The sequence below is a fragment of the Nannobrachium achirus genome (genome assembly GCF_963921795.1).
Source record: "Nannobrachium achirus genome assembly, chromosome: 1".
Taxonomy (NCBI): domain Eukaryota; kingdom Metazoa; phylum Chordata; class Actinopteri; order Myctophiformes; family Myctophidae; genus Nannobrachium; species Nannobrachium achirus.
This window is the reverse complement of record NC_137810.1, coordinates 46857312-46918259: the sequence shown is the minus strand read 5'-3', so window position 1 is coordinate 46918259 and position 60948 is coordinate 46857312. Positions and strand designations below refer to the sequence as shown.

The 60948-nt window shown below is 40.9% G+C and overlaps 1 protein-coding gene across 1 annotated transcript; it reads left to right on the top strand.

Moving 5' to 3' along the window:
• The first annotated feature begins 383 nt into the window (after positions 1-383).
• On the top strand, positions 384-25681 carry slain2 (SLAIN motif family, member 2). The gene is made up of 9 exons (XM_080723370.1): positions 384-1176; positions 6356-6498; positions 16403-16573; positions 17101-17274; positions 19880-20266; positions 20430-20588; positions 22154-22237; positions 24157-24367; positions 25341-25681. Exons 1-9 carry the CDS (start codon positions 653-655, stop codon positions 25402-25404), a joined length of 1917 nt encoding a protein of 638 aa, XP_080579496.1. The 5' UTR covers positions 384-652; the 3' UTR covers positions 25405-25681.
• Positions 25682-60948: the final 35267 nt, after the last annotated feature.

The following is a 60948-nucleotide window of genomic DNA, read 5'->3' as shown; positions in this document are numbered from 1 at the left end:
GACCCCTGTCAAGGAACCCCGGAGAGGACCCCACTTTGAGAACCTCAGAGTCAGATCCATACTAGCTTGGATTGCTGTTGCACCAGCAGCAGCTCAGTCTGCCTCTGTGAGCAGTAGTGGAAAAAGTAGGCCTACTCCTCAAAATTCGAGTACAGTACTTGAGTAAATGTACTTTCCACCACTGTCTATCTGTGACTGTGTGACGACAACTGCTTTTACTGTACAAGAGATGACAGGGGAGACAGGGGGAAACGTCGCGAACGCGCAAATAGGTGTTGGTGACGCGCGCGTCCCCGCTAGTACTCAAAGACCACGCGATGACGTCAGCGCTCCGCCCGCCTGTTGGTCTTTTTCACAGTTGGCAACGGGTGGAGGACCAGCAGCGGAAAATGGCCTCAGCCCCACCGTCACATACCGACAGCCGGACGAGATGACGGCGCTGAACTGCCCAAAAACTCCGCGGAACTCCACCGTGTCGTCGACCAACACTCCGTAAACGCTCCGCTAAAAGGCGAACCAGCGACGCCGCGAGGCCGACAACCCGACACAACACACCCCGAGCGGGGGGGGGTTCTCTTTTCCCCCAAGCCCGTTGCTTGTCTCTCCGCCGGCGGGGCTCCTCCTCACAAGGAGCCGGAGCCACCAACCAACCATGGAGGACATCAACTCGAACATCAACGCGGACCTGGAGGTAAGGAAGCTCCAGGACCTGGTGAAGAAGCTGGAGCAGCAGAACGAGCAGCTCCGGAGCCGCTCCACGCTGCTGTCCTCGTCCGGCGGCACGCCGAACCACCACCACCAGCAGCAGCAGCACCAACACCAACACAACAGACCCCACAGCGCCGGATACAACGACTCGCCGTCGTCGCTGTACGCCGGGGTGGGGTTCGGGGTGGGCGGCGGGGCGCTGCTGGAGAACTCCCGCTGCAGCCTGAGCCCCAGGCTGTCCTACGACGGCATCAGCTTCAGGAGGCCGTACGACGGCGAGGGAGCGACGGCCACCGCCTCCATGGCCATGTCCATGTCCTCCACCCCGCTCTCCCTCGCCGTCTCCTCCTCCGCCAGGAACTCCTTTTACACCACGGACTCCTCCGAGGGGGAGGCGTCGATCCTGGACGAGGTGGAGATCTTAGACCTGGAGGACATGGACTGTCTGCACGAAGACGAGGACAGCTGGTGAGTGGGACGGACTCACTGACAACATAGTTTAGCTGTTTGTTTTACACACAGAGGGACCTGTCTTGTTTTCTTTGACTGACACACACACACACACACACACACACACACACACACACACACACACACACACACACACACACACACACACACACTGACTGACACACACACGTCTGTCGTCCGCGGCAGCAGTGTCTGGTGACAGCTTTTAAACTGCCGGTCGGTCGCAGCTGTTCCAGACATTAGTCAGTCACTCAACTGTGTGTGGCGTGTGAAACAATAGCCGGCGTCATCGTATTAGTTTTCCTAAAAACTCACACCCTAAACTGAACTGGAACGTGGTTCATTTAAGTGTCATGTCATGCGTTGTTTGGCTCATCACATGTGGGGCGCTGCCAAAACAAGCAGCTTCGATGACGTAGGGCACTGGCATACTTTAGTCATGCTGCTGCTATCACTGATGATCAGCAACTGCACCGATTTGCAGCAGCCATAGCATTTGCATTGAACCGTTACCTACATTCACCACAGAGCTCCTAGCCTGCAGGCCTCTTTCATCTCTCCCCTGTGATTTGGGTGTTATGATGTAGCACAGCAGTTTCTATCCTCAACCCTTTGAATTCCAAGAAACCCCCCAGGTAGAACACTGCATGGATGGACCTTGCCTGACTGCTAAAGCGTCCGACATCAGCAGGGGGGGGTGATGTGCGGACTGAAGTGTCAGGCTAGGATGGACCCCCATTTGATAAAATGTTTAATTAACGGGACCCCAAGCTACACTGTAAGATCCTCTGTGTCAATAATGAACTCTGAGATTGTACAAATGGAACCTAATGGACAGACTGTAGGTTCCATTTGTACACTGACACTCACTAACTGTCCTTTTGGGCCCCTGTTGTTCCCCCTGGCCCGATGTTGGGGACTGGTGATGTAGCAGATTGTTTTGGTTTGCCGTGGAAGGACTGGGAGAAGATTAGAGCGCGCACAGTGAAATGAAAGGGTTGTTTTGCCTGCCCCAAACCAACTGGGAGATGGCCATGGTTACCTTCCATTTAAGAAATCCCATTGGGACACCAGTTGGCTCAACAGCTTCCTTTGCCTGGTATCATTTCACACAGCCAATGGGAAGGCCAAAGATACAATGTCAGTGTAGCACAGTAGTGCAGCATCATGATGCTGTTTCTTATTTGCAGGATATTACTACACTGCTGGATAATCCTATGATGTTATATGGGATGACTCCTCAGTCTGTCACTCGTCCTTTTTGGTCTGAATGGTTTTGACAGCCCCCAGTGTCCATATCCCCATCCATACATAATCCCCTCCCAGTACATTGTGTTTGCATAATATCCCCAGCGCTGAGCATTTGTGGTTTTCAGGGTTAGGTGGCTTTAGATCCTGAAAGTGTAATCCTTGAAATGGGAGATTGCTATGGTTGGATTTGAGCTACTGTGTGAAGCCCTAAATCTCTGCGCTCATCCCAGCCGGAGGAAATTCCCCCCCGGAAGTTTGCGAGTGCTACGGAGACGAGCAGCATCCACTTGAACCCTAGCGCCCCTATTCTGGCCATGTCATAATTCATGGACAAGCTCACAACATGTCGCAATGCGCGGCATTGTGATCTTGTAGATCAGCTATTATTTTCTGCGAAGGGATTTGATGTAGAGGGAATAAAGGAGTGGGCCCAGCTAGGATAGACCCAGACTAAGGTACCCAGGTCAATGTAGTCTCTATGTGATTACTTAAACTCCATCCGTAAGACTGTGGTTGAAGTATGACTGCATTGCAGTGACAGTTCATCGTTGTAATGATGGTGATCTTCCTCAGGGATTGGTCCTCATTAGCCTATATATCTTTTTAAGGACCGCTCGTTTGGTCTCTGTGGTCATATTTTTACACAATGATCCAGGGAAAGGTAGGGGACATTAGGCCACTGCTGCCTTTCAAAAACATAATGTCTTGCTAGTGACGTTAGTTATAACTATAAGGAACAAAGCGAGCCAGGGCTGAGGAGAGTGACCCTGACTACAAGGGCACATATAGTGATTATGTGCAGACTTACGTCTTCACTCACTGACAAACCAAGCCACTAACCACAACATAAACAAAGTGGCGTCTCTGCTGCATGGAGCAGGCCCTGGCAGAGGCTTAATGCTTAAAGCTTCCGTGTTACACTGCTTTATGTTTGTTTGTTTCCTCTTTTTATAGCCAGCGAAAACCAATGCCTGTTCACTCTGCCCCTGTTCTCTCTCTGCACTCTGGATTAGATCTGTGTTTCTGGGATTACACACAGCAGTATGAAATCCTTGCCAGCCCTTGTCATGGACTCTCATAATCCACAAATTAGCATCAACAGTGGATTATAAAGGGTCACCAGGAGCTGCGGTTCTCTAACAATGAGATGGATGGATGCACTACGTATACTGTTCCATCCTCAGTGTGGCGTCTGACAACGCTGATGAGGGCTTGACGCCGAAACGTTCGCTGTTTGTTTGCTCTGTGGCGTGCCATGCCAATTTAAACACTTTAATAAAAGTGCCTTAATTGACATTTCCGTGAGTGCTGGTATTCTCTTTTAGAGATGCTCTTTTTCCATCCTCAGTGTGACCTACAACGTACTGTATGTTATTCTTTAGGAGTCGAATGATTAACCACTTAAGTGCTATATTGTTTTACAATGAATTAGGTCTGCAAAGCACCAAGAAGATTTTCTTAGCGATTATTCTATTTGGGGAAGCTGAAGTGACGAGCAAGGAGCAACTGAAGTTTAGTTTCTTCAGATGGCCTTGAACATAGGATTGAAGGCAGTCAATTATGTTACTAAGATGATGATTATTGTTTACATTGTCGCTTTTGGGTGGCAACCTTGTATGTCAAAACGGAAAATATTCAGAAATTGTGAAAACGGCAGATCTAAAAGCTCACAATGTGTGTGCATGTTAGCTGGTAACATAGCCTAATACTAACTTGGTATTTAACTTCTAGTTAAAAGTATGCCTATTAGGATGTTAATCGACGCATTATTTGCGAATCGACGCGTCGCGGCCGAAAATCGACGCGTCGATCGACTTTTTTTTCACTTTATTTCTGCTAAGCAGCAGCTGAGAGGAGAGCGCAACGGCGCATTACTTAAGCAACACAACTTATGCAGCTGCACCCATCAGAACTTGCATCAAAGCCCTAATAATAATTGCTCTTCCTTGCGTTAGCAGCACAGAGTCTGTTCTCTAGAGACTAGAAGCGGAGTGACAAAGTCCATGGAACGTAGTATAGTGGGAACGCTCTGGCTGCCGTGGCTGGTGTATCAATGTGGAGCTCCTTCCCCGACCGCGTCCACGGGTGTTTCGCATTAACGACGAGTAATGTATTTTGTGTTGTTTTATTGTCAATCTTGACAAAATCACTGCACACGAGGCGACGCTGCCAATTAAGCGAGCTTTCGTGTCAAGCATGCATGCACACAGGCACGTAAACAAAACAAGTCAGCGCGCACTGCTATGACGCGCGCATCAGACCAGTCCAGCAGTGTTTCTCAACCAGTAGTCCGCGGACCTGACTAGCGCCGCATGCATGCGAATCTGCGATGCATGCATGCACAACACAGACATGCACTCGTCCCCGACACAGAGACCCATACACCGGTCCTCTCACATTTGGAAAACATTAACGCTTATAACGTTTTTGAAGCGATTAAAACATTTTTTGTGGGAAAAACTTTAGAAAAATGTAATAAAAAAAAAGAAAAATATTCGATTTTTCGACTCGTACTTTTTGAGTCGCCGTGAGCATGAGTCGATTTTCGAGTCGATTTTCAATTTTTTTTCACATCCCTAATGCCTATATTCCTCTGCTGTAGCTCGGCTAGGCCAGTAATGTTACTCTGCATGATGTAACGCTTCCCCTGTGGCTGAAAGCTGCTGACTCAGATCTGTCTTCCTGGTGGAACTTCTTCGCTTCTCTCTCTCCACTCGACTCCTCTTCTCTTTAATCTCGTCGTCTTATTTAGTACCTCAATAAACCAGAGTTGTCATTTCAATCTTAGAAAGGCTTTATTAATCATTGCAGCTGAATAAGCACTGAAACTAATTGCTTTGGCAAAAAGATCAAGGCTTTTGAAAGGGCCTTCTTGAACTGATCACAGTGTGGATGGTATTCTAGTCACAGAGACAAAGGGCTCTGATTTCTGCCAAGTCTTGCCTGGATTGGTGCTTTTAACAAATGAGCCTGAGCTCACATTTGATGAGTGTAAGTAACGCAAAAATGAGAGCGTTTTTGATTCAAGTTCAATTAAATAATTACATTCCGAATGATTAGAATCAGTTTCTAAAATGGGTTCAGTTGCATTAAACTATAGGACCCTGTATCCCAGTGGTTCTACTTGACGTTTTCATGTCAAGGACCATGAAAACACCAAACGTCAAATAGCCAATGTTTATAGGGTTAAAGTGGTTCAACTAATTTAGTTGGGGACCCCCTGGAACCTCCACAAGGACCCCTGGGGGTCCCCTGCACCCCACTTTAAGAACCACTGCTGCAGCCGACCTTACCTAGGTCACTTCAGTCAGCGTTATGATGACAAAATCATGCAATAAAACACTGACCAAGCAGCCACTGCCCCCAGTGCCCCCTCAAGCCAATCTACGGTAATTCCTGTTAGAATGACCAGGTCATATGACCTATTGATTGTAACTGTTACCATTATCACACGCAGCCTGCGATCCCTCATCAGCATTCTCTATACGGTTGTGTTGTATTCACAAGGTTCAACTGCATGGAGGGTACTGTAGTTATTCAAGATGGACATTTTGTACATCACTAATTTGTCTTGTAGCGGAGCGTTCACCGTATGTTTATGACCTAATTTAATTTCCGTACTTCTATTTCATAGCGGAAACTGAAGATCGCAATCGCGTCATGATGTATTGTACTGTTTAATAATTTCCTTAGAAATGAGGGAAGATGAAAAAAGCTCATCTACAAGCTCACGTTGACAAGGCAAGCTTGATCTTTTGACTTTACTGCCTAGTATTTCTCTGGATGATTCCTGTCAGCGGAATATTTTAGGGTTTAAGTGATTTATTTAATTCAAAACTAAAGTAATTAAAAGATGGATCATTAGCAAAAGTGCAATACGATAAGATTGTGTCTGTGTGTGACTGTGTGCATGTTTTTCCTCCAGGCTGTATGAGGCAAAGTTGAACAGCCCCTTGCAGAAAGCTCTCAGCCCTATCGTGTGGTGCAGGCAAGCCCTGGATAACCCCAGCCCTGAGATGGAGTCCGCCAAGCGCTCCCTCCTTCACCGGCTGGACCTCACCATGTCAGGTACGCGCATGCAGTCACACGCACACACACACAATGCCAGCAACGCTTGTTTAGTTTAGCCGACCACACAAATAAATGCTGAAGTGTTTCTTTCTGGCTGGTAAGGTTGTAATGTACAGTTGTTTTTTTTTCTCCCATTCTGAATTCCCATAGACCTTTTTCATATCGCTTCATATAAGAACTGTGTTCCAAAATTAAACACATGATCTCATCCATTTGGCGCATATGGATTTGAAGAATAAACTGACCGCTCAAGACTGTTTGTTTATTTTAGGAACACAATGCTTATGAGATGATTTTAAGATTACCCAATGTTATTCTCCATAGAGAAATTAATTCCATGAACCAGGGGATGAACGAGTGACGTCAGGACTTTGCTCCTCTATCGGTTGGTGACAAAGAAGTCATTTGTCACTAACAGCTGTGGGTTATAAGAGTTAAGTGTGTAATGTCAAGGCGAGCAAGGCCAAACACTGTCTTAGTATGCAGTGTGAACCACAGAGCTGATTTGTTACCCGTTCAATTTAATCTCAGTATTTCTGACATGCCCTCCTCCAGCTGGTTTCTAAAGCCATTAGAAGTCTTAAAGGTGATACACCATGCATTTAAAAAGTATTTATGTCATATTGTTTATGTCCCAAAAACGTTTTTCAAAAGGTTTGAGGCTAAATTACCACTCCTGAATAGAGAGCCTCTCATTTTTGAATGGCTCTCAGAGCATTTTCAGCTGCAGTACCACCTTTGGCACCCCCCCAAAATCCTTTGGAAAAAAAAAAGTTTTAGATTTTTTTTTTTTTGTGATGACGTCACAATCGGCAGATGGCGTCACAATCGGCAGCAAATCTGGACAGCCTGTTTTGAGAACCCGTGGGATACTTTTAACCTTCGCCTTCTCAAAACCAGAGAAAGACACGACGGTCAGAAATGGGACTTTGTGAGGATGGAAGGTGCTAGTGGGACCCCAAAAAAAGGTTTTAAAATAGGAAAAGTTAATTTTCATGGTGTATCACCTTTAAAGAAAAAGTCTTAAATCTTACTTGTCTAAACCTGCAGAGACCCCATTACAGGGAATTGCCATAGCCATGTTTGGGATCCCCGGTCACAGTTTTAATAGTTGGATTAAACTCATTTTGAAATATCGATCTTGCTCCTACGTGTCTTAACCGCAATACAGTTCTAGCCAGAGGTTACAAAACGGCAGTCAATGCAATATGATACATTATGGTTAGATTTATAGTTCACAAAAAGCCCAGATGGAATAGAATGAGAATTGTGCATATATCTCAACCAGTAGAAATATTTAGGGGAGTAGCGTGCTGCAGGCTGTGTTCATTGAAGAGTGATGGGTACACCAGTATGGGTTGACCAGAAGCAGAGCAGAGGGAGGCAGTGTTGTTGTCCTTTATTCCCCATACAAGCATTGTGTATCCTGGGTTTTTCTGTCTTCTCTGTCTCTTCACCTCTGTCTTTTAACAACTTTCAACCTGGCATCCCTATTTTGGGTATGTTTAAAAAAGGAAATCAATCATGACGTGGCTCTTGCCATCCAAATGGGAACGCCATGTGGATCTTGGACTTCCTGTGACCAGCCTGTAATGACACTCAATGACATATGATCTATGCCTCCAAATTTGGGCAAGGTATCAGCTCGATCAGAGCTGAGCCTCATTGACTTGTGGCTTCCATAATGAAATGGAAAGACAGTTGAGGTAGGTCTGTGGCCTACTGGCAATGTGCACAAGAAATATGGCACTGATCAGTCTTGCGGTTTGCAAGATTACATTTCGGATACAGCCACGATTGTACAAATTTTGAACAATTGTGAAAATAACTGGTGTACGAGCTCACAGCGATGTGAGCTTGTAGATCCGCTATTTTAGCTGTGTGACGCGTAGAAACAAAGTATATATAGTGGTGCTCAAGTGGTTAATGATTCCACTTTTCTTTTATATTAATTCCTCTGTGCCAAGCATCCAAATCCTTCCATCCTTTTTCCAGCCAAACCATTAAACCCTCTCAGCTGACCACTTTCTAAGGCTGCAGGCATCACTTGAAGCCAAAGTATTAAGAGCTACTCGGATGCAAGAAAGAGGATAATTTTTACATCCACAGCGAACACAAAATTTGATGTAGTGCATCACCAGATGCAGCATGCGTTATACCAAACACCAAATACATTAATACGATTATCTCTTGACAGTGATTATTTATTGTTTACTTATGTGCCTCTAGACTGGGATTAGCTATTTTTCCAGTTTTTATGACGCTGTCTCGAGATAAATCAGCATATATGGATATGGTCTGTCTCCCGAAAAGAATTCCCCTCAGAAATAAGGGGTGTAGCACTGTAGCCTATCCCTAAACCTATGAGATCTTATGAATCTGTCAAGTTCTTCTTGTTAATACTTTGTTTGGTATGTTCATGTTTTATTCTTTACACGTTGAGACTGGTGACGCTAGTGGTTCTCAATATTTGGCTCAGGTCAGCCCTGTAAATAACCTTTCACATTTGCACTTATATGTGTCATATTACGGTATATACTCTCTTCTTCACTATCATCAAACTGTCCACTTCCCAATTCTTCTCCATGCATGGTGAATGTGGAAATAGTGTGCACGTGTTGTGCTTTCTGGAAATCAGCCGTCTGCCCTGCTGTCTCTGTGTTTCTCAGACCTCTAATAATAGTCGGGTCTCTCAGTGATGGGACAGGCCCGCAAATCCTCTTGGCTATAGAGTAAGTGGGTGGGAGGGTGGGAGTCCTTTTCCATTTTTACACAGGTATGCCCATGTGACAGCTAGCTCATATTGGGCAACAGGCGCCGCTGGTGGCAGTTCTTTGGTAGTGGTTGTGACCCTACCCGTTGCGCAACAGCCTGCCCTCGGTACAAATACTAATGTCAGGACGGTCCCCCTGACATTCAGACTCCCCCTGTCAGAGACTGTGAGCCATTGGTACTATCCGTGAGCCATCAGACGCTGAGAAGAGGCCGCATGACATAAGCGAAATAAGTGTGCTAATCACCTGGTGGATTACTAGGATGAGTCAGTCGCAAAAGCCCTGTGAAGCACTTTGGGCTACATTTGTATGAAATCTACCTTTTGCCGGACGACACCGCCACGGAACTAAGTATAAGTCAGGCTTTAGTGGTGATATATGGCGTTGGGTGTTGAGGCACACGTAATGGAAATGATAGCGTAACCCGATAACCACCGCACTGCACTCTTCTAGCGGCTTCGCAGAACTTGGCATCAGTTCTATAAAGACCTGCAAAGACAGAGCAAGCTATGAGTCTCCTACTGTGCTGTGTGGACAAGGTTGTAGAGTAATTTAACACACACACACACACACACACACACACACACACACACACACACACACACACACAGCCAAGATCTGCAGTAACCCATCATGTGTGTGGCCTCTCACAGGAAGATGTTGGCACATCTTCAGCATTACATGCTGAGTGCACATGTGATGTGTGTGTATGTGAGAGAGGGAGACATACACACACACCTCATGCCTCGTGGCTGTTCTCTCCCTCTCACACATAGTATTGAAAGTGAGTTATGATGGTGGCCCGGGCGAGTTTACATGGGTGAAGGAATCTCACACAGCAGAAGGCTTCCCTCATTGTGGCAGGTCTCAGTCCCTGGACCAAAGATTTTATAAAACAGTGAAGTCTTAAGTTTAAGTCGTGTCATCTATGCACATCTCAAAATGATATCGTTCCCAAACTTCCCAATCCCATAACACTACTGTGCTGTATAAAGTTATTTCAGCAATAGTTGCTTTTTTATGTCAGTCTAGAAACTATTTCCCAAATTAAGTTGAATAAGACACTAGCTGGTTATTCAGTGCTCTGAAAGCACATACATTAGATGAGTAATACAAATATTTTGTTCGGGGAGTGAAAAGAGCTTTTAGGTAACTTGTATTGTGATCTGCTATTTCACTGTTCAACCTATTCAACTGATTCAACAGAAGGTTGTGTAAGTTTTCCCCATTATAACGACATAACCAAAATAGGGATGCCAGGTTGAAAGTGGTTAAGAGACGCTGACATTTAAAATTCCTAACCTCCAGCCAAATAAGCATGGCTGCCATTCCTTCCCTCTCCATTTCTCAGGTCTAATCTTGCACATTACACGCTATGGTCATGTTAGGGTATGTTCCCCAGGCTCCCTTTGGAATGTCTCTATCTAGTGTATTTTTACAATAAAGAGCATCTGTTGCCTCGTTCTTACATGAAGTGCTCTAAGCTTTACTTAGTGTGTGTTTTGATTGCATCCTGCATTTAGTGATTCCATTGATTTTCAATGCCAAGCATTGTATTCCCCCAATACAATCTCTCCCTCCCTCTCTTTCTGTGTCTAGACACTGTCTCTGGGCTGTCTCATTTATCAGGCTGAGTTGTGCTTGTTACATTTAGGTTAGTTAGTTAGTTCCTTGCCCCAGTGGAAACTGCCCTTTAAGATCATGCAAAGGAAGAGGCTCTATTATAACTTTCCCCCTAAAGGGAATTGAAACAGCACTGAGGTCGCCGTGGGATGATGAGAATAGTTGTAGCATCTCTTCAACAGCAACCAGGATCGAAAATATATCTCTGACTTAACATACTGTATGTCGACCACTTGGTAATCAGCAGGCCTGCCCTCAATTGAATACAGAGTGCCCAAAAACAGAGTGCCCAAAAACAGCAGTTGTCTGGTGAAGGAACTTAGAAGTGTGTAGTTTGACTGACTAATATTGTTGTTTTATGTGTCCCTGCCCGATGTGCAGGCAGTCGTCCCAGTAATTGAACCACTGATACCCTGGCAACCATATTGAAGTCTTTAAGAAGAAAAAAAGCAGATCAGCAATTAGCAGATCTATAAGCTCACAGCACGTCGAGCTGAGCTTTTGTAGAGCGGCTATTTAAGTATTTCATAGGGCCTACTGGTTAAACGGAGCACATAAACTTTATGAGCACTTTAAAGGATATAGTGTGCGTGGCTAATTGTACCTTGAGGCACAACAGTCACAAACTATGTGAAGTGTAGGCTACTCTATCAACAGACACACTGTGCTTTGGCAGATCTACAGTTAAGTATGTGGAATGCGACTGGAACATAAACAATATTGACAGCAGTAAGGCAGGTTAATTAAAGCGGTGTGCACTTTTTATTTTATGTAGCTGTGTGTTTGTCAGTAAAAATAAGCTACATACACATTCAGTGCACTGATTGTCCATGTAAATGCCATCTGTTGTGAGGCCTGTAATACTTTTTTTAAATGCCAGGTGTGATGATGAGTCATAGCAACTTGGAACCACTTAAGCAATATATACTTCATTGTAAGACAACATTTATGACAGATTTTATGACAGTTTTGGTCCATTTCCACCTATAATGACATGATGCAAAAATAGAAAAGCAAGGTTGAAAGTGGTTAATGTCATCTAGCATTTAGCCCTCAGGCGGAGAACGAGCTTTCATGCTGTTTGACTGTGGGTTGTTTTGGGACGAAGGATTTTGAGGACACTTCTATTTTGGTTGGTCCCCTGTGCTTCCCGGGAGGTTGCCCTGGCCTGCGTTTCTTCCATGTCAATGTGTGGTACCCGAGTTGATGTGATCTGATGATGCCTGGCTGCCGTCTGAACTCTGTGATCTACTAACATGGTTCGTCTTGGCATTGCCCGCGTGGACCGTGGTGCAACTGGCATTCTAATGCCAGTTTTTGTGCCACCCTCCCAAACACACCCCTCTTCTGGAGCTGGGCTGTGTATAACCTAGACATTTTATCAAGAGATGTATCATGGGCTGAACATTGATATTTGTATATCCTGTATCTCCATGTGATGGTTTTTGGTGAATTCATTCCCTTAGAACGGTACAATGAAAGCAGGAGTATGTTTGATATCTCGGTGTTTGGGCATTTCATATTGTTCATAATATTGTATGTGATATTTGAAGAACTTGTATATTGCCATGCTGGCCTTGCAGTCAGCTTATTAAAGTTGACTTTCAGTTTCTCTCACAGCTCATTATTTGTCTGGCATACGTTTCTACTCACATTACGCTATACATAGACCCCAGGCTCTGTCAGTAAAATGTGGAGTGTTAATTTAACACAGAATGTGTAAAATGAACCCCTACAAAAAGTTAAATTAACTCTGAGTCTCCATGTTTTACTGTGTAGCCGAGGGCTGCAGAGCTCTGGCTTAAGGAGTCAAGAGCAGGGCAATCCCTGCAGGTCACACAGCCACGGTTGCGCTTCTACACAGTTGACAGTAAAAACATTGAAGACAAGCACCCACAGCTAGACAGCAGATGTCAACTTAAACTTGACCTTGACCGTGACGTCTATCCACAAATATGAGCCTGTAGAATAGCTGCTTTGATTTGTACATGTTTTCTTTTTAGTTTTCTAATCGTGTGACCCATCCTTTTCTGTGGAGCTCACGTTGCCAACGGTAGCAGAAGGCATTGTGTACGACTGAAGCAGGTCTACCTTTTTAATGATTTTCCCCTGGCTAAAGGGTGTAGTAGGGGCCCTTCTTTGGTATGTGCTGTTGTGTTGTTGACATTCCTGCATGGCTGATCTGACCAGCGCAGCGGCAAAGTGGACACAATGGTATTTCCTAAATAATGTAGGATGACCGATTGCACAGCAGGAAGAGAAGCAAGGAGAAAGGGAGAGGGAGTTGATCATAAAAGGCCTCCTTTCCCAGTTGCCAACCAGCTGTGTAAACACACCCAAACACAGAGGGAGGGAGAGAAGCAAGAAGCAAAAAAAATGAGTGGCCGTGGAGATGGGGAATACATGCAGTAAACACATGTATTGATTGGTAGTTAAGGAGCACAGTGTGTTGTGATGCAGTGTTAGCTAGCCAGGCCACAGCGCTAGCCTCTCAAGTTATCATATCTCTCTCTAGGGTGGTACCCTCCCTGTGATCCATGAGAATGGACAATTGTGCTTATCCAAAATATCAGTGACAATGTTTGCCGGTGACAAAAGAAAACCAAACATATTCTTTCAATTGGTTTTCTGTTGTTGTTCTTTTAAGTTTTTGGCAATTTTATGTTTTATTTTCTGTAGGTATTGGGGAGACGGGAAACCAAGAGTACAGAGAAATTAGACACATGCAAGACAAATGGGCGTCTTGTCTGATTTGAACCCGGGTCCTCATGCTCAAAAGGAGAATTATGATCTAACTGGCTGAGCTAAACTAATATGTTTTCAGGACAAACTGGCACAAAAAGCCCTTAAATAAAAGCTTCCACAACATAAAATCGTGCAATAATGACCTCGGAATTGGATTATAAACGAGAGTGCGGGCAAGAGTTGGAGCCACATGGTTTTGTTCTTTGTCACCCGTGGTCATGTTCCTTCTCTGGTGCCTGCGTTATCCAGGCCTCGGTCCTGTTTTCCCTCTCCATCACCCAGTCTCATGTCCCAGGAGTCTCTATGAAGACTCTGTCTCAGTGAGACTATGGACTCTTTGACGTCTGTTTGTCGACCAGCCTGCAGCCGGGGCCTGACAGAGGCCTGCATTGTGTGCTGCTCAGTTTGAACCAAGTGTATTGTTGTCCGCTGTTTGTGATGAGGGAGCTCTCTGTCAGAGCCATGCTGAACATATGCTTTAAGAGACTCTGAGTCTCTCGAGTAGAACCAACGGCAGCCTGCTGGTGCCAACACACACTGCAGAGCTCACCGAGAGGACACTCAGGAGTGAACCCACCCAGGTCCTTGTCCTCCCGGCTCTTCATCAGACCTACGCACGTCTAATGAAGAGCCGGTAGGCTGGAAACGTTACCACGAGTAAATATCAAGCTTGGGAGCAGCAAATTGGTGTGCAGACTCTTTTATTTCTTACCTGTTTACTTTTGATACTATTTTGACGAACTGTTAGCCTTTTACCCCCAAATGTATGCCTATTTTTCACAGAATGTTCACCTGTCTACACTTGTTTCACTGTTATTATTTGTATTTTTTGCGTAATGTTCGCCTGTCATGAGATGCTCATGTTACTTGGGATGAACTAGGGCTGTAGGCTACATGCTGATTCAGAGTGGCTCTGAAAGAGGTTGTCTATAAGCTACAAGCTCTTGTTCTAGTTCTGTTGCACTCTGTCACTACGCTAACGTGGAATCCTACTGTGGTTACATACTGTATGTTCTATACTTTTTTTTAATGGAATGACAATCAATGGAGCTTTGATGATGTCATCGGCTTGGAAGTGAATGGTGGTTGAAACCTAAACCTTCCATACTGTACATAGACCAGTGGTTCTCAAAGTCTATTCCACCTCTCTAGGTTCCTTTAGAGGGGTCTAAATTGACCCTTACAAGTCTGTAACTCTGACAGTATACAAATGGAACCAAATGGACCTGTTAGATGAGATTAAAGTCACAATTAAAGGACCTTTTAAGACCTTTTTAAAAGAAAGAAAAGGAAAAAGGACTGTGACTGCATCAAAAGTAATTGACAAACTATACTATTAAAAACTGGTCAAACAATTGTCACATTATAAGATAAGGCAAAAGTTTTGAAAATAGCAGATCTAGAAGCTCACAACATAAGGCGTTGTGAGCTTGTGGATCGACTATTTTCACAATATTTCTCAGTGGAACCGACAAACTAAATGTAATGTCTCAACTCCTACAATTCCAAGTGCTTGTCAGGGAGGGTGAAAAGGTTGAGAACCAGACGACTGGTGTCATGGACACATGAAGTCTGACATGAATGATACATTGTTATTGGACCCGGTCCTGATTTTATTCCTTTCAGCGTGTCTACTGGTTACTTTGAGTGGAGGAGCAACTGCTGAATCAGCCTGTAGTTTAAATGTTCATGTGGTTCTTTGGCTTTTAATGGGAAATAAGAGGAGATAATCATATTGCTCTAGTTTAATATGTAGCCACCATGAATATGTTTCCAGCTGAATTCCCAACTCATTTTTATTGATTACGTTCACGTCAGTGAATGACTGTAATCCAGGACCATTCTAGATTGTTTAAATCCATCTGGGGAGTGTTGTATGTGTAGACTCTTAGAGATGCAAACCATAACGTTGTGAATCAGTCTGTACTGTAGAGTATGTTAATACATTATAACATTTGTTAATTCTGATATGACTGATAAAGGCCAGCAAGCCGAAACGTCAATAAAATCAGCAAGGGCGAGATCCAGAGTGTGCAACACTTTTATCTTCTTTTTAAAAGTGTATTTCCTGTAGTCTGCACCTTTACCTTTTCTACTCTGCAATACATTATAACTGTAGACCAACTGGTTGTAGTTGGTCTACCTGCTCTTCTATTGAGACATTTTAGATCATGTGGTTGGGTAGGACACCTACTGGTTGGTTTTGCATGAAGGTCAAAACAATTAAGCTGCAATTTAGCCTCTATCCCAAATGGCCCAGCAGTACAGACATTTTGGCGCTTGCGTGGCTTGGAATCCTGGATAGGACACAAATTGCATCTTTAATCCATTAGAACCGGCATCCGTGTCATTTTAGATATTTGCGTTGGTCTATTAAAAAACAGCAGATATACAAGCTCACAGCGGGTCACTTCGTGCCATGCTGCGAGCTTGTACATCTGTCACTTTTGGAGGTGCACATAACATTTTTGACCTACAGTAGTACTCAGGAGAGCACCTGATGATGTTGCACCCTACATTCTTTGCAGAATATTTGACAATTTGTTTTATAAACAAATTTGGTCATCATGACCAAATAGGAGGCTACAATGCAAGCGTTTCAGTGCTGCATATTACATATTATGTAAAAAGAGTTGTATTAACATTTTTGGCGCATTTAAAAGCAATGAGAACTACATCACCACCGGTCATGACCTTCTCTGTTATTGCAGTGAAATGAATGTGTGCTCATAATCCAACTCCTCTCTGCCTGTCTGCAGCCAACAAGCGCAGGAGCCTCTACGGAAGCTCCTACAGCCCTCAGGTGGGCTACGGAAGCCCGTACAGCACAAACGCAGCCAACAGCCCCTACAGCAGCGGCTTCAACTCGCCCTCCTCCACCCCCAGCAGGGTGCCCATCGTCAGGCAGCAGCTGATGCCCGTCAACACCGGTAGGTTGTCCAGTTCCCTGGTTCTCAACCCCCAGAGGGGTTCCAGGGCGGTACAGGTCTGTAACTCTGAGTACAAACTCTGAGTACAAATGGAACCAAATGGTTGGTTCCATTTATACATTCTTAAATTGACAGACACTGAGGTAGATTGAGGTTCCCAGAGATAAAATGCATAATAAAAGTGGCCTAATGGATATCAAACTGGGGGTTCTTGAAATTAAAATAGTTGAGAATCACTGAATCAGTCCCAGAGATTTGCCGTCAGTGTCTATAAAGATGAACCTCCCATTCGATAACAATGATTATTTACAGTAACTCAAACAACTGTTTGGCTAAAGCCTCAAACAACTGTTTGGCTATAACCTCAAACAACAGTTTGGGCCTTGGCTGTAACCCCGCAACGTCCAAGATTTATGTTGTTGCATCTTATATGCGAGTCCTTAAGACTTACGGCTTACTCTATTAATAGTTAAGAATAGCATCAATACATGGTATAACGGTATGGTATAAGGTGTTTTCTCTGTCAGCTCACCAGCGCAACACTGCAGCAGAGAGGAATCCCCCGGCCATCAGCCCCCAGTCCTCCGTGGACAGTGAGCTGAGCACCTCGGAGATGGACGAGGACTCAGTGGGTTCCTCCACCACCTATAAACTCAACGACGTCACTGATGTCCAGATACTGGCTCGCATGCAGGAGGAGAGTATGTAACTACTGTACTGCTGTTGTCTATTTTGCTAAAGAAATCTTTCATCAGTTCGGCTACATGTATAGAAAATCTTTCAGTTCGGCTACATGTAAAGTAAGATTTCAGAGGCATATCCTGGGAAAAAACAAACTTAACAATACGTTTTGATGGAACAAAATTATAGATTTTATGTTGAGATGGCCTGCAAATTGGATAGAATGCATCACTCAGAACCTTTATTGATGCAGGGAAATCTAAATGGGACCAACAACTCTTTTTCAATTCAGCAATTGGTGACTACACATGTGGAGAAAGGGGGATAAAAACAGTCAACGACTCAAACGATTTAAAAGAAATGAAAGAAGAGAAATCAATAAGACGACAACTTGTCAAACACGTCACAATGAAGATAAGATCTCTTTCACTGAATCGAGCATGTTAACTTGTTGTGTGCGATAACGCTGAATAGATTTCCATTTCCTGAGAGTTATTCCAGATATGTGGAATGTTAAACCAGAACGCTTTCTTGATAAAATCAGATAAGGGGAAATGGAACTGGTGAAACAAGGCTGTCTTGTGTATGAGTAGCTGTTCACACAGTGCCTGGAAGTTCCAACACATGACAAGTATACAGGCGTTACAAACCAATAGAGAAACCTGGAGGGGAACGGTGACCCTTCTCGAGTTTCTCACAAAATCAGTTTAGCTGTGTATACCAGGTGACCCAGATTTGTACAGTAGTGGTTCTCAAAGTGGTGTCCGCCGTCCGGGGACCCCCATGCATCCTTGGGGGGGGGGGGGGAGTGGTTAATATAGCATCACAATCATTTCCACTCTATCCATTTTTACACTGGCTATTCAAAAACTGCAGATCTACAACCTCTCAGCGTTGAGAGCTTGTAGATCTGCAATTTTTGCGAATGTTTGAAAAATATCAAAAATGTTTGGGAACATTTTGAATAATTTTGAATTTCTTAAACACAAATCTTCTCTTCTGGGGGGTCCCTGGCAGAAAACCTTGTCTAATGTGGGGGGTCCGCGACCTACAGTAATACATGTTGTATAGAGTGATTTCCTGAGCAACAACCTGTTGAGGGCGGCCGCCGCCATTAGCTGCGGTGTAAACAGTAGTGTAAAGTAACTTGTAGCCTACATTTACTGTACTGTACTTAAGTAGTGTACTTAAGTACAATTTTGGGTTTTTGTGCTTTACTTAACTCATTGAGTGCCAATCCCGAACTAGTTCGGCTTTATTAGCGTATCGTAGTGTGCCGATCCCGAACAAGTTCGGCTTTTAAAAAAAAAAAAAAAAAAAAAAAAAAAAATTTTTTTTTTTTTTTTGAAAAAAATTTTTTTGAATTTTTTTTTTTTTTTTTTGGACCCCATCAAATCTGGTGAACATGATTTCAATCGCGATTTTGCATGTTCCACCCCCATACAACCCCATCTAACATACAGGGCAGCCATTTTTGTTTACATTACATGTAAAACATAATGGCGATTATCTCAAGAATGCCTGAACGGATTTCCAATCGGATTTTTTTGTTTGAAAGCTGTGAACAAACTGCACAAATCCACTCCAATGCAATCCAGGATTGCATTGGATTTTTTAGAGCTCATTCTTCTCTGTTTTTTTCCCATGCATGAGGTGTGCAAGGTTTAATCATGGCTAAGTTGACGAAAATAAGGCTTCTAAAATGCTTGGTAGCCAATAGCTAACTTCAAGCTAACTTCATCCTCTTCCTGTACATGCACAAAGGAAAGTGTCCTTTCCTTTGTAAAAAAAGTCATGGCTCCAGGGCTTGGGCATGCATTACCAGCATATCTCTATTATTCTCTGGTCACTGGGCGCCCTCTAGTGGTGATAGGCTGGCACTCAATGAGTTAAAGGACAACTTTAGTTTTTTACAACAAGGGTTCATATTTTAGATTATAATTAAAGAATATAAAAGATGAGTATTAAAATTATTTAATTTACTTCTTCCTATTGTTTTAGAGATTCTTATTTCAGTGGTTGGGGGCATGCGTACAAGTGGCTAAATATGTCATTTTACACAGAATAAGCCCATTCCCAAGATACAACGCAACCTTTGATGGTTGGATGTGACTTATGGGGGCTAGAAGTGTTACTGTAAATAGCAATAAAGAAACTGCTGGCTTATTGTGTCTAAAAATACATATTTAGCCACTTGTACACATGCCCCCATGCGTACGCATGCCCCACATTTTAGCACGGTAAACGCGATAAAACAGCTTGCAGCAACAATGACTAACTACCGGGCAGGTCTACCTATGTATTGTGGGTAGTGGGCGGGACACGCAGGTCCCGTCCCCGCGGGGCGGCACGCGCACCACATGAAAGCCTCCCGAACTAGACTTCGATCCCTACGGTCCTCCGCAACATTTGTCCTTTAAGTATTTCCCATTTTCAATCATTTTACTTCTGCTCCACCACTGGCTGCGGCAATGGCGGCGGAGCTCTCTACAGGGAAGGGCTCAGGAAAACGATCTATACCAGGTGTACTCGGATGACACAGTTTTGTGACCTACAGTAACACATTTCAATTCGGCGGAAATGTGTGTGAAAACGTGTTCCAACTCTGTGTGTGTGTGTCACCAGGTCTGCGACAGGACTACGCGGCCACGGCGTCCCGGCGGAGCTCCGGCTCGTCGTGCCACTCCCTGCGTCGCAGCACCTTCAGCGACCACGAGGAGCTGGACGCCCACAGCCTGGAAGACGACGAGGACGCCGTGACGCTGCACCCCCAGGCCTTCCACCTGCCCTCCTCCAGCCGCTACAGCCCCTCGCCACGCCACTCGCCCCGCGCCTCCCCCAGGAACTCGCCGCGCTCACGCTCCCCGGCACGCTCCATGGAGTACGGCCATCACGGGCCGCGTGCCGGCAGTGGCTCGCCGCAGCCCATCATCAGCCGCCTGCAGCAGCCCCGCCACTCGTTGCAGGGCCACGGAGGAGGAGACATGCAGACCAACGTGGTCAAGAACGAAGGTATGAATAGAATATTAAGGACACTTAAACGCCACAAGGTGTGCAGTGCCACCGCTACAACAAAGGGAGGCAAAGCGTTCTTCACAATACATTTGGTTGACATGCTGGATAACTAATATACAGTAAAAAAAATAATTCTCCTGTGACATTGTTGTCATTGTAGAGAAGCTGCGTCGTAGTCTTCCCAACCTGACGCGCTCCTCATCCACGGCAGCTGCGGTGCCACCAGCGCTGCCGGAGCCTGTGAAGAACAGCCGCAGCTGTGAGTCCAACCTGCAAGTGCCAAACGGAGGCTCCCCGCGACACCAGAACCAGTCTGCCAGTGAGTATCCCAGCAGCAGGGGACAACCCAAACACATATAACAACTGGTCAGATAGTGTAGCCGACCCGTGCCTCATTTTGCACGTTTTTTACATTTTATTTTTCGTCTGCCACCATCAGATTATTATTTTTTTAACCACTTTCAACCCTTGGCAACCCTATTTTGGGCATTATAGGCGATATTTTATACAAATTTACAAGAAGAACTGACCTATTGGTCAGAGTTTATTTCTGCCGCAGTATATGTCATACAATAAAGAAAGGTCTTAAGTGGTTAAATAATATAATATTGGTGAATTTCACAGACATGCATCACATCTAATTCTGATCAAAATAAATTAACTTTTACAAGACAGCCTTTTATCAAGACAGTTTGTTATATATCCATATTTGAAATGCCCCGTCGACTTTCTTTCTTTTCCCTTTGACAAATAACCGCTTCACCTACATCTAAGATCATGTTTGAATAATATGATGTGATGTGATCTCTGTGCTCCCTGGTGGGGATTCTGTTCATCCTTTTTGGCTGCAACTTGAAAGAACTGTTTCTTTATTGGTTTGGAATCCTCTTTACCTCCTTGTTTGTTTTCACAGTTAATCTCTTTTCCTCTTCCTTTCTACTACCACTTTAGATCCAGGCAGTCCTGCAGGATTAGAGAGTAATTTAGAATATAATTTATGTACTAGATTCACACACACAGTAGTATTATCTCAGATTTTAATAGTCCACGCAGGTTCAATGCCTGAACTTCTAACACTGTTCAGTGTAATCCCATAACGATAATGATGGTGTTGTTGCTAATCCCAGACACACTAATCCCCCTCAGCTACCTGAGGTACAGGGGTCAGAAAGCAGCTTTGGGCTGGTTAAACTTGTAGTAAAAATGATTTAATCGTGTGTTGGACAACTTTCTAATGACACAAGCTGTTCTTTTTGGACATGTTATTTCATTACTTGGTTCAGTTCCTTCGAAAACCATATCCAAACATCTTATTTGATCAGCAGTTATGTCTCTGTTCTTTTCTTATTATCCGAGTCTTGGCTGTACTGGGCATGTGCGAAACCTAAAATCCTAATTTATGCTCCATCACGCGATGGTGTTGCGTGCCATGAATAGCAGACCTACAAGCACACAACGCATCGGTTCCGCAACGCATTGTGAGCTTGTAGGTCTGCTAATCTCAGCACGAGACACTGCCGCGCGACTAAGTATGAATCGGCCTCCCCCCCCCTCCTCCTCACACACCTGTTTGTTAGTGTGACTCATGTTGACTGTTAAAAGCATGCACCTCCTCCTCCTCTCTGGGCTGTCTGTCTGTCCTCTACCTGGGACTGACATTGTTCTGGCAGCTGCTGCTCCATTCAGACACAGCTGCCTGCAACGGTTTGGCTGCAACGCCCCCTAGTGGCCTTTACACCAAACACACTATCTGGCAGTGTCTTGGCTGGCCTCCTCCGCTGTGCCTCGCTGTCGCACGAGCACCTCTCTGCTGCTCCTCCTCCTCCTCGTTTTAATGTGTCTTGACTCCGGTACAGTACTGAACGTGTCCCTGTTTTCCTGCAGCAGGACAGCTCCCACGGTACTCAGCCCCCTCTCGCTCCTCCCCGAAAACCAAACAGCACCTCCAAAGCCCGTCGTCCCTCCGAGGTAACGGCTTCCCCGCCGCCCCATCCCGCTGTCTCTACAACTTAAAGGGCTCTGGGATCATTTCTGTCAGGGACGCACATACCTCAATATAACGGTGCACGGATGTTCTTAGTCTGCGGGAGGCCACTGGTCAGTGACACTGGAGTGAAGTTGACTCCCTGCCCTCTTAACCAAGGTCCACCCTGAGACACTCCTGTTTGTCAAGACATTTTGAAATGGGGACCATTGTATCTAAAATTAGATCTTGTAGCAACATCTATAGCATAAAAGTAGGTAGATCAGCAGTAGAACCTAGTTTGATAGGCGCACATCTGTTGGATAGAAATTCCAAAGAGAATTGTACCACTACACACAGACTGCAAACTATGGAGTTCTTCCAGACAGTTACATGATGTATAATGGGTCTTGCTGTTGCTTCTCCGTTTTGGATGAAAATGACAGCGTCACATATCAGACCGGTATTAGGAACACGACATGGTGCAGGTATAGATGTAGTGTTGGAGTCATGTCCTGAACTTAAGGATGCCCTTGATTGTCTTGAATGCTGTCACTGCCGCTGTTTTGGACTGGATGTGGGCAGCAACCAGTGAAGGCTTCAGTGGGGGAGATGTGAAGACATTTCGCTCAGTAGAAAGTCAAATTATCTTTGACTAGGCTTGGCTTTTTTGCTCCAGAGAGAGGAGTAACCCTACTAACTGTAGAGTACATGTACAGTATGTCTGTATGTGAATGAGGTAACATGCACGAAAAAGGCTAATTTAAGGCTCATCAAAAACTACATTTTCAACTTTGCTCGACAAAATAAGTGTCAGGCTTTAGTCCTCTCCAGCTTCTGTTGATGGCTCTGACATGTTCCACATGTACACATGCCACGCTGCCTTCACAGAATAACACATTTCTACATCTAGAGATGTTTTGTCTCCCTCAACATTGGTTCCTTCATCTCCCATACCACTATCTAGCAACACTCCTAAGGCAGGGCTGTCCATTCATTAGAAAGCTTTTAAGTATGTCCCCGATACTTTCATAACTATATCTACATATATATGTGTAAACTGACATTTATTTTGATTCTGTGTGTATGTCTGTATGTCTCTCGATCCTCAAAATAAATGTCAGTTTACACTATTAGTTTACACTAATAATTAATTAAGATTAAGATCCCATCATGTATATAATGTCCCTAGATTTTCCTGAAGGGGTCAGTTGTATACATTTGCTCCACTGGGCTCATATATATATAAATCTGTTAAGCTTCCTCACAGCGATTTCTCCTGTCTTGGTTCTTGTTTAGTCCCCCTGTCGTGTTGCTTCGGAGAAGAAGCCGATTTCAGTGAGTATTCACTGAGGCTGAACATTATGTGACTTGTGGTTGTGTGTGGATGATGTGCTGTGCGTCCTGGTTGCACCAGTATTTCGCCATGTGTTTCCTCATTTCCCAACGCAGTAGTGGGCAGCTCCGTGCGTAACATATGCAGTACCTGGTCTCCTGTGTTGTTGTCCTGTTGCCGTCCCTATTATTTTCACAGTTGCAAATACATTTATGTTTGTGTTCTTGTTGGTTTTGATTTTGTGAATCGTGCTGAATGCAATTCCTAAGGCCTGATTTATACATACCAGTAGTTGTTTGCCAGTGCTGCGCATCAGCAGTAGCAGATCTACAAGCTTATAGATCGGTTACTTTTTATGTGCAACCAAGTATAAATCAGGCACGAGGGCCCACACATGCCTACCATGTGTCATACATATAGATCTGTTAGTATCATATATGTATCCCCATCCTGCTGTAGTTCACTGCTTGACTGTGAAAACTAGTGAGGAACTTGAAAGGCTCTGCCAGTTAGCATTGACCCAGATGGTGCCCTAGTAATCCTGGCTAATGGCTTGTTATCCTGTCTTCCCCGCCACCGGTTACGCAGTCCCTTCTCCCAGCAAGCTGCGGACGCCGGCCACGCCGTCTCCGCTGGCGCTGAGGCAGCCGGTGAAAGCTACCTCCACGCCCGGCTCGGCCACCTCCACGCCCACGCGCTCCCTGGCTCCTCCCCGCAGCGGCTTGCCGCGCCCCAGCGCGCCCTCCGGAGGTGGGGGCATCCCCCTGCCCCGCAGCAAGCTGGCACAGCCTGTACGAAGGTACGTACATACGCGCTTCACTCAACACCTTCTTGTGACGGTATTACTCCAGTGGTAGTTGTTCTTGGCAAAGACACCCACATTGATGCCGGACACCCATGTGAAGATTTTATGTGCCAGGGACCCCCAGAAGAGTAGATTTATGTTAAAGAAAATCTAATTATTCAACATTTTCACTTTCAAGATTTTACAAACGTGTTAAAAAATAGCACATGTACAAGTTTTCAGCGTGGCATGAAGTCACAAGCTGTGAGCCTATAGATCTGCTATTTTTGAACAGCCAACATATAAATGGATAGTGTCTACAATTATTGTGATTAACTACTTTTACTGGGGGCCCCCTGGAACTCCCCTACAAGGACCCCTTGTCCCCCAACCCCACTTTGAGAACCAACGGTATATAGATCTCTGCTACTCTAGTCTTACGTATGTATGGAAGCTCCTTTCCACAACTAAGTGAAAATAAAAAAGGCCTGACTTTATGCGACTTGATGTCTCAAAACGCACTATAAAGTTAAGTTAAATATTTCAAAAAGTATGTAAAGGGGTAAACTCTGTGGCCTGCTGGCAATCAATGTGCACAATAGATTTGGCACTGAATTCATCTTGCAGTTTGCGAGATTAGCTCTGGCGGACACTCAGACAGACACTATTATAGACGACTAGACTCGTGCCCTGCCATAAAAAACACAATTGAGGCATTTTAAACAGTGGCCAAAATGGGCTTCTCTACAGAGATGTCTTAAGAGTGCTGAAAAATGTGTTAAAATCTAAAAAAATTGGGGGATCCAGTTCATTTTCAACGTGCTGTTCAAGTCCCCTGCGTGCTGTAAAAATGAACTGAACTGACACCAAACTGAATCCACTGCTCGGTGCTTATGAGACCACTTGCATGAATGGACACAACATTTCACCTCGGCTACATTGTGCCGTGTGAAATGTGAGGTCTAATCTTAGAAATTGTCTTCCTCAGGGGTCTGCCTGCTCCTCGGACCTACGGCGGCACCGCGGACAACTGGAGGGAAGGCTGCTACTGAGAAACGAGCCCAGCAGGGGGCGCGCTCCAAAGTCCAGCCGTCCAACGAGCAAGGAGGCGGGGACGTTGCAACACAACGCGGCACTTTATCCGATCAACATTACTCCCACCGAGGGTTAACACACAAAGCGAAAGGGAGACTGTGTCCCGAACGCAATAGACCACGTCTCCATCGCATCAGTCTAAAGCAGCATTGTGCCCAGTGGTTTGTGGAAGGTGGGTGGGGGTGGGGGGGCATGCAGAGCAGAGAGAGAGACACACACAAGTGAACGCCAAAGAAAACCAGCCCACTCCACCTCCCAGAGGACAGAAGCACCGACCACATGCACACCTGCCTCAGCGTCAACAGGTTCCTATCACCCCGTGTCTCCCCACCGGTGGTGGACGGAGTACTCAACCCCACAGTACTTGAGTCACAATATAAGATGCTCCTGGTCAAATATGACTCGACTACGAGTGAAGGTTCGCTCAGTCAAAGAAGTACTCGAGTTCAAGTACTGGAGTACTTGCTTTAAAAGAAATACTGAAGTATTCAAGTACATGCTTTTAAAAAAACACTTAAGGTGGCAGGCACTTCACTGACTTAAATGTAGTTTTAATGGAGTTGAGGACGTAATAAACATGTTTGAGTGTGTTTCGTGTTTTTTCCTGTGTTTTTGATATTTTGAACATGATTTTCTCTACTATAACACCATAATAGAGAATGTCAGATCTTCCTGGACTAACAGCCACCATGTCTCATGTTGTTCCAGTCAGACCTTTTAAGACTTATCTTGTCAGACTACTGTAAGTGGTCAGGGAAGAGAGAGGCTGGGGGTTGAATTTATTGTTTTCTTAGTTTTGTTTTCTTAGCCTTTTCTTTGGTATTTCTTTATTTCATTATGCACTTGTTTTAACATTATTGGATAAATAGTCATTTGTGTTGTGTGCAAATATTGGTGCCTTTGGATGATGTTAACATATCTCTTGTGAAGTTATTGTTGGAGTGTCACTGTGCCCTTCACTGTGGAGGTGCTGCAGACTACTACAAGAAACATGGGATCTGTAGTCCAGAAAGAACTGTCATTCTCTACTATGATGTCATAGTATGTCAAAATCATGTTCAAAATATAAAAACAGAGGGTGAAAAAGACGCAGTCCAACATCAAGTCCTCAATGTCATTGCAATGGGTGCAAAACAGTTGAAGTGCCCTTAAATGTTCCAAAAACATGAATAATAGTGGAAATTGCAGGTCACGATGTGACACAGTGTGAGCTTGTAGACTGGCTATTTAAGTGGTTAATTCATAATTAGCCACTTGATTCCCCTTCCTACAAATATATAGTAATGGTGTCAAAAAGTACAATATTTGTAGTACAACATTTGTCTTTGAAATGTAGAGTGAAAGTCCTAAGTACTGTATTAAAAAATACAAATAACTCAAGTAAAGTACAGTACCAAAGTAAATCGTCTCTGTTGGTTGGAAACCTCATTATGTCCAAAACCTTTCAGGATTTAAATGAAGAAATGGCCAAAGCAGCAGATCTACAAGCTCAAAAGTGTACACGTTTGGAGCTTGCAGATCTGCTACTTTTGATGCTTTGCTGTAGTATGATCGAGAAGGGTGCTACAATCTATGAAAAAAGTTAAAATATGGAGACGAGAGGTTTCTGCCGACGGCAACGAAATGTACTTGATTACTGTCCGCCACTGCTCTCCTCCCTGCCCTTCCAAGCCTCCTCCTCCCTCAGGTTGATCAATGTTCTCCCATGCGTCGCCTCTGTGTGGTACAGATGTTGGTGGGAGAGCCTGCTGTACAGGGCAGATGCACCCTATCATGTTGAGAGGGATTTGTTGTCAGCAGTCTAAGAGCATCTCTGTATGCGTGTGTACTTTTTAGAGGTTATCGTTTTCTTTTGTCATTTTTGCGAATAGTCAGAATGTACTTTTTCCCCAGACACGTATTTATTCAAAATGTATTTAAAGGAGCTATAGTCAACTTTTTCTTGAAAAACGGACGCTAAAATAAAAATAATGTATAAAAAAGATTAAGCTTAATTAATATGTGTGTTTCTATTCAAAAATGACCTCAAAAAGCGTAAAATAATGATAAAATAATCATTTTGTTTATATCCCTCTTCTACTCTTTTATATGGATTGGTAAGGGATGTAAAGTCAGCCTGACAATGGCCAAAATGATTATTTTATCATTTTACGCTTTTTGTGGTCATTTTTGAATAGAAACTCATATATGAAGCTTAATCTTTATAAAATATTTTCAAAACATTTTTATTTTAGCGTCCATTTTTCAAGAAAAAGTTGACTATAGCTCCTTTAAGGAGTTAATTACCCCCCCCCCCCCCACACACACACACACACACACACACACACACAAAACAACTCCATATCAGTATTTCTTTTGACGATTTGAATTGTTATTAAAAAAATATATATATATTTATTCCGACCTCAACCCTCAACTGCAAGCTAATGCTCCAAAGCCTTTTATTGTTTAGTAGTTGGTGTCAGGACAGAAGTGGTGAATGTTTTCGGGTTGACGGTGACGACATCTCTGACGGACTTACCGCCACCGTTTTGCCACAACCTTGCCCCACTAGTGCTGAGACAGACTGAAACAAATTGTCCTCCGGATTTTCCCCCCAAGTCACATTGACATTTTTGGTGTGGGTTCCTCCTTCTCCCCCCCGTCCCTCTTCCTGGTTTGGTAAATATGTAGCTCAACTAGATCCCGTCTCTAAACCTGCACTCTCCAGAGTAAAAAAAAAAGAGACTCGGAATTGAACCCTTGCTAGCCATGGAATCCCAGCATCCAGTGCAGATGTGATCCCTCCCTTGCATCCCCTCCCTTGCAACAACATTGTGTGTGTTATCATTGATGTCGTGATAAAAAAAAGAGGGAATAAATCGTCTCGAGTCGTGAGAAAAGGTTCAGTGGCCATCATCTTGCCTCTTGTGCTTTGGCCACTTAACCATGAACAAGACTGGGTCCAATAATGGCGTGTCATCACATGGATATTGGACTTCATTTGGATTGTGTGTACTGTATGACATATCTATGTCATAATCTAATTTATGACTATTTTTGGGCAAGATTTCGGCCCCATTCAATCGGCTTGGCTCTGAAAGAGTGTAGCCGATCATATCATCCGTTGACTTCTGGATATATATATATTTTTTAAGTTAAATATTTCAAAAAGTATAAAATGAACATAATTATGTGGGCTTAAGAGGCAGAGTGCACAAGACATGGCTGTGATCGGCCCAGCGGTATGCCAGATTAGCTTCAGTCAGACAGAGCCTCTTATATATGACTTGACCTCTTTCAGAGCAATGCCGCAAGAATGTCAAATAATTTCATAACTGGTCGCAGTGTAAACCTTTTGTTCTTCCTTTTCTTTGCCAATAATGACATGCCCAAAGTTGGGAGGCCAGGGTTAAAGTGGTTAAAAGTTCACTAGGTGTGCCAGGGGTAGGGTTTGGATGGTGATTTGGTAAATGGGTGTGCTGGATATTATCAAACTAGTGCCTATAATTTGAGGTTTCACTTTATTCTCAACGTGCTTTATCTGCTCATTTATCATCTTGTGCCAATTTCAGGATTTGCCAATATTATTTACAACTTTGCATCTCCGCTTTGATTTGGTTTTTGTTTGCATATTTGTGTTTATTTGTTTTGAATTGAATTAATACATTTATATTTGCTTTAAGAAGAAGAAAAAAAGAACTAAAGTATGTTTAATATGCGCCTTCATATTTATAACTAATTATGCTCATTCTGTAAATGAAATTATTTATTAAAGAGCGGTGCCTCTGGTAATGTTCAGATTCAGTGGGAAGCCTGAAGGAATGTTGCAAAAAGACACACAATACCACACCTTTTGTGTGATAGTTTTTGTTATTGAACTTTTTTTTATATCCACAAACATGACATTCAGTTTCCCTGTGTAAACGCACATTTCAAATAAAAGCTGAAAAGCTCTTCCTTCCAGTTGTATTGTTTATATTTTAGTACCACAGTTTTATTTATTTGATGCTGAAGCGTTTCTTTGGTTGTTCAAGTTGGGAGAACGTCAACCAGAATCAGTGGTGGAAGAAGTACTGTTGTGTAATGGTACTAAAGTTTTCAAATAATTGTAATGGAGTAAAAGTACAATATTTGCCACAGAAATGCAGTGGAGTAAAAGTACTGAAAATCGTAAATATTCCAGTAAAGTAAAAATACCTCAAAATTGTACTTTGACTTGTACAGTGCCACTCATCTGCACTGTGAAAAAGGTTAAGAGAACTTTCAAGGAAATGTTGGTTTATAGTTAGAGAAAACATTTTACTATGTCTAGCACGCCTAACCTAATATTTTACTGTCCACCAGGAGTAGCAATCATTATTCACCATATCATTTAAACACAGTGATGTGAAAAAGCCAGAATTATAAGATAAGCTTTTATTGCAGGCAATTTATCATAGCAGGTGATTATCCATTGAATACATAATAAACGTCAATCAAATAAAGAAGAAATAAAGAAATAAAACAAATGACCCCCAAAAATACATATTAGAACATTTTGGACTGGAGGGAACAAGAGTAGGCCTACTTTAACTCCCTATCAACTAACCTAGACCCCTTCCTCTGTGGAAATGATGTAATAACACTTTCAATAATTTCCCTTTTCCTTTTTGAGGGCTGAGAGAAACAAAATAAAAATTACAGAGCTTCTAAAAGACCGCTATACGGTAATAGCAGACATCTTTGTTCTTGCTGTTATTCACTAGCTGTAAACAATGCACATAATTAGAGTTAAATAGTTAGGCTGCTAGTACTGTACATCAAAATATTGACTTGATTAAATTAAGATCCTGGCAAAAATATTATAAAAGTAAGAAAAATGACATTAACTATGAGTTAGGCTACATGTCAATCACTCCATGTATCATTATCTGCTTAAACTTTTATATAATTCTTACGCAAATGTCATATAATTATGCAGGGTCAAATTCAATATCCCTCTGGAACACTGCACATTCTTTATCAAAGGTGTGCATTTTCATGACATCTTCATCAATGGTCACAGCCATAGTCTTATCATCATAACTTACAGTGTCATATTATGACAGTGTACAGTTTTTATTTGTTCTGCTATTCAACTAACAAGCTAAGTGTCCAGGTAGCAGACACTGATGAGCATTAAGCATCTATTGTAAATGTAAAGGAAAGTCTTCATGCTTCTGTCTTTCTTTACACGTTGCTTTCCTCTACTACAACCCTGGTGTCCTGATCAGCAGAGGAGATGAAGCCTCGTCTACGACCCCAAATAGCACTGATGTTCACGTAAATTGGACTGTCCAACTGACCCGACACCGAAAAAACGGTTGAAGATGGATGGATGGATGGAAGATGGATGGATGGAGAATCTTGTTTCCTTAAAAAAAATAAGAAACATTATTTCAAAACAATTGTTTTAAGTGAAACGTATTTCAAAATAGATTAGATTAATAGATTCATATACCCAGAAGTGAAATATTTCATACCATTTTAAAATTGTGATGATTATGCAATCATGAAATCTAACATCCATTATCAAAATATTAGAATCCTCTACTGAAATTTCCCAGAGGGAGGATGGGTGGACCAACAAATGTAACATCTGGACTTTCGAGGTGCACCGTTGTTCTGAACCACACCAAACTTGTAGCAAACACTTCTCAGGGGTCTGCCACTGCCATGACAACAGTCACACCAGGGCACAAGTGACCACCATGGTGCACTGATCCTCCAATTTGCACCAAGCGTGGCATAAACACTGTTGTTCACTGTTCAGCATTGATACAATCATTTGTTCAATAGCCCCGACCAAGTATTGAGTGCATAAATTAACATTTTCAGATGGTCAATATTTCTGGGGTGATAGTAGCCTCGTAAACCAGCCTCCTCCACAAATCTACATGGAGGAGGCTGGTTTACGAGGCTATGGCGATAGGGATTTTGTGTTTTCTGCCCCAATCCTGTGGATTGCACTCCCCGTTATACTCTCAGAGAGGCCCTGACCTTCCAAACCTTCCAAACCGCTCACAAGACCCACCTCTTCAATATGCCTTTCCCCAGTTAACTGCACACCCCGTCTCACCTTTCCACTATTTGTATTGATTTTATTCCATATTCATAGCCTTTTCTTTGTTTTTCCTAATAAGTTGATTTACTTTTTTGTTTTCTCCTCACATATAAAGCTAATTTGAGAAATTATTCTCAAAATATTATTTAATTCCAATTATTTAATATATATTTTTTATTGTTCTCATGTAATATTTTTCAGGCTGCTTCGCGGTCTGAAAATCCAGTAGCGCTGATCCAACCAAATCCAGATGTTAAGTTTGTAACACATTTTCTGTTCTAACCCTAAGTATCATGCAGGTTCCTGCAATGTGAAAAACGAGGAGGTCCAAATAACCTTTTCAAGCTCCAGAGCCACAAAAAGAAGCCATGGAAGAATTGCCTTTGGTTGCACCTGCAACACACTCACATGACTTTGGTACATTTCCTTCCCCTATTAGCAAACACTAGGGCATGAGAAGAATAAAGTATTAGACTGTCATTTCTCATTTGAATGAGATATGATGACTGGAAACTCACCATGTCCACAACATAACCAAAGTAAGCACCAGCACTGCCAACACCTTGACTCCAACACCAACACAAAGGATGAGAGAAACTGCAAAAAGATTAATTAAAATGAATCATCAACAGAATGTCACTGTGTGTCAGGTGAGGACAACAGCAAAATTGACCATGTCCAGCACAAAATAACAGGCAAGGCTAAAAAGGTAGAGGAGTGATTCTCAATCTGTGGGGTCGGCACCCCCAAGGGGGTCCCCACATGAATTTGAAGGGGTCCCCAGACCGTGAAGTGACAATTTAAGGACCTTTTTAATATCTCTAAAGACCTTTTTGATATCTCAAAAGAAAGAAAAGTAAAAGACCATTACTGCATCAACAGAAATCAACAAACTGTACTATAAAAACTGGTCAAACATTGGCCAAATTGTCAAATAATATAGCCTACGAAAGAGGCAATCTATTGATCTACAAGCTCACAACAACGCCTCGCAACCCGATAATATTTACTATAGTAGTGGAACTGAGTCAAACTAAATTGAATGCCACAACTCCTAGCTTCCTTGTTTTGTTTTAAAATATAAAATGGCTATCCTTTTTTGTCAGGTCTGGTATGGTAGACTTGGTATGATCAGGTGACCCAGATCGAACTAGTTGAGGGGGGAGGAGGAGATGATTGGCAGGTCTAACAAGAAAGTAGAAATATACGGTAGGTGTGTACTGTGCAGGTAACTACAGTGACTACATTATACTGTGCCACAGGGAAGGGAGAGACAGACAGACAGACAGACAGACAGACAGACAGACAGACGCACGCACGCACGCACGCACGCACGCACGCACGCACGCACGCACGCACGCAAGTGCGCACACACACACACACACACACACACACACACACACACACACACACACACACACACACAGATTTAGTTGTCAGGTTACAGACTGTAAAGTACATGGTGTAATCGGTGTACAATCATTTCTTCCAACAAGCTCTGTCTACTCACTGTACATAGTGTCCATATGCAGCAGCATCACCCCAGTAGAGTTGTTTTCTCCCAGTGAGTTCCTGGTGTGACAGAAGTACATTCCAGTGTGGGAGGGCTGCAGAGAGGCCAGAAGCAGCACCTGTCCTGACCCTACCTGGACCAGGGAGCTGGAACCAGGAGGCCCAGTCCTCTGGTACCAGGTGTAGTTGTGTACTGGTGGGTTGGCATCACTGCTGCAGGTCAGAGTCACATTACTGCCCTCAACAACTTCTCCTGGTGGATTCACTGAAACTAAGGGCATTTCTGGAGGGTCTGTGGAGGAATAATGGATACAATAAAATGACATTTTGCTGTGTATACAGGTTTCAATAGTTTCCTTGAATGGTTAATAATGTTTGAATAATGTGGTGTACACATTACACCAGCTTTGGTCAAAATAATAAAGCAAATGCCATATAATTGCATCTAATTTAAATTAAACACGCACACTGAACAAGAAGAGTGACTTCAGGTGAAGTGACTGTGGTCATGTTGTTCTTTGCCTGACAAGAGTAATTTCCATTGTCACTGGGTTGGATGTTAGAGATGGTCATTATCTTCTCCTGTGTCACTTCAGTGTTGTCTTTGAGAAGGATGTAGGTATGGATTGGTGGATTTGAACCACTGCTGCTGCAGGTCAAAGTGACTGAGCTTCCTTTGACAACATCTCCTGGTGGACTTACTGACAACACAACATTCTTGGGACCATCTGATGGAGAAAAAGAGATCTTTAAAATAACTTTTTGTCATTTTTCCTTCTACTCTCACAAGTGCAAATTTGTGCTCATAGCCATAACTGTGTAAAATGTATAATATATATATATATATATATATATATATATATATATATATATATATATATATATATATATATTTTTTTTTTTTTTTTTTTTTTTTTTTTTTTGCCAGACCCATGAAATGGGTAGGCCTACATAAGCAAATGTCGGTCTGTCCCTTTTCTATATAAAGGGTATATATGATGATGACATGATGATGACATGCCTACAAAAGGCATGATGTCATAAATGATGATGACAGACAGGGGGTCTGGCACAACCAGGTTGACCTGGTCTAGTTTTTAAATCACTTAGTTCACTTACACAGAACATCTATAGAGTATGGTGATGATATCTTGGATCCATGTTTGTTTGTTCCCTGACAGGTGTACTGTCCAGAGTCTGCAGGAGAGACATTGTCCTTTACCAGCTGAGGACCAGTGGAGATAAGGCTGACTCCTCCTCTGTCTCTGAACCAGATGTAGATGTATACTGGTGGGTTGGCATCACTGCTGCATGTCAGAGTCACTTTACTGCCTTCAACAACTTCTCCTGTTGGATTCACTGAAACTAAGGGGATTTCTGGAGGGTCTGTGGAGGAATAATAGATGTAATAAAAATGACTGACATTATTTGCTGTGTTTTCAAGGTATAGGTTACAATATTATATATTTGTCCTTATGAAAATGACAATAATTCATGTGTTTGAATAATGTGGTGTAGAATAGACATTACACCAGCTTTAGTCAAAATAATAAAGCAATGCATGTAAGGTCTGATCAGCCACAAATTTGACGTTTCATGTTTTACGTCATCGCTGTTTGAAGCTTTAATTTTAAATGATTCGTCTTTGAATGTGCTGTTGCATTAATTGAATGCATCAAAGAAAAAATGAAACAGAGAGAAAATTCAGACAAAGAGAAAGCAAGATGTCACATGAACTCATATAAACTCACACTGCACATCCAACATCACAGCTTCAGACTTCCATGTCTCCTGTCCTTTAACAGCACACTGGTAACTCCCAGCATCCTCTTTTTTAGCCTGGAATTTTGGATTGGATACTCGTTGTCCATCTTTAAACCAGACAATGTTGGGTCTTGGTTTACAAGATATTTGACAGTAGAGTGTCACCTCTGACCCCTCTGACACAGTGGGAGGAGTCACACGTGCAGACAGTTCTGATCAGAAGAATAAAAACAACATGAACATCATTTGGTGAGATTGTCAGGAAAGATTAGATTTTGATTACATGATAGGTTAAAGGTGTACTCTTATTTACCTGTTAGTGTCACAGACAAAGATACTGGTTGACTGTTATATCCATCACCTGATGTCTGAAACCTGAAGTGATAATCTCCCTTATCACTGTCTTCTATGTTATTGATCCTCAGGGTACAATCATGGAGCTTATCACCAATGTATTGAAAACGACCTTGATGAGGTTGAGAGCCATGGAGAATGATTTGATTGTTCTTGTGCCAGATTGTATGAGTAACAGTGTGACCTTCTGGGTATTCATATGAACAACCAATATCTACTGATGATCCTCTCATGACACATGGAGATGGATTGGTGACGGTCACTCTCCACTGACCACTACAAACACCTGTAAAATACAAAAATAAACACTAACAGCTATCAACAGAAATGGTCTTCTTTATCATATTAAGAGATAATAATTCTAAACTTCTGGCCTCATTCTGTTGATCCACTAATAGATCATGATAACATGATATGACGTCAAATAGTTGATGAAGTAGACATGTTCCAATACACACACACACACACACACACACACACGCACGCACGCACGCACGCACGCACGCACGCACGCACGCACGCACACACACACGCACACACACAGGCAGAGGTCACTCAAATTGTTGGCCATCTGGCCAGTTATATATATCGGACCAGTTACACATAATTATGGAGACCCCTGCATGATAGTCAACACTGTTATGTCAAAACATGCCCATATATGGGTATTACCAAATATGGGCATTCCCAGATATGTCCTTAATATTGATGACATTGGGACAGGGATCTCCTTATATGGGCATAAAACGTATGTTAATTAGTAAAGCCAAGCAGGGCCATGGCGAGTTAGGGCCTGGGTTTGATGCCTGGGGATCTCCATATATGGGCATAGGGGGTACCCTAACAGGGCATCATCTGGGAATGCCCATACTGCATATGTATATGTATATGTATATGTATATGTATATGTATATGTATATGTATGTATAATTATCACAAATATTACATGAACAACATTTACTTCTTCTTTTACTTTACAGTTTGGAACTCATTTTGTAAATCTATGAGGGTTGAACACACTGTGAATATGACATCATTTCAAACTGTCCTTACCAGGTACCAAGATCAGAATGTTCAGGATCACACTGATTGTCTTTAGAAACCTCATGGTATCTTGAGGTGAAAACTGACCACAGCATCAAGTAACTGCAATGAAAGACACTTCACAACCAACACATGTACTGTACTCTCTGTTCTGCAATGAGCTGTCAATATATCTATGACTACAATGAGTCTCACCAATGCTAATGAAATAGTAAGGTAAATGTCAAATAACCAAGAAATATACCAACATATAAGGCTCAAAAAACAAAATGTAAATAAGGTAGAGTAGCTCAGTTTCTTGTGCAAATAAGATACATCACTTTAGCAGCAGATTAACAATGTATTACATCAGTGGTTCTCAAACTTTTCAGGCCGCGACCCCCCAAAAAATAATCATATTTTAACTGGGGACCCCCTCACCCTGACGAGCATTAAGAGTTGAGGCATTACATTTTGGCTATTTTCACAATTTCTGCCTCTAATATTTTGACAATTTGAGGTATTAAAGTTCTTAAATTGTCACTTTAGAAACATGCATATACCCTCCATAGAATTAAACTTTATGTTGGTTTATTTACTGTTGAGTGAGAAAACAATGTTGAACATTAAAATAATCTGGGGACCCTCCAAAATAATTTGGGGACCCCCCTGGGGGTCTCGACCCACAGGTTGAGAACCACTGTATTACATTTGCGAGAATGAAGTATAGATAACATTCATAGTGCCAGTGTGACGGCTTGTGTTGCTACTGCTTGCAAGGACTGACATAAAGGCAGGGCTCAGCACTGACGGCCTGGCTGTAGAAACTATCTTGGTTTTTTAATTTAGTTTACCCTTTATAGAATAGACGTACTTTACTGGGTGTTTTATTGTATTTGTATATTTATTCATGTATTGTCTTGAATGTATGCATTGACCTGAGAATTATTTTTTCCCTTGTGGATAAATCATCTAATCTAATACCGGTATATACGTACATGTATCAGTATAAAATACAATCCTGTCAATGAATATACAAAGTATCTATACAGAGTTACTGTCGAAGTGTCCTTGAGCAAAATGCTGAACCCCTAATTGCTCCAGATGTGCAGGTTGGTGCCTTGGTTTCCTCTGCCACTGGTGTATGAGTGGGTGAATGTAATGCACAATCAATTTAAAGCTCCTTAAAGGCACTATATACATTTACCATTTTGTATTAACTAGCCATTACCTGTTCAAAGATATGAGCTCCGAAATTATGTGCAGTGTGTGGGTTATGGGGTGCACTGTGCACACAGTATATGAGGGATGGAAAGTAACTTTAACTGGTGCTTGCATGATAATATGTAGGAGCATCAATGTAAGCAATACCTGTTTGGTTTAATGGCTATAGAGATACTGTGTACCGATCTGCATGATTTTTGGACAACAACAGGCCCAAACAACCTTCCTTCAGGTGTGTTCATATGCTAATGGTGATGCGATTTCAGATCAATTGCTCCCGTCACTGAGGAGAAACGCTGTGACAGACAGACACTTACTCAGACAGACATTCGGAAAATTATATGTTTGATGGAATAAAACACATTTAATTTTTCACATGTATCGGTACCTTAACAACTTAATTTTAAGTATGTGTTGGACAGAATTGTATGTATTCATTGCAGTTTGGAAATCATTTTCTAAATCTATGAGGGTTGAACACACTGTGAAAATATGAAACCATTATAAACCCTCCTTACCAGGTACCAAGATCTTAGTAGTTCAGGATCACACTGATTGTCAAACCTCATGGTATCTTGAGGTGAAAACTGTCCCCAGCATCAAGTAGCTGCAATGAAAGACACTCTTCACAACCAACACATGTACTGTACTCTCTGTTCTGCAACCAATATTATCACCAATGTTAATGTTACATTTTCATATTTACACTGTATATCGCCACTGTCCGGCAAAAAACAGCCAACTCAATGTATCTGTTTTTTGATGTTTTTTCTCATAAAAATGTAAAAGTAGTAAAAAGGTTTTTTTAATTTCCTGAAAAATGAACATTTTGGAGTTAGCTGGTTTCTGGCCGACAGCAGAGACATGTGATACATAGGCTATAGTTAGTATCACATGATTTCATTGAAATGTTATACGTTTTATATTTGGATGACTTCTTCACTCACATCTCTGAATGGTTCGAGGTGAAAGTGAGCTCATGCTACCTTGGCTTAAGTATCAGCATAAGATACAATCCTGACAATGAATATACAAAGTATCATTGTTACTATACATTGAGGTAATTCAGACATACTCACTTCACTTGTCTCCAGAGCTTGTCTGTCCAATACGTCTACATAAACAGTCATCTAGACTGATCTGATGACCAAATCATCAACACACACACCCAAAACTAAAAAGGAATACAAGGTTAAAACCACTAGAATGTGATGTTTCCTCTCGTCATGTCCTTATATCACTTTGCACCTCTCAGTCTCACAATCCACCCACATAAACAAAGTGTGTGTGTGTGTGTGTGTGTGTGTGTGTGTGTGTGTGTGTGTGTGTGTGTGTGTGTGTGTGTGTGTGTGTGTGTGTGTGTGTGTGTGTGTGAGTGTGTGTGTGTGTGTGTGTGTGTGTGTGTGTGTGTGTGCGCGCGCGCACGTGGGTGTGTGCATGTGTGCAGGAGCTGGTACGATGTATGCACTTCCTCTTTCTCATACTATTTCTATCTTTGATGTATTCATGTTGATGTATCGATGTATTACCTTGCTTATTGTTAATCCAGAGCTTAAAGGACAACTTTGTTTTTTTTACAACAAAGGGTTCATATTTTAGATAGTCATTAGAGAAAAGAAAAGATGAGTGTTCAAATTGTTTTCAATTACTTCTTTCTATCATTTTAGTGATTTTAACGATTTTGATTTGCATGCATGCTCCCAGGTTGGGGGCATGTATGCAAGTGGCTAAATATGTATTTTCAGACACAATAAGTCCATTATGGGGGCTGGTGTAAACTGTAAATAGTAATAAAAAAATTGTGTAAAAAGACATATTTAGCCACTTGTACACATGCCCCCAACCACTGAAATCAAAATACTAAAATGGCTAAAACGATAGAAAGCAGTAAATGTAAACACTCATCTTTTCTTTTCTCTAATTACAATCTAAAATATGAACCCTTGTTGTAAAAAACAAAATGTGTCCTTTAAATCGCTTTGAATTCTGCGTCTCCTACATGCCTAAATTATAGTGTGTGTGTCAAAGAAATCAAGCTGTCATGTATCCTCTTTCTTTCTTTCTTTTGCCTGTGCATGGTGCCCCTCCAAGCAGTTGCTGGTGTGTGTGGCCATTTCAGTAACAGGTACTTGCACAATGCGTTCCTCTGATACAAAGAGGTAGACCCACCACAGACAGCTCTGTGCCCCCATCTGCTATACGCACGCACGCACGCACGCACGCACGCACGCACGCACACAGAGAGAGAGAGAGAGAGACACAGAGAAGTAAATAAGTGTGGCATATACATTTCAAGTCATGCAATTTGATTGGATGATTTGATGATAAACCATATAACTGGCACAAGGAATTAAAAATCAGACATTGCAGATTACACAGAGAGAGTTTAAATGTCAGAAATACATTCAGAATTACGTGTGTTACAGGGAAGTATGAGAAGAAAACAGTACTGTTGTGTACAGCGAGAACAAAGCAAAAAATAATAGAGTCTTAAGTGTAGATAAAAAGTGTCCAGCAGAACAGTCAGTGCTACATAAGTGTCTCACTGTTATCTCATCATAACACAAACAGTTCTTAGACTATAGCCTATACTTATCAATGCAGTTCCAAACTAAAAAGTGACCCAACACAAGTAAATACTAATACTCACTGACATGTTTATTACATATTAATACTATAATAATAAATAAAATAATCTGGTAGGAGGCAATACCACCAAGATACCCTGATGCTCAGGGGCCATGATCACCATGTTGGCTTGTGGTGGACATTTTAGTCAAAATAAAAATAAAATATATATATTTTAAATCTTTGCCACGGACATATAAAAAATTAGTGGACATTGTTAATATTACTAGAAACACATAAAGAGATAATATAACCTTGAATGACCATAATAGGTCTGTAAGAGAGTGTACAGAATTGGGTATTATGATCAAAATAATAACATTATAATGCTGTGTAAAACAGAAAAGTTCTGCAACCAGTTATCTCCATACATGGAGATCCGTGCTCATACTTACATACATACCGGTACACCCAAAGCTAGACGTATACAGAGGCAAATTATACTTTAGGTTTACATTTTTTTATTAACTTCTTTTTTACACATTGGAAGTATAGAGAAAATAGCAGATCTACACGTTCACAACACTAGCGATGTGTATCATGTGAGAAAAACACTAAACTGGACTCTCATAATGAGCTTTTAATTCTATTCCTGTGATTACATCTAGCAGTGTTACACCCACAGTAGCGTGAGCAGGTCAAAACTGTGCATTTGCAGTACAGTATTGTATACTGACAGATATACTTCATGTAACCGTACAAACTGCTTACTGTACTGAAAGTATATCATGCATTTATTGCACACTGTTTACTAGTTAATCTAACTTTTAGTAAATACAGTATACATACACAGACCATCTGGTGTGCTGGTTTCCCTCTTATAGGGGCCAGTGTTTAGGCAGATTATCACACTTCTAAATACATAAGGCTGGCCTATAATTACAATGCATGTATCATTAAAAACAATATATATTTTATAGTTGAAGGGCAAATACACAGTATATGTAGGCTGGGAACATGACACATTTTGCGTGAATTCATGCGTTGTCAACTTGTCGTGTAAACACAGACAAAACACAGACAAAACGAGCCAATACGAGGTGTAAACGCGACACCGTTTTGGTAGCAAATCCAAAATGAGACCGGCAGCGTATCCGTATACCGTAATAGGGGCCTAAAGCAGCTATGAGTGGACCCATCTGACCTCTCACTACTTGCATCCTGATGTCTTCCCTGCTTTCTATACACACCTCCCTTTGACCTATAGAAACATCCTATTTAGTTAAAGGAGCTATAGTCAACTTTTTCATTGTAGGGCCGACACTTTGTTTACATCCTAGTCTATAGACTAGAATGTCTGACAATGGCCAAAATTATTATTTTATCATTATTTTACGCTTTTTTTGTGGTCATTTTTGAATAGAAACACATATATGAAGCTTATTTTTTTTATAAAATATTTTCGAAACATTATTTTTATTTTAGCATCCGTTTTTCAAGAAAAAGTTGACTATAGCTCCTTTAACTGTAGTACAACTCTAATGAGTAGTTGTGCTTGTCAGGATATCAGTAAGTAACCTTTAATAATAATTAATAAAACTAATATTTTACTGTTCAGCAGGCGTTACAATCATTCTTTAAAATCTGAATTTGAACTTTAGCTATGATGTTATTGCAGGCACTTTAGCTTGGCAGGTGAAAGTAAAAATGTATCAACATTAACATTTTGTTGAACTATTAAAGAAATAAAACAAATATATACAAATATATATTAACACCATTTTGAGGGAATCAGCTGACCTAGCTGTAGAAATGTTATAACAGCACTTTCAAGAGAATTGACCTTTTTCTTTTATCAGGCATGAGAGGAACAAAATAAAAACAGCTAAAAGACATCTGAGGCAATTGCAGACAATATCTTGGAAGGTTGTTGCTTAAGGCATCCGCAGCCTGTATTTCTTATAATGTTTTTTCATAGTACCTACTGTATATCCATCCTTTAGCTCTGGGTTTCTCACCCTTCTATTCTCAATGCTACCATAATATCTACAGTATATACTGTACACCACATTATTTAATGTATCTATTTTATCCATAACTCCTCTGCTGATTCCAATTGCATGTGTGCGTGCGTGCTAACTATGGGCCCTGGTGTGTGTAAGGTGTATACTTACTTCCTCTTTCTCTCACCATCTCTCCTCTCTGACACAATCTGTTCATCTTCATCTCTCCTCTCTGGCCAGTATGGATGTGATGACTCTGGAGCCTCACTCTTTAATACAGTTTTATCATACAGTATGACAATGTAAGTTTTCTATTAGTTCTGCTATTCTACTAACAAGCAAGCTGATCTCAGGTCAAGCTATATTTCAGTGTCCAGGCAGCAGACACTGATCATCAGCACCTGGTCTATTGTAAATGTAAAGGAAAGTCTTCATGCTTATGTCTTTCTTTACACGTTGCTTTCCTCTTCTACAACCCTGGTGTCCTGATCAGCAGAGGACATGAAGCCTCGTCTACGACCAACACTTCCACTGATGTTCACACAATCTGGGCCGTCCTCCTGAAACACAGTCAATCATATTCATAATCATCAATAAATCACAATGTATAAAATGCATCATCAGTATAGATAAGTGCAATCAATTAAAACGAATGTATCTCTCCTCACTTCTTTGTCCATGTCAGAATCTTGTTTCCTTTAAAAACAAGAAACATAATTTTAAAACATTTGTTTGAAGCTTGAGAAAATGTGTTGCAATCCCTGACAGGAACAGGATATAGTTCAAGAGTATGTCATTTGAATGAGTCATGATGACAGGAAACTCACCAGGTCCACCACATAACCAAAGGAAGCAGCAGCACTGCCAACAACTTGACTCCAATACTAACACGAAGAATGATCAGATGACCTGCAGAAAAATGATGCATATTTAACATTATTTAACAAATGAGCAAGAAATAAATCAACTTAGTTTTCAGTATATTTTTATGGAGCTTTATATACTTATAGGTAACTATTATACACTTTAGTAGATTTAGTTGTCAGGTTACAGACTGTATACAAAGTACATCTCATTACAATAGTTCCTTCCAAGCTGTCTACTCACTGTCTAATGTGTCCATGTGCAGCTCCACCTTGTTTTCTCCCAGTGAGTTCCTGGTGCGACAGAAGTACAGTCCAGTGTGGGAGGGCTGCAGAGAGGCCAGAAGCAGCACCTGTCCTGACCCTACCTGGACCAGGGAGCTGGAACCAGGAGGCCCAGTCCTCTTGTACCAGGTGTAGTTGTGTACTGGTGGGTTGGCATCACTGCTGCAGGTCAGAGTCACATTACTGCCCTCAACAACTTCTCCTGGTGGATTCACTGAAACTAAGGGCATTTCTGGGGGGTCTGTGGAGGAATATAGATTGATAAACGTAACTAATTGACACTATTTGCTGTGTTAAGAAAACAATGTTACACTATTAAATAATGTGGGGTACAGCATACAACATCATTGGTAAAATACTAAAACCACAATGCAACATAATTTGATCTTAATTAAATTTGAAACTCACAGAGAACATGAAGAGTGGCTTCAGGTGAAGTGACTGTGGTCATGTTGTTCTTTGCCTGACATGAGTATGTTCCGCTGTCACTGGGTTGGATGTTAGAGATGGTCATCATCTTCTCCTGTATCACTTTAACATTGTCTTTGAGAAGTATGTAGCTCTGGATTGGTGGATTTGAACCTCTGCTGCTGCAGGTCAAAGTGACTGAGCTTCCTTTGACAACATCTCCTGGTGGACTTACTGATAAAACAACATTCTTAGGACCATCTGTTGGAGAAAATTGATCTTAAAATAACTTTTTGTCATGTCTACTATACTTTCTCTCTCTCTATGTCTCTCACAAGTGCAATAAAGACTATTGAACAGAATTTGTGCTCATCATGAATAGCCATAACTGTCTGTAAAATGTATGAAATTAAATTAAATTAAACCACTCGGTTCATATCACTTACACATAACATCTAAAGTGAGTGATGACATCTTGGATCCATGTTTGTTTTTCCCCTGACAGGTGTACTGTCCAGAGTCTGCTGGAGACACATTGTCCTTTACCAGCTGAGGACCAGTGGAGATAAATCTTCTTCCTCTATCTCTGTACCAGGTGTAGGTGTCTACAGGTGGGTTGGCATCACTGCTGCAGGTCAGAGTCACTTTATTGCCCTCAAATACTTCTCCTTTCACTGACACTAAGGGCCTTTTGGGAGGGTCTGTGGAGGAATAATGGATACAACAAAAATGACGGAAAGTGTTTACAAGGTATAGGTTACAATATCATATATTTTCCTTGGTATGAACAATGACAATAATGAATGTGTTTGAATAATGTTGTGTAGACATTACACCAGCTTTAGTCAAAATAATAAAGCAATGCATCAGCCACAAATTTGACGTGTCATGTTTTACGTCATCGGTGCTTGCAGCTTTAATTTTATATGATTCTTCTTTGAATGTGCTGTTGTATTAATTGAACGCATTAAAGAAAGAATGAAATGAAACAGAGAGAAAACGATTTAGACAAAGAGAGAGAAACACGTCACATGGACTCATATAAACTCACACTGCACATCCAACGTCACAGCTTCAGACTTCCAACTATCTTGTCCTTCAACAGCACACTGGTAACTCCCAGCATCCTTTATTTTAGCTTGGAATTTTGGATTGGATACTCGTTGTCCATCTTTAAACCAGACAATGTCGAGTCTTAGTTTACAAGATATCTGACAGTAGAGTGTCACCTCTGACCCCTCTGACAGAGTGGGAGGACTCACACGAGCAGACAGTTCTGATCAGAAGAATAAAAAACAAAAAAGAAGATTGTCAGGAAGGATTTGACTTGGATTTCATGAAAGGTTAAAGAAAATACTGTTATTTACCTATTACAGACAAAGATACTTGCTGACTGCTATATGCATCACTTGATGTCCAAAACCTGAAGTGATAATCTCCCTTATCACTGTCTTCTATGTTACTGATCCTCAGGGTACAATCATGGTCTTGATTACCAATGTATTGAAAACGACCTTGATAAGGATGAGAGCCACGGAGAAGCTCTTGATTGTTCTTGTACCAGATTATGCCAGTGACATTGTGACCTTCTGGGTAGTCATATGAACAATCAATATCTACTGATGACCCTCTCATGACACATGGAGATGGATTGGTGAAGGCCACTCCATACGACCCACTACAAACACCTGTAAAAGACACAAAGAAAAATAAACATCTATCAACAAAAATGGTCAATCTTCAGATTGTTCTTCTTTATTATTAAGAGATAATAATTCTGAACTTCTGTCCCACTTATGTTGTTCTACTAGATCATAACATGACATGACATGACATGACATGACATGACATGACATGACATCAATTTATTGATAAAATATATATTTTCCTCAATACGATAATAGAATAGAATAGAATCTTTTTTAATAGTTATTTTCTAATATTTACAATATATATACCGGTATATGTGGGTCAGTGACGTGACGCCCCAAAAAATGTGTTTTTAAAAAAACTTTAAATTGCAGGCATAAAAGTTATTTACTTTTGTTCTACTCACTCTCAACCTTATGGAAATACATTCTGTTTTTAGATATTTTATTGGAATCAGACTTTATTCAGCAGTTTGTTGTACTTGTGCCTAAAATCGTCATATGGTGTGACATGAAAATAATTGTTCATAAAATGAAAATGGAGTACATCTTTCTTAAGTTACTCACTTTATCAAAGTCCTTTATCATAACTAACCAGTGATCCACTATAGTTTTTTGAAAATTCATTATATCTGTATGTTTTTTTCATAATCGACACTCTGTGTGAGGCCCATGTTCATGATCTTACAACATATTTTAAATGTATTCTGTCAAAACTTTCTCTAAAATTACACAAATATTTGTGACTCTTCCTGATAATATTCTCTATGTAATGCATAAACATTTTTTTGGTTTAATCATTAATAAAGGTATGATTTTTCACTATTTGGAATGTCACACCAAATGATTTAGTGTCACACCGTATGATCATATCTTCATGTGTCAAAACAAACTGTGTTTAACCTACCTATTAGTGAGTACTGAACTTTACTGATTGATTAAACAATTACCCAGGATAACATGGCCTTAATATTTCTGAACAGGATATTATTGTAGGGCTTTAACATGGGATAAGAAAGAATTGTAGTAGTAGATGGATGATGAGGATGTGCACAGGAATGCTACACACACCTAAGTCTTCTGCCGGCCCACGGCAGAAGGATCCTAAAGAGACAATAAGGCGCATAGCCACACTTGGAGCCAAGGCAACATTTTATTAACACCAATTAGTGGAAACAGAACTCAGCATTCAGGTAAATTGCTTTTTTCCGAAGTCTCCTGAACTTGAACACAGCATTTTGTGTTGAACAAATGTAATTAGGAATCATGACATTACACCACATCTCCACTAGCTAAAGAGTGCTGGGTTGCGCAACTCCAAAAATAGCTGATCTACAAGCACAACGTGTTGAGCGCTTGTAGATCAGCTATTTTCGCTAGTTTTGTCTCGGGTCCTACCTTAACACTGTCCACTGTCCAGTCCAGTGAGTGAAAGTACAAAAGTATTAGATCAGATTAGATTATACATTTAGACTGTATTGTACATCAGCCAGTCGTATTTGGTGAGGGTAGCAAACCGGCTGCCTTGTTGTGGTTCTGCTATGCCACAGACAACCTCCTGCTCTTCTTAGAAAATGCAGTCTCGCCCCTTTGGCTCCTCTCTCCTTGCTGGGTCATTGTTTAGTTTCTCCCTGTACTTTCTCGTTCTCTCAGCACTTGTCATTTCCCAGCTGACAAAAGAAAATGGAATGTATAGTTTAAGACAAAGAGAAAATATTGTTTAGATTGAAACAATATGTTAAGGTTTCTGTGAAGGGGTTTCTGCTCTGTCTGATGAATTTGAAGTATCACTGAATGAAGCTAAATTACATTTTATGTAAAAATGTTTAAAACAAATGTTTAAATGTACAAAAGAAACATGGAACTTTGTTATTTATTGTTATATCTGTAGTTAAATACAGTATAAATCATATGGTGTGACAATCAAGTCATATGGCGTGACAAGCAGACCTGTCACACCATATGATTAAGTGTCACACCATATTACTGTTTTCTGCATTTAGGTTTACCTTGAGGCTACTATGTACACATTAGCATGCTAACAGCATGCTAGCTATAACAAAGCAGCCTAGATCTACATGGAAATATGACCAAAACTTCAAATAACTTAAGCTTTTTTTAAAGAAAAGGTGTCACACCAAAAGACATCCAGAATGGTGAGTTTGTGAACGTTTCAACAAGATGGCATTTCATGAAAATGTTAAAATCATAACTCACCTCAGACACCTGTCTTGCAGTTGTGCTGGGAGTGCTGAATAGACTTACAGAAGAAGGACCTCTCTAGCCAATAGGTGTCCAAATAATTGCCTGTTTAATTTTTCCAAACTAGTGTCACACCAAATGATTTTGGGTTGGGGGACAAAATGTTTTTGATCAGAAATGACTGAAAACATTATGCTTTGACTTTGAAAAGATATAGGCTCAAAATAGACATTTTTTTTAGCCTAAATTCATTTTCAAATGATTTTTAGCAATTCTTTTTCTTAGTTTTATTCAAGTTCCCACTTTGAGAAACAAGGTCAGGACAGTCACACCATATGAGTTTTGCCATGTTTGGTTGAAGATTCTGAAGAAATGAGGAATGAAATGTTTTAATCTTGAGTAAGTTCACATAAAGCTTAATGTCCTGCACAATATTCAGAAGGTTTTTGACAAATATATTTTTTATTTATACATGTTTGACACCGAGGACAGCGAAAACGTTACGTCACGTCACCCACCCTATATACACTAGGGTTTAATGCCGGGAACCGCGATCCCGGCCTAACCGGCCTCAGCGCACCTAATTTCCCTCCCGGTTATTGGCTTCGGGAACCGTCATCCCGGAGATTGTCTTTTCTTGCTATAAATTAGGCTATATAAGCCTACTAATTATTACTAGAAAGGCCTACAGTGCGGAGGCAATTAGACTGCTTGCTACATTATCCTCGCCTCCTTTTTTTAACATGAAATTATATATCAGAATGAATCAGAACGTCAATATGCCTACAAAAATCCAACCACAAATGAATCTCTCTGACTTGCGCTGCCTCTTTGATGAGCGCAGCCGCCGTGCAACGCGCACCTCTCTCGAGAACGAGCCACTTGACTAAAACTTGAATGAACATTTGGCTGTTGATATCACGGGAGGCGCTCAGAGTGCTGTGGAATTCTAAAGCCATGCACGTCCCATAGGCTACACATAGGCCTAAATAAACTTAATTGATTAAATCTAACGTGGTGTGGTGGCACCCAACTCTATGGGTGGCACCGACACAATACTGCGTTCCAACAGTCACTTTACTATTACAGAGAGACCGCCTGTATAAGCATACAGCGGTCGCTCTGTAATAGTAAAGAGACTAAATATAAATATATTTATAATGTGATGTTTCCAGCAGCAAATAGCCTGAATAACAAGACTGTTGCAATCATGCCGTGAAGAATATAAATCCAGCTACATGATCGAACTGCTATAGCCTACTGTAAGTAATAGCCTACGTTTTGTGGTCTACCTTGATTTCTTGGGGTGAACAATGAAGAATGATCTTGCAAGCGTTATTATCCTCAAATAAATATCCAATTGTTTGTGCAACGCTTTATAATGAGCCATTGAGGAACATTAAGTGTTGCCTTTGGAAGAGGAAGAGAAGAGCTGTACGCATCCAACGAGGGCATCTCCCATTAGCTTGATTTTAAAGTTTGTCGCGCGAGTGTGTTGCGTTATGCTGAAAATAGCCGATCTGCAAGCTCACATAGCTCTAATCTAGGACATGTTGTGAGCTTGCAGATCATCTATGTTCACGGACGCTTAAATTCAGTTGATAGGCTACGCAATTTCGCCCCCTGGTGGTTAAAGGCCGTTCCCATAGCGTTATAATGGCTGTTCCATGGTTATTAATTAAACACATTATTATTATTATTATTAACGGGAAAATACCGGGGAGCCCGGGAGAAGCTCCAAAAAATCCCGGTTTTTAAAATGAGCTAAATTCGGGAAAATATTAAACCCTAATATACACAGTATATATTCTTTTTTTTTATCTGTATCTGTTAAATACAATTTAACTATGTATTGGACACAGTTTTTGACTTTTACTTTGCAGTTTGTAAGTGCCACAGCCCACAGACTATGTAAATCTATGAGGGGAGAACAGATGTGATTATGAAACCATTATAAACCGTCCTTACCAGGTACCAAGATCAGAATGTTCAGGATCACACTGATTGTCTTTAGAAACCTCATGGTATCTTGAGGTGAAAACTGACCCCAGCATCAAGTAGCTGCAATGAAAGACACATTTCACAACCAAAGCATGTAATGTACTCTCTGTTCTGCAATACGGTGACAATAGATATATGACGAATCTCACCAATGTTAGTGATAGATATTCTTATGATATATAAATGTATAATCCATGCATGAAGTTCATATGACCATAAAGGTATATTATGTGAACTACGGTCTGGAATTACAGTAAAGGTTATAGCAACTGTTGTTACCCTGACTACGAGATCATGTTTTGGTTATAAGGTATGTCACTATCTCTGTTATGATCTGTTGAACCAATCAAATACTTCCATGGTTATACTCTATTCTTTTACTGTATATACTGTATGTCTGACCAGTATTTTAGGAGAGAGAATAGAAAGCTGCCACTATGATGAGCTCACTGGTTTGTCCTCTTTGTCTGACTCTCTTCAAATACAACAATTTATTGATATAGTCCTTTGGCTTTTTGAGTCTTATTTTGGTTATGGATTTATAGATCCATATTTAAGTTATTTAACAGCTAGTGTTACATGTTCAGTTCAAATTCACACTATATGTGATAAATGGATTTATTGAAAGTTTGTTTTAATTTGACCACTTCTTCACTAACATTTCTGAATGGTGTGAAGTAAATGTGAGCTCATGCTACCTTGCCAAACACATATCAGTAAAAGATACAATCATGTCAATGAATATAAAGTATCATTGTCACTAAGTTACAATGAGGTTGTACTCACCCGTCTCGTCTTGTCTGTCCAGTCAATATATTCTCCAGGCCAGCTCCACATCAATGCATCTCCTTGTAACTGTCATTGGGGAGAATGGTTGCAAGTAGTAGTTCCATGTTGCAAGGTGTTGAAAGGAGTTGCATTGGTGTGGACTGGATAGGCAGCTGTCACAATTATTACATAATCATCTAATTGCAATCATTTTTGCATAATCATCATAATTGTTTCCATGTTGAAAAATGGCAAAAATACCTGATCTACAAGCTTACAACACGTCACGAATGTAAGTTTGTAGATCAGCTATTTCCGCTATTATTTACAAAAGTACAATATTATTAAATGTATCAGTAATTTGTATCAGTAATTTATTTGTATATTTATGTTTTTTGTCACATCTACCATGTGCAATTTTGGTTATGAAGCCTAAAAAACAAACATATGTTGCAATGTTCAATGCCAAAAACACAATTAAATCGTTAATTGCAATTATTTGTGTGACAATTAATCGTCAGTTTAAATTTGTAATTGTGACAGACTGGCCTTAATTAACACTGCCAGTTGGTGACGTGCATGCTTGGGTCAGCGTATTAGTGTCATATTTATTTAGACATCTAAGGTACCGGTAGTTAAATACAGAACTCCCACAGCATCTACATTAACAGTCATAGTGGTTTATAAAAATGTAGGAAAAGAAAATGGGATTTTTACTTGAGTTGTGACCCATACAAAATTTGTCTGTGTGTGTGTAAGAAATTGTACCTTCCTAGTTTTACATTTACAATGACTATTAACAGTATTCACCAGCCTCCATTCAAAATTATTTTCTTAAGAAAACAAATGATGCAATGTCAGATATAAAATACATATACTGTATGCCCATAGACCGCTATGCCAGCCATCCGGGCTAATATTGTACTTTTGACTCCACAACCTTTTTAGGAAGGGGAAAGAAATCTCAAGCCCACCATGCGTTACAATGCGATACATTGTGAGAATGTAAATCTGCTATTTTCACTATTCAATTTCTGGAAAATCTGAATTCTTGGGGTAAATGTCAAACATGTTTGTGAAAGTGAAAATATAAAGTGAAATATCCCCAATTTATTATTTTAATTTTTTAAGGCAAGTACATATTAGTACTTAGCTAAACTCTAAAATGACACAGATGCTTTCCCGGTTGTAATGGGTTAAAGACATTAATTGTTTCACCAGACAGCTCAGTGTTCACAGACACAGAGACACTGTACTGACACAATGGTCTCATACAAATTACAAAGACAATATTAGTATTCCTAAACATAACTTCTGTAAAACGGTGCCAAAACATAACCTATTCATAATCTTAACCTCAGTAAAACTATGTCTAACCCTAAACTTATTTCTCATCTTTCATCATCAGTAAAACAACAAGTATGAATGGGTGAATGTAATGCACAATCTCTGTAAAGCACCTTGGATATAGGCCTATAAATGCACCATTTAAATGTATGATCTCAGTACTATATGTCACAGAGCAGATAGGCTAATGGCACCAGATTAATGCTAATGTTTTGACATGTCATATAATGTGTCTGACTCTGAAGTGTCAAAACTGTGGCCATAACCGATCCTCATCCTGGCTGCTTCACACTCGGCTGCAGACCGATCCAGTGAGAGCTGGAGGTCACAGACCGATGATGATGTCATCAGAACCACATAATCTGCAAGAGGAAGTGATTCAATCCCCAGCCCACCAAACCATAAACCCTCTCCTTGACTGGGTCTGGGGATCCTGTCCATGCATAAGGTATAGGCTACCATATTTAGCAGACATATAGCTGCACTGGGGATTAAAAACAGTTGAGTCCAATTCAACAATCCTCATTTAGGCTAATGAAAATGCAGTCTGTCTGTACATCTGAATAAAAATAACTACGATTATAACACAGGCACAACATCATTTTCAAAAATCTTCTTGAATCACTTGAATTAGTGAATTCCGCAAGTTGAACAAATTATTACACAATTCTATCCTGAGCTTTCATAACCAATGCCAACATAGCAAAGCAATATCATTTATTTACATAAATCGTCTATACAATACATTTTGTAAATGAAAAAAAAGAAAAGAAAAAAAAAAGAAAAGAAAGAAAGAATGGCCAGACCGAAGTTTAATTCTATCTACTGTATGAGGGTGGATTCTGACAATACTTTTAGCAGAAATCCGCAAACAAACCACTCCTTTCCCATTGTAAAGCATTGGCAGAATCTGCCCTCATATAGTATTAAACTTTGGCGTGACTGTGCCTTTACTAATTAAAAAAATAAAACAGAGGTGTGTGTGTGTGTGTGTGTGTGTGTGTGTGTGTGTGTGTGTGTGTGTGTGTGTGTGTGTATCAACATACTATGATCTCATCCCTTTGAAGCAGGTTGTGGTTTGTTGGGGGATTTCCCCTTCTGGTCTAAACATCTATGCTTTGGGTTATTTATTATTTATTTATTTCTATTTCCCCCCACTATGATATTAGTATAAAAATTAAAATAAAAAACACACATATGGTACAAAATGCAACATCTTTACAAAATAAAATATCTAGTAAAGTAAAGATAATATACCATTGTCACACAATCCATAATCAATTCACATTCACAATGCAAGTAGATTATTAATGACACACATTTGGATATTAATATGACATTCTGCCTCTTGAACTCTAGATGGCAATAGCAAGATGCAGTTATGTAACTGAGACGGAATAAGTAATATGTTTACTTAGATTTACTTTGCTTAGCTAGTTAGCTTTACTTTACTTTGCCTTTTTGTTTTTATCCACAGTGGCATAGATTGCAGAGACATCGTTCTTCACAGTGGAATAGATCACATCTTCATTTCCTGCTTCACCAGACCTGAGAAGAACAATACACATCTATTCAAACTAATAGAGAAGAACCTAACATGCAGCAAAACTCATTCTTTAATGCACAACTTCACTATGGTATTTAGTTAAAATAATGGAAATGCATTTCAATTTGTGACTTAATTTGTCTGACTCTCATTGCATTGTTGAGCTGTTGTAATTCAATTGGTATCACAACCAGATAAAATCTGCGTTTTTATAACTTACAGTGTGTGTTGCAGGGCTGTGTTGTGATCTGCTTGGGTCCTGCTGGTCCCTGGTGTGAATGTCACTGAGCTATAGACCACATCCTGCTCTTGCTGAGACTACAACACATAAAGAAAATTGACAAAAGTGTAATTAGTAATGAAATGGAGTGCTTTATTGCTGTGTCTCCAACGGCTACATACAATGCAGTTGTTAGACAATCACTCTAGCAGTTTAACATAATTAATCGTTCATTATAAACTAACAGATGATAAAAGACTACACAAAGAAATTGCCCATTTGTTGGTAGAGAAGAGAAGAGAAGAGAAGAGAAGAGAAGAGAAGAGAAGAGAAGAGAAGAGAAGAAGGGGGGGAGGAGGAAGAAGAAGAAGAAGAAGAAGAAGAGAGGAGATAAAAGACAGTTTGCATGACTGTTAGAAAAGTGCAGTTTAATGTTTCCTTCTCTTTTCTCATGATGTGAGAAGAGTGCAGGTTTTGATAAAGAAACTAAGGGTGTGTTCACACTGTTTATCTGTTGTGAAGAAAAAGTGCTGCCTTGAATGCTTTTTATGCTGAAAATTAGATATTTTCTTTCCTTTTTTGGGCAAAAGAGGAGGAGGGTGAGTCGGGTGTGGCTGCATAACCTCATGTAACATCACCCATGGCTGACAACACTACACTTAATATCACATTAATATCACATGGGGTTTATGGGATGAAGTCAAACTGAAATTAAAAATCGAACCTCTGTTCGAAGTGGAGCTGTGTGTGTGTGTGTGTGTGTGTGTGTGTGTGTGTGTGTGTGTGTGTGTGTGTGTGTGTGTGGGTGTCTGGCCTGGCCTGAACAACAGCGCCCTCGTGTGGTCACAAAAGGTACTGTAGGCTACAGACAGACAGACAGACAGACAGACAGACAGACAGACAGACAGACAGACAGACACACAGACATACCCACACACACGGCCACGTATAGGGAGCACACAGCTCCAAAAATGTCTCTTTGACTAGAGCAGGGTTTCTCAAAGTGGGTGCAGTGACATCACTTACTGAAGGGACTGAAAGCTCTAAGCTCCTCCCACTGACCACTGGAACAGATGCTAAGCTCCTCCCACTGACCACTGGGACAGATGCTAAGCTCCTCCCACTGACCATAGGGACAGATGCTAAGCTCCTCCCACTGACCATAGGGACAGATGCAGGCTGGTGTGGGACACAACAGAAACATTGGATGGTTTCAGTGAAACTTAATAAATCATATTAGCCTAAATATTGCGTTAACATTGAAGATGCAGAAATAATTTGTTGCTAAATCACTGGTGGCAAGTTTCCTTTTGATCATTATAATGTGTATGTCTGTCTAAATAATAGAGATATAAAAATTACCTTGAAGCATCTAAAATGAAAACAAGGCAAGCAAAAAATAATAAATACCTCTTGGTCTGAAATTTTCCTTTTCTTCCTGTCAAATCAAAAGACTTAACTTGTAATTTAAATCATTTTGTGATGAATTGAGGGTAACATTTAACATCACAGTACACACACACACACACACACACACACACACACACACACACACACACACACACACACACACACACACACACACACACACACACACACGTGCACACTCACATGCACACTCACCTGACCCAGAAGACAGTGATGAAAACCAGAATCAGTACAAACAGTGAAACTGCAACTCCAGATATTAGAGCAAAATTGTTGGCTTGGGAAAAACACAATACAAATGTTAAAATGTGCATTTCAAGTTACAATGAAAAGCTATACGCTATATATCAATAGAGAAGGAAATCAATCAACAATTCATTCAGTATGGTTTTCAGGTGCTTCATATAGTTTTACAAAACTACATCTAAAACTCCATTATGCACTTTAATAGATGTTACAGACTGATAGATTTTACAGGTTACAGACTGTAAAGAAGGCCTACATGTTATTACAATCATTCCTTCTTCTGTCTACTCCTGTCTATCAGTGGTGTAAAGTAAATAAGTACATGTACTCAAGTACTGTACAGTACAATTTTGAGGTACTTTTACTTTCCTGGAATATTTCCAAATTTCTTTACCTTTACTTCTACTCCAGTACATCTCAAAGACAAATACTGTACTTTTACAATACTATAACCAGTAAGACTCCCTAATCGGGAGATAAGCGACCGTTGGTCGCTTATCTCCACAAATATCACAACCTCCACCTCTCACGTCATACGGGCAGTCATAGTTACACCTGGAATGTTGAATCTCCATATATGGAGATAACCTACGCATCACACAAAGTCTGACCTCACCAGCCCATACTTGGGCATGGACGACTTATATCTCCATATACGGAGATGGCCATATATGGAGATACGATGACATCACAGAGTCCACAGCTGATGATGTGGCGTGATGTCATACAATACACAAACAAGCCCTATATAAAGGGGCAATTCTCACCAGGGAAGAGAGCATTGCCTGGAATGTTGAATCTCCATATATGGAGATAACCTACGCATCACACAAAGTCTGACCTCACCAGCCCATACTTGGGCATGGACGACTTATATCTCCATATACGGAGATGGCCATATATGGACATACGATGACATCACAGAGTCCACAGCTGATGATGTGGCGTGATGTCATACAATAAACAAACAAGCCCTATATACTGATGCGGAGATATGAGCAGGGCAAAGGTGTGACGTGTGGTGTGACGTGTGACCGACCGACGGCCGGACGGCCGGTGGAGGTTTTCATAGTAAACTGCTCCCTGACGGTCGCAATTATTTGAAAACGATCTATAAGCTCACAGCACATCAGCTTGTAGACCTACTATTTTCAAAAGATTTTTTAATATATTTTAGACATAATGAAAACTTGTGAAACAGGACAAGCATAATGGAGTACTCACTTTTGGTACCTTAGGTATATTTTGATGCTAATACCTTTGTACATTTTGATTACCAAACTTGTACTGCAACAGAGTGTTTCTACATGTATTGATACCTTTACTTAAGTATAAAATGGATATTGTTATATCTTGCAGCTATTTAGGTGAGTAAGTGATTTAACTTACAGAGAACATTAATGGAATGAGGTGGTGACATCTTGGATCCATGTTTGTTTGTCCCCTGACAGGTGTACTGTCCAGAGTCTGCAGGAGACACATTGTCCTTTACCAGCTGAGGACCAGTGGAGATAAAGCTGCTTCCTCTGTCTCTGTACCAAGTGTAGTTGTCTACTGGTGGGTTAGCATCACTGCTGCAGGTCATAGTCACTTTACTGCCCTCAACAACCTCTCCTGGAGGAGTCACTGATATTGTGGTCATTTCTGGAGGGTCTGTGGAGGAATAAAGTTTGATAGTGTGGTGTACACCATTACTGTACATCAGATTTGGTCAAAATAATATAGTAAATAATGCCTTATAATCTTAATTAAATTAAAACCTTACACTGCACATGAAGAGTGACTTCAGGTGAAGTGACTGTGGCAATGTAGTTCTTTGCCTGGCATAAGTATCTTCCATTGTCACTGGGTTGGATGTTAGAGATGGTCATTATCTTCTTCTGTGTCGCCTCAACATTGTCTTTGACTTTGAGAAGGATGTAGCTCTGGATTGGTGGATTTGAACCACTGCTGCTGCAGTTCAAAGTGACTGAGCTTCCTTTGACAACATCTCCTGGTGGACTCACTGACAACACAACATTCTTGGGACCATCTGTTTGGGGTAGAAATACAGTATATAACAGCTATACAATAACAAACTCCTCTGAGTTTAATCAGATCCACTTAATCAGATCCAAACTCACTCAGTGTATATAAAATACAGTAAAGATTGGTGACGTGTTGATACTTTGTAACTAGAATGTAAGGTCAAATCAGCCCCAAATTTCACATTTGATATGAGTCATGGTCTGAACACATCTGGGCAACATGAATCAAAGTCATAGCAACAATTGCCTGGAAGTTATACTTCTATAAACTAATCCTACATTTGGAATCATGTTGCTCTGCGGAAATAGAATGGTTGATACTGCGCACATCCTAAGAAGAATCATATTCAACTAAAGCTGCAAGCAGTGTCACTCATACCTTTATCCACAATAAAGGTGGGCCGGCCCGGTCACTGCTGCTTGCAGCTTTAATTGAATATGATTATTGTTTGAATGTGCTGTTGTATTAATTGAATGCATTAAAGAAAAAATTAAACAGAGATAAAAAAAGATTCAGACAAAGAGAAAGAAAGATGTCAGTTGTCACATGAACTCATATAAACTCACACTGCACATCCAACATCACAGCTTCAGACTTCCATGTCTCTTGTCCTTTAACAGCACACTGGTAACTTCCAGCATCCTCTATTTTAGCCTGGAATTTTGGTGTGGGTATTCGTTGTCCATTTTTAAACCAGACAATGTTGGGTCTTGGTTTACAAGATATTTGACAATATAGTATCACCTCTGACCCCTCTGACACAGTGGGAGGAGTCACACGTGCAGCCAATTCTGATCAGAAGAGATTGAGAAAACATAAAACAAAAAAGACGATGATGAGATTGTCAGGAAAGATTTGACTTTGATTTCATGAAAGGTTAAAGAAAATACTCTAATTTACCTGTCACGGACAAAGATACAGCTTGACTGGACATCTGATCACCTGTTGTACAAAACCTGAAGTGATAACCTCCCTTATCACTGTCTTGTATGTTATTGATCCTCAGGGTACAATCATGGTCTTGATTACCAATGTATTGAAAACGACCTTGATAAGAATGAGAGCCACGGAGAAGCTCTTGATTGTTCTTATGCCAGATTGTATGAGTGACAGTATGACCCTCTGTGTAGTCATAAGAACAACCAATATCTACTGATGATCCTCTCATGACACATGGAGATGGATTGGTGAAGGTCACCCCATACGACCCACTACAAACACCTGGAAAAGACACACAGGAAAAGAAACCACTGGAAAATCTTCTGATTGTTCTTTGATGAGATAACAAATCTAACTTTCTAGCCTCATTCTGTTGATCCACTACTAGAGCGTGATAACACGACATGATGTCAAATAGTTGATATCTATCTATCTATCTATCTATCTATCTATCTAGCCTGATTTCAGACTCAGCTGAAGCTTGAGTCTGACATTGTGCCCTGTTTGAGGGATTTCTGGAGGGAGGGACTTTGACGGCACGGATTGGTTATTTGTTAAATGCACCCCCACCCCCTGCGCTAATTGGAGGAGCCGTCATCTCGGCTCCAGAAATCACTTATTATGAACACAATTCCAGACCAGAGAAACAGTCCACTCTGAGAGTGGGCGGGTCTATGGGCTGGAACCAGGCTACTATCTATCTATCTATCTATCTATCTATCTATCTATCTATCTATATCTATATCTATCTCTCTCTCTCTCTCTCTCTCTCTCTCTCTCTCTCTCTCTCTCTCTCTCTCTCTCTCTCTCTCTCTCTCTCTCTCTATATATATATATATATATATATATATATATATATATATATATATATATATATATATATATATATATATAAATACATATATACGGTAGTTTTTCTTTCTTTGTACATTAACCACCAACATTAACTACAGTATGTGTTGGACAAAGTATTTGACATGGATTTTGTAGTTTGGAAATTTTGTAAATCTATGAGGGTTGAACACCTCAAACTGCCCTTACCAGGTACTAAGATCAGAATGTTCAGGATCACCCTGATTGTCTTTAGAAATCTCATGGTATCTTGAGGTGAAAACTGACCCCAGCATCAAGTAACTGCAATGAAAGACACACTTCACAACCAACATATGTACTGTTCTCTCTATATTCTGTAATGAGCTGTAAATCTATGGCTATATAGAGACTCACCAGTGTTCTGTATACATTTCATATTTAAACTGTTCGAACTGTATTTGAACCACATGTGATAATATATCACATGGATTCATTAAATGTTTGTCAGTTTTATTTGAATCACTTCTTCACTAACATTTCTGAATGGTGTGAAGTGAAAGTGAGCTCATGCTACCTTGTCAAACACATATCAGTGAAAGATACAATCATGCCAATGAATACAAAGTATTATTGTCACTAAGTTACAATAAGCTTATACTCACCCGTGGCCGTCTCGAAAGCTTGTCTGTCTAGTCAATATTCTCATGCCAACTCTTAAGGCCAAGGCCAGTCCACACCAATGCTATTCCTTGGTTGAAAGCACGGGGTTGCATTGTTTTGGACTGGCCTTGATTAAAGTCCACTTGGTCAAGTGCTTGGGTCAGTGTGAATTCTGACCCAAGTGAATTCCAAGTTAATTCCCCCTTGTGTCATATAGTTAGACATCTATGGTAGTTAAATACAGAAATCCCACAGCATCACACATCTACATTAACAGTCATCTATTCTAGACATACTGATCAGATAACCACATCAACAACACACACCGGAAAAACTAAACTAAAAGGGAAGTCAAGATCAGAGCGTCTTTTCTCCCTCTCTTCCGCATAAAGAACAGTCGATTTTTATCTTTGCGTTTTCTAAAGATAGTTAGTTGTAAACGACGTAGGTTCAGGAGTAGAGACCACCCTCTGCTTATCACGGCCACTCCCCGTTCCCAATCCACCACACTGCCTTCACTCATTAGCCACTCCCCATTCACAATCACCCATCCAAGTTGCCTCAATTCACCACAGCCAGTCCTTGTTGCAATCACTACAGTTACAGTATAAATACACCTGCGTTCTCTCGATCAGCTTGTTTGTTCTGCTTCACTACAGACCAAACATGGATCTGAGTACTGCGTTTGTAGATGGTATCTTTCAGCCATTCATTGCATTTAAGTTTGTCCTCCTCCACCCCAACATCCTCCTTCCTCCTTGGTTCTCACTCTTCCTCCTTCTGTCTCTGTCTCTATTTCTGTAGGAATTCAGGGGGGCAGTGACGGAGCAGAGACAACCGACTGCTCCCTGCTTTCGGTTCCTCATCCCGTTCCAAATTCATCTCATATGTTTCAAGAAATTGTTAAACTTAAAGTGCCTATGACACGGCCTATGTAACATGTATGATACAGTAAGTCACGTGGTCTCTCTGAAAACAGTTTAAAACGCTGCATGTATGACCATGGTCTTCTTGACCGGAAGAAATGCATGTTGTGAGCTTGTTGGAAGTTGTTGCTCGGCTATCGGTCACCACACAACTGCTAGTTTTAAAATATATAAATTCACATTTTCACTGCGGCCAGCTTTGTCGCAGATACAGAATGAAATGCACACTAAACTCCACACCCCCTCGCCCCACAACAACGGATAACCATTAGTACAGTAACTAGTACAGTAAATTAATTTGACTGGCTTATTGCGTATTCCCACAATGACATCATCCAAATATTAACAAATAAAATTGCCCCCCCCCCCCTTTTTTATATGTCAGAGGCCATTTAAGTAGAGGTGTGGTCTTTTACTAGTGAATAGTGTGATAAAGAAAACATGCTGTAGCTAAAGTAGAAGGTTATGAATGGTCAAAATTCAAACAATCTAACAAATGGTCACCATCTTAAACTAATAGCCTACGTAAAAAAATAATAATCAGGATTCCAATTCAAAATAAGCAAAAATAGTAGATCTGCTATTTTTGCTTCTTTTGTATGAGATACTACTAGAATGACAAAGTAGGACGTAGCAATATGCAATGTGGCCCACTGGAGT

Excerpts from the sequence above, each read along its gene's own strand:
- slain2 (XM_080723370.1), top strand. The coding sequence starts at position 653 with ATGGAGGACATCAACTCGAACATCAACGCGGACCTGGAGGTAAGGAAG. Across the intron at positions 17,275-19,879 it reads GGCTCGCATGCAGGAGGAGA|GTCTGCGACAGGACTACGCG; the intron begins GTATGTAACTAC and ends GTGTGTCACCAG. Across the intron at positions 20,589-22,153 it reads ACACCAGAACCAGTCTGCCA|CAGGACAGCTCCCACGGTAC; the intron begins GTGAGTATCCCA and ends GTTTTCCTGCAG.